Source organism: Solanum verrucosum, unplaced genomic scaffold (genome assembly GCF_900185275.1).
Source record: "Solanum verrucosum unplaced genomic scaffold, falcon-dt-bn FXZP01000094.1, whole genome shotgun sequence".
NCBI lineage: Eukaryota > Viridiplantae > Streptophyta > Magnoliopsida > Solanales > Solanaceae > Solanum > Solanum verrucosum.
The window spans coordinates 4185870-4257958 of record NW_026019970.1 but is presented as its reverse complement, the minus strand read 5'-3'; the positions used below and the strand labels follow the sequence as shown (position 1 = coordinate 4257958).

Here is a 72089-nt window from a genome sequence, read left to right as displayed (position 1 = left end):
CATTGGAAAGCTAACTCAAAGGGCTTTAATTTAATAGGTGGCGGCCCTTCCAGTTCCTTGTGTGCTAAGAGATATGCCCCTTTAAAGTTGACCCTGAAAATCGCATTTTTTGCGATTTTCGAATTTTGATACGGTTGCTCTAAAATTCGGGTTAGACCTATTTCCCACTCAATTTGACCCCCTAAATAAGAATATGAAGTCGAATTTCCGAAATCATGCACGGATTTTGAGATATATGGAAATTATAATTATAGGTGTTTTTGAAGCACATTTTCGGGCATTTTTGGGGTCGTTTCAATAAATGATTCTAAGTGTTTGGGGAAAGAATCACTGATGTTTAGAGGGTTTAAAGATGAAAAACAAGCAAGAAAAGTCAACAAATGCCTGGGAAAAAGGTAGGGTGTCGCGCCAGCCAGTGCGCCCCAAAAGGGTCTCTAAAGCTTACCCCTTGGGGAGGCGCGCCCCAGGGCAGTCTCTGATCTTTTCCCTCTAGAGCCCCGCGCCTCTCAGAGCGCCACGGACGTCATTCCTTCCCATTTCTTCCCCACCTTTTCGTACTAGTTCCTTAGCAATGTACCTATGTTTTCTAGTAGTTTACGACACTCTCAGGTACATCTAAACATCTTGAAATCATCCATAAACATGAGAACATGAACCTTGAATCCATAATCCAATTCAAGGAAAGTTAAGATCACAGTCAGGAGAAGTAATAGTCAAGTCAAGAGAAGTTCTTAGAGTTTTCCAAATGTTTTAACTTCGTTTTAAAACTTCAAGTTCAAGTTGAGTAAAGATTAAAGAGTAAAGTTTGAAGTTCATTTCTTCAAAAGAAGTATATCGGGACTATATATTCCCAAAGAGTAAAATGTTTTCACATTTAAACAAGAAAGGAAACCTTGATTTCTAAAGAGCCTTTGAGCTAGTTTTCATAAAAGAGTAATCACTTTCTAAATAAAGCAAGAGAGGAAACTACGATTTCCAAGATAGCCTTGGAGCTAAGTTTTTGAGCAAATATCTCAAATCATAGAAAGAAGTATGTTTTTAAGCATAGGAGCTAATATCATATTTTTGGGAGTAGTATTGAGCACCGATATGAGGGAGAGTTCAAACAACTCACATCCCCTATAAACCATGTAGCCATCATGGGTAGCAAAAGGGTCCTACTTTTTAGATGATTCATTTAGTGCTTTTAAGCATGAATAGTGCATCCACTTAGTAGTTCAGGTTCTATACCCTCGGCAAGGTATAGAAAGGCCCTGGCAGCGTAAGGCAAAACGTTGTATCATCACAATAGCTCTTACATGATGGTTGTCGATTAGAGAAACTCCCACAGAACTAATTGTATTCTAAAATACACAATATATTTGTATTTTTACATATATTTCAGAGTTATGTTGTATCTTTGCATACAAACAGAGTTGACATCATGTTTTAAACAACTTTTCTTTATATTGAACGTGTTTTAAACTGATTTATATTGAAATGAGTTCAGTTATGTTGAGTTGAGTTGAGCTAGGTAAGTGTTCCTTTCAAATTCCTTTCAAGCTTAAGTTGTGTTTAGCATTCCAACTTATATATTTGTACATTCAATGTATTGATGCCAGTTGGCTTACATCTTATTATGATGCAGCCAGAAGTAACTAGGATCGGCATCCAGCGCATCGTTGATCAAGTAAGCACTCCAGAGTCAGTTGGTGAGCCTCTTTCCATTCTGGAGGACTCCTTTTTATTGCTTTCAGTTATTTTATTAGTTCATTAGGATGTCGTGGGGTTTGCCCCGATATCTATCTCAGTTGTTTTAGAGGCTTCATAAAGAGTCAGATGTTAGTTCCTTAGTCTTTTCATTCTCATTATATTATGGTAAGACTTAAGTTTGCCTTAATGGCCAAGTTGGAATGTTCCTTTATAACATTCCAGTTTATTTCATAGATTTATCTTATTGATTTAAATCTTCCGCTAAGTAAGAAAGTCACGCCAAAGGTTGGCTTGGGGCTAGCAATGGTTCTCGAGTGCCAGTCACGTCTGGGGTGTAGGCTCAGGGCTTGACAAACTTGGTATCAAAGTAGAGAGTTCAAGAGTCCTAGGAAGTCTATGAAGTCATGTCTGTAGAGTCCTAGTTATCAGTGTGAAGCGCGCCACATCTATAATTAAGAGGCTGCAACACTTAAGAAATTTTCTCATTTCTTTCACACTCATTTCGTGCTTTAAATTTTGATCTCTGAAAAGTTTCCTTCTAATTCATACTTGCGCGTGTTTTTAGATAATCATGCCTCCACGAAGAGTTGTCAGAGGTCGTCCTGCTAGACGTAATATTGAGGAAAAAGAGTTACCAAATGCACTGGAAGTGCAACCTAAAGGAGAAGTTACAAATGTTGAGTTCTGTGAGGCTATGCGGATGTTGAGCCAAGTTGTGACCAACCAAGCTAGGCAATAAAGAAGAGCTAGACAAGAAGTGGTTGATACTTCTAGGATTCGAGAGTTCTTGAGGATAAATCCTCTAAGTGTCACGGGTTCGAACACTACTGAGGATACGGAGAATTTTATTGAGGAATTGAAGACGTTATTTAAGGTCATGCATGTTGCCTATACTGAGCAAGTTGAACTAGCTGCATATCAACTGAAGAATGTTGCTAGGACTTGGTTTGATCAATGAAAACAGGCTAGAGCTGAGGATGCACCACCTACGAGTTGGACTTGTTTTGAGGAAGCTTACTTGAGGAGTTTCTTTCCCCGAGAACTGAAAGAGGCTAAGGTACGAGAGTTCCTCACACTTAAGCAAGATTCTTTGAGTGTTCATAAATATGGGTTGAAGTTCACCCAACTATCCCGTTATGCTCCAGATATGGTTGCGGACATGAGGAGAAAAATGAGTTTGTTTGTTGCTGGGATGTCTCGTATGTCAAGTAAGGAAGGTAGGGTTGCCATGTTGATAGGCGACATGGATATCTCAAGGTTGATGGTCTATGAGCAACATGTTGAAGAAGATAAGCTGAGGGACAGAGAGGAGTTTAAGAACAAGACGGCTAAGGTAGAAAATGAGTTCGGGCAGCAAAAAAGTAATGCCAACCGGTCATCCTTCCAATAGAAGAAACATAAGGGACCTGCTCCATCATCTGCTAGTGCACCTGTACCTAAGAACAAAGGTGAGTACAATAGTCAGAATTTCAGAGCTAAACCTGCCTATTCTCAGGGTACCATGGTGCAAGGGGGTAGTAAGCCTCATGCCTGCGCTAAGTGTGGTAGGAACCCCTCACGTACATGTCGTGAGCGCTCCAGTGGTTGTTTCAAGTGTGGTTAGAATGGGCATTTCATGCGAGAATGTCCAAAGAACAAGCAGGGTAATGGTAATGTGGGCAATAAAGCCCAGTCTTCTTCAGTTGCTCCACCAAACAAAGCTGCACCTAGAGGGGCTACTTCAAGTACTGACGGATGATCAAACCACTTATATGCTATCACCAGTCGCCAAGATCAAGTTGATTCGCCAGATGTTGTCACTATTATGATCCAAGTCTTTGACTCTACTGTTTATGCTTTACTAGACCCAGGAGCGAGTTTATATTTTGCAACTCCATATGTTGTTATGAATTGGATGTTATTCCTTAGCAACTTAATGAACCATTCAGTGTTTCTACACCTGTTGGTGAGTCCATTCTAGCAGTGAAAGTCTATCGTGATTGTCCTATTTTCGTCAATCACAAGAGTACCATGGCTGATTTAATTGAGTTAGACATGGTAGATTTTGATGTCATTCTTGGTATGGACTGGCTTCATGCCTGTTATGCCTCATTTGATTGTAGAACTCGAGTTGTCAAGTTTCAGTTTCCAAATGAGTCAGTCTTAAAGTGGAAAATCAGTTCAGCAGTGCCTAAGGGTCGTTTTATTTCATACCTTAAGGCAAGGAAGTTAGTTTCTAAGGGGTGTGTCTATCACTTAGTCTGAGTTAATGACTCTAGTGTTGAGATACCTCTTATTCAGTTAGTTTTAGTAGTAAAAAAATTTCCAGATGTCTTTCTAGATGATCTACCCGGAGTCCCTCCTGAGAGAGAGATAGACTTCGGCATAGATATTCTTCCAGATACTCATCCTATATCTATTCAGCCATATAGAATGGCATTAGCAGAGTTGGAAGAGCTTAAAGAGCAGTTAAATTATCTCTTAGATAAGGGCTTTATTCGACCAAGTGTCTCACCTTAGGGGGCTCCAGTCTTATTTGTGAGAAAGAAAAATTGTTCCCTTAGGATGTGTATAGATTACCGTCAGTAGAGCAAGGTTACCATCAAGAACAAATATCATCTCCTAAGGATTGATGATCTTTTCGATCAACTTCAGGGTGCAACTTGTTTCTCTAAGATAGATCTCAGATCTGGCTACCATTAGTTAAGAGTAAGGGAATGTGATATTCCAAAGATAGCTTTCAGAACCCGTTATGGTCATTATGTGTTTTTGGTCATGCCCTTTGGTTTGACCAATGCGTATGCAACATTTATGGACCTTATGAATAGGGTATTCAAACCTTATTTAGATATGTCTGTTATCGTCTTAATTGATGACATACTAATCTATTCAAGGAATGAAGAGGATCATGCTAGTCATTTCAGAATAGTTCTCCTAACTCTAAAGGATAGAGAGTTGTATGCCAAGTTCTCTAAGTGCGAGTTTTGGCTTGAGTCGGTGTCATTCTTAGGCCACATTATGTCTGGAGAGGTAATTAAAGTTGATACTCAGAAGATTGAGGCAGTGCAGAATTGGCCTAGAACCACTTATCCAACTGATATTAGGAGTTTCTTGGGTTTGGGTGGCTATTATAGAAGGTTCATGAGGGGTTCTCATCCATTTCGTCTCCTTTGACCAAGTTGACTCAGAAAACAGTGAATTTCAATGGTCTGAAGCTTGTGAGAAAAGCTTTCAGGAATTGAAAAAGAGGTTGACTACTGCCCCAGTTTTGACATTACCAGAAGGTACTCAGGGTTTGGTGTATTATGATGCATCTAGAGTTGTTTGGGTTGTGTCTTAATGCAGAATGGCAAAGTTATAGCTTATATCTCCAAATAGTTGAAAATTCATGAGAAGAATTACCCAGCCCATGACTTAGAGTTGGCTGCTATAGTATTTGATTTGAAGATATGGCGTCACTATTTGTATGGAGCTCATGTTGATATATTCACTTATCACAAGAGTCTTCAATATGTGTTCACTCAGACAAAGCTTAATCTCAGACAAAGGAGGTGGTTAGAATTACTCAAATATTACGACATGAGTATTCTATATCACCCAGGTAAGGCTAATGTTGTTGTTGATGCCTTAAACAGGTTGTCTATAGGTAGTACCGCCCATGTTGAGGAAGAAAAGAGAGAGTTAGCGAAAGATATGCATAGACTTGCACGCTTAGGAGTCTGACTGATGGATTCCACAGAAGGAGGAGTAGTGGTGATAAATGGGGCTGAATCATCATTAGTGTCAGAAATTAAAGAGAAGCAAGACCCATATCCAATTTTTCTTGAATTGAAGGCAAATGCTCATAAGCAAAAAGAATTAGCTTTTGAACAAGGGGGTGATGATGTATTGAGATATCAAGGTAGATTGTGTGTACCAATGGTGGATGGACTCCAAGAGAGGATCATGGAGGAAGCTCATAGCTCCAGATATTCCATTCATCCGGGTTCCACAAAGATGTATCGTGACTTGAGAAAGGTGTATTGGTGGAATAGTATGAAGAAGGGCATTGCAGAATTTGTTTCTAAGTGTCCAAATTGCCAACAAGTTAAAGTAGAGCACCAAAGGCCCAGTGGTTTGGCTCAGTATATAGAACTTCCAGAATGGAAGTGGGAGATGATTAATATGTATTCATCATAGGTTTACCAAGGTCTCGCAGGCAGCATGATTCTATCTGGGTGATTGTGGATCGCATGACCAAATCATCCCCTTTTTTATCGATAAAGACTAACCATTCGGCAGAAGATTATGCTAAGTTGTATCTTCAAGAAGTATTTAGACTTCATGGAGTTTCGGTCTCCATTATTTCAGACAGAGGTGCACAATTTACTGTTCAATTTTGGAAGTCATTCCAAAAGGGCTTGGGTTCAAAGGTGAACTTAAGTACCGCATTTCATCCTCAGATAGATGGGCAAGCAGAGCACACTATTTAGACCTTGGAGGATATTTTGAGCGGGTGTGTGATTGATTTCAAAGGGAATTGGGATGATCACCTACCTCTCGTCGAGTTTTTTTACAACAATAGTTACCACTCGAGCATCCAAATGGCTCCTTATGAAGCTCTTTATGGTAGAAGATGCAGATCCCCTATTGGATGGTTTGAAGTTGGTGAATCAAGGTATATAGGACCATATTTAATTCATCAAGATATGGAGAAGGTGAAAGTGATTCAAGAGAGGTTGAAAATGGCACAGTGTCGTCAGAAATCCAACACTGTTGTTAGAAGAAGGGAGTTAGAGTTTGAAGTAGATTATTGGGTTTATCTAAAATTTTCACCCATAAAGGGTGTTATGAGGTTTGGTAAGAAGGGGAAGCTTAGTCCCCGGTATATTGGACCTTATTGAATATCCAAGAGGATTGGCAATGTAGCTTATGAGTTGGAGCTACCACAAGAGTTAGCCACGGTTCATCCAGTATATATCATTTATATGTTGAGGAAGTGTATGGGCGATCCTTCATTGATCATACCAGCTGAAGATATTGGGATCAAGGATAGTTTATCTTATGAAGAGATTCCGGTTCAAATTCTAGATCGCCAAGTTCGCAAGTTGAAAACAAAAGAAGTAGCATCAGTCAAAGTCCTTTGGAGGAACAAATTTGTTGAAGAAGCTACTTGGGAAGCTAAGGAGGATATGAAGAAGTGTTATCCACATCTCTTCGAATCCGGAGAAGTACTAAATTAAGGTACTAATCCTTTCTTAGTATTTATTTATAAGTTGGCATATTGCTTTGCATTTGCTTGTGGGTGCTTGAACTGAATGTTGCATGTTACACCCTTAGCCTAGTAAGAGTAATCTCATTCGAGGATGAATGTTCCCAAGGGGGAGATATTGTAATATATCACAATTTGAAATAACTAGGAAGAAGCTAAGAATTGGAAATAGTCATTTTTCGAAAGAATGAAAATTTGGAAATTTAGCTAAGTTAGAATAAGTTGAATTTTGGTCAACTTCAAACGGCCATAACTTCTAGCTCAAGATGAGTTAGGTGTACTTCTAGATATGGTAGGAAATCTTTTGGAATGATATTTCCAACGACGCCGAGTTTGCGCGATTCCAAGTTCATATGAGTGAGTTATGCCCTTTGGAAGTTGGATTGTTCGAATAAGGAAAGTCTAAAACCGAATTTTAGAAGGCTAGTTTGGTACTTTCCTTACCCTTTTATTTAATTTGTTTTTGGTAAGTACTTAGGGGTCTAAACTGAGTTTGGTCAGTTTACGCTTTGGAGAATTTGAGTTAAGGTTTTAAGAGAAGAGAAAAAAAGAGTAGAAAGAAGAAGAGAAGCAAGATTCATCAAGATCGTCTAGTTTGATCGTGGATTTCATCAAGGGGTGATCCCTACAAGGTATGTGAGATCACATAGCGTTGGGTTAGTTCACCCACGTGCCAATCATGATACAATTTCAGCGAAGTTATTAGATTAAAAAGTAAATCCTTGAGTTCTTGATGAAATTCGGTTAAATTCATATGGGTTGTGTTGTCGGAGTTTTCTTGAGATTGATTCATGTTTTTAGTTGTGTATTCGAGTAGAATCTGATATATATTGAGGGTATAAATGATTCTAAGTGTTTGGGGAAAGAACCATTGAAGTTTAGAGGATTTAGAGATAAAAAACGAGCAAGAAAAGTCGTCAAACGCCTAGGGAAAATGGTGCGGCGTCACGCCAGCCAGCGCACCCCAAAAGGGTCTCTGAAGTGTACCCCTTGTGGAGACACACCAGCTAGTGCGCGCCAGGGCAGTCTATGATCTTTGCTCTCTGGCACCCCGTGCCTTTCAGAACGCCACGGACGCCAGTCCTTCCCATTTCTTCCCCACCTTTCCGTGCTAGTTCCTTAGCAATGTACCTATGTTTTCTAGTTGCTTCCAACACTCTAAGGTACATCTAAACATAATGAAATCATCCAAAAGCATGAGATCATGAACCATGAATCCATAATCCAATTCAAGGAAAGTTAAGATCAAAGTCAAGAGAAGTAAGAGTCAAGTCAAGAGAAGTTCTTAGAGTTTTCCAAAAGTCTTTTCCAAATGTTTTAACTTTGTTTTAAGACTCAAAGTTCAAATTGAGTAAATTATTGGTAGAATGGGATGAAGAAGAATATTGTGGGGTTTATGGCTAAGCATCCGATTTGCTAACAACTAAAGGTTGAGCATCAGAAACCGGGAGGTTTATCTCAAGATATTAGCATTCCTACTTGGAAGTGGGAAGACTTGAATATGGACTTTATTGTTGGTTTGCCTCGAACCCAGCGACAACATGACTCTATTTGGGTTATAAAAGATCGGATGACGAAATCAGCTCATTTCCATCCCGTCAAGGTTTCTTATTTGGCGAAGGACTATGCCAATTTATACTTGAGAGAAATGGTAAGGGCTACATGGAGTGCATTTATCCATTATTTTCGTTCGTGGTACCCAATTCACTTCTCAGTTTTGGAAGTCATTCCAAAAGGGGGTTGGTACTAAGGCGAAGGTTATCACAACTTTTCATCCCCAAACCGATGGGCAAGCGGAGCGTACTATTCAGACTTTGGAAGATATGTTAAGGGCTTGTGTGATTGACTTTATGGGTAATTGGAATGACCATTTGCCATTGATAGAGTTTTCCTATAATAAAAGTTATCATTCATGTATCGATATGGCTCCTTTTGAGGCCTTCTATGGTAGGAGGTGTAGATCTCCTATAGGTTGGTTTGAGGTAGGTGAAGTTTCTCTAATAGGTCTCGAGCTAGTTCATGAAGCTATTGAGAAAGTTTGACTCATTAGAGAGAGGTTCAAAACGGCTCAAAGTCGGCAAAAGTCTTATGCCGATGTGAGAAGAAGGGATCTAGAGTTTGAAGTTAACGATTGGGTTTACTTGAAAATCTCACCCATGAAGGGTGTGATGAGGTTTGGAAAGAAAGGGAAGCTTAGTCCCCGATATGTAGGCCCATATCAAATTTTGAGGTGTGTGGGCAAAGTTGCTTATGAGATAGATTTGCCAAATGAGTTGGCAACCGTGCATCCCATTTTTCTTGTCTTTATGCTTAAGAAGTGTGTTGGAGATCCAACATCCATAGTTCCCCTCGAAGGGTTGGGAGATGATGAGAGTCTCTCATATGAGGAAGTTTCGGCAAGTTAGGAAATTGAGAAATAAGAAAATAGCTTCCGTGAAGGTTTTATGGAGGAACCAACTAGTTGAGGGTGCTACTTGGGAGGCCGAGGCCGTATGATGTCCTGATATCCTCATCTTTTTCCTTCTACTCCTATTCTAGGTTACAGTAACAAATTTCCTCTTGGTTTGTTCTATGATTAGAATTCATGTGTGTTTTATGTGTTTCCATGATTTTCTTATATGCATATTCATGAAAAAGCTTAAGTTTTGAAAGAAATGACTTATGTGAATTATTGTCCTCATGTTGTTGTACATTGAGTATGAGTTGACGATAGACTTCATGAGATGAGTTGTTGAACATGCCTTGACTCAGAGTGGAGATTTCCTCCTTGAGTGTGCTTTAAGTATTGATTGCATATAGGCTCCATGAGGTTGTGATGAGCATGCTTTTAAGCTTGGAGATGATAGTTCCTCCTAAAATGTAAGAAATTTGAAAATTTCATGCACATTAGGTTGTTAGATGAAGTTCCTACTTCTTTATGATGCATTGAGTATGTTTGGCTTAGAGTTGATGTTTCCTCCTTAGTTGTGTGCATTTTGATGTGTTGCATGCATGATGGGATGCTAGGCTAGAGTCATTTCCTTTAAGAGGTGTCTAAAACGTCATTCGAGGATGAATGATCCCAATGGGGAGATAATGTAACACCCCAGATTCAAAATAAAGGGCATATCATGTTAGCACTTCAAGGTGCCACCTCATAAGGACCAACCATGGGTCCGTGGATGGGCACCAAGAAGACTGCCTGAGGTAGTAACCACGCCAAGACCCACGCCCTATCGATGAATCCATGGCTCGTGCCTAGGGGAACAATAGGTGGCCAAAAATCCCTCACTAGACCACGTTTGACAAAGAAGGACCGTAGGTCCATCCACGGTCCGTCAGTGGGGTCTCATGGGTGGAGGATGGCAGCTTCGTTGAGGATTTAAGGGTGTTTTCCGATTTTAATTAAATTAATGTGGTGTCATTTTACCTAAGTATAGAACACCTATATAAGTATTTTTAACCCCCAAAATCCCCTATTCAATTCATTCTCTCAAATCCCAAAAGAAAACCCCAAACTCCTCTCAAATATTCTCTCTCTAGAAGTTGGAAGAAGAAGGAAGAAATTGAAGCTAGGGTCAAGTCAAGTCTCCAATATTCAAGCTTGTGAGGACTTTGTAATCAAGGTATGATGGCTTTTCATCCATGGATCTCTTCCATCAATGGAGTCCCCTAGAATTCCCCCAATTTGATGAAGAATTCCCCAAATCTAGTTAAGGTTTCTTCCAATGTTGTGGGTTATGATGAATGTGGATCCAATTGAGTGGATTATAATTTCTTGTGATAGAATTGATAGAATTACATGTTTCTAGGGTGAAATTACATGTACCCATGCCTATTCCATGATTCTAACCTAGAATTGATATAATTGGGTTGATGTTATGACGGGAAACTTTATGGGTTTAGGCTTATCCTTATAAGATTGATGAATTATAATTAGAATTACTTGAGAATAAAGCATTGATGAAAATCATGAGATGTAGTGTTTTGAGAGTAAAGCTTATGATATGAATCATTGGTAATTGATGTTATTGTGTGGAAATGATACTTCCCACATAAATTCCTTAGATTGAAATGTATGAATGTGAAAGGCTTTCACGCATTAATGATTCTAGGTTGAAAGGACTGCTCACCTAAAATGAATCTTTACTAAAAGATTATGCAATTGATGAGGCTATAGGCGATTGCCCTTGACCTCCATATGATAAGGATATGAGGTGATTCTCATACTCATTAGAATTGAATAAGAGGTGATTCCCCACGTTCTTGCTATGATGAATGGACATGGAGGCGAGTACCCATGCTCCTTATGAAATGATGTGGAGGCGAGTATATGTGTCATATGATGTGATTGTGGAGGCGATTACCCATGATCTTAAAGCAAGTAAGGCAAGAGGTGAATGCCCATTAGAATTTGTAAGTAAGGCAAGAGGAGAATACCCATTAGCCTTTGAAAGCTAGGCAAGGAGGCAAATCCCCATGTCTTTAAAAGTAAGTATGAATAATGTGAACCTACATTTCTGATCAAAATGTAGGGTCCTGCAATATTGATACTCACACTCTTGGCTAGGTTCATAGTTGATCAAGGAGTGAAGATTTGGTGAGTCCTCATTGTGTTCGAGGATGTGCTCACTGTTCCCCTTATGTTTCTTTCATTTTATGTCTTGGACTATTGTATGGGTTGTGTCCCAAGACTATTGTATGGGTTGTGTCCCAAGACTTTATTCATGTTGTTTAGATGGTTTGAGACAAGTGTATTAGACTTTTGCTCGTTTTATAAAGACTTTGATTTTTTTGAAAATGTTTTAAATTTCCGTATCATTTCTATTACTTTATGTTATGATATGCTAAATGGCTTGTATGAGTCCTCTCGGGGTCTTATACGCCTTGTTACATCTAGGGGGTACCCATGGGTCGTGACAATCAAGTAGTTGTAGTGATCATTATTATGAATGATACACTAATGTATATCATTCTTTGACATATTGTGAATCACTGTAACATTATGTATTTCAAATTTATCTCGTGAATGCATTAATATGATCAAAAAATGTACAACTATTTGTTAGTGTGCTTTTCAAATGATTGTGGCTGGATTATGAAAACTTCTGAATGTTCATAGGTTATGCATTTCGAATGATTGTGTGTCACACCCCGAGCCTACACCCTAGACGTAACTAGTACTCAAAAATCATTGTTGGTTCCCAAGCGAACCCTTGGCCAACTCATTACTCAACGAAAGACTTACTCAAGCAAAATGGGAACTAATGATGCAAAAATAACTTTAAAAACTTAGTTTAAACTCAACTCCAATAATTGTCTGAAAATAATTTAGCAAGTATTATTTAAATGCCTTATGAACTCAAAACATAACAACAACAAAGGAAATAATGATAGACTCCTCTACTTTTAAACTATCTATGAAGCCTCTACTATTACAGAAGGATTATCGGGACAAGACCCTCGACATTCTAACAAACTGGAAATAAAAGTGGAACCCTCTGAAAGCAAGGAGGCTCACCAAAGCTAACTGGAACTGCAACTGATCTCAACGGAGCGCCTGTTGATGACCCTGAATACCTTTATCTGCATCATAAAAGATCCAGGCCAAATGACGTCAGTACATTGAATGTATGAGCATGTAAGGGGAATTCTAATGCATAAACATAAGCCTGAACTGATAGAGAAAAGAAACATACTTACCTCTTCTCAAACTCACTTAACTCAACTCAAACTCCCCTCAAGGATAGGATACTCAACTCAAATGGTTGAATTATGGTTATTGAACTGAGAATATTGGGTATATGAGTCGTGTATTGTAGAATTGTTAGGTTAGGTTGATTTATGTGCATGTTGTAGTTTGAGGAGGTTCGGTTGGAGAGTTTGGGGTATTCGCTTTTTATCTAGCTGCTTTGTTTAGTAGGTTTCTTGTTGAGTACCATGTAGTTGGTACTCACCCCTTGCTTCTACACTTGTATAAGTTTCGAGCCCGGGTCCGCGTGATCTCTTTCTCTTTCTTCGATCTTGAGGCTTGTCAAGGAGTTAAAGATGTAGTTGTTTGTCATTCAGCGGACCCGTTTTTTTCCTTTACTTACACTTTGTTCTCTTTGAGAAACAAATACTGAGACTTGTATTTATTTGTTAATTTTGTACTTATGTATTTAGTGGCTTGTACATATGACAACCAGATTTTGGGAGGTTTTTAATAGAAGAATAAGTTTTTTGCTTTATCTTGTTCTTAGTTTTGTTGTATTCTGCTTTTTTGTCGTTGTCGTTGGGTTGATGTAACACCTCAGAATCTAGTAGGCTAAACTAAGGCTAAGTGTGAGGGCAAGAGCTAAGGGAAGAAGCTTAGGCAGCTTTCACCAATCACTGCCCACCTTCCACGATCACCATAACGGCTCGTGGTGGAGACCACGGGTCATGGTGAGGTTCTTCGTAGGCTAGGCAGTAGCTAGGAAAACTTCCCCAAAACAGAACCCTCCCCACGAGCCACAAGACAGATCGTGAAGGCCACTACAGGCCGAGGGAGAGGTCGTGAACATGAGTTGGGTTTGACGGGCTAAGTGGTGGCAAGTCAAGCCACTAGTCAAGGGACCACGTCTGCCACCATGGTTCATGATAGCCACCATGGTTCGTGAAGGCCAGGCGTGGTGGTGAGTCGACAGTTTTAGATCAAGGGTTTTTGGGTCTTTTCTGATTTTAATTAAATCCAATCTATGTCCTTTTTCCTAAGACTAGGACGCCCTATATAAGAATTTTGACCCCCAAATTCAACTCATTCAAGTCATTATTTCCAAAACCTAAAAGAAAATCAAAGTTCTTCCTCCCCAAAATATTTCTCTCTCTAGAAACTTGAAAAAGAAGAAAGGACTCAAGCTAGGATCAAGGTCAAGCCTCAATTCCTCCATTGAAGTTAATTATTGGGATTTGAGTTATGATAGTTTTCATCCATGGATTTCCTAAATTCCTCAATTTCAAAGTTAGAAATTCCCAATTGAGTTAGGGTTTTCTTCAATTGTCATTGGTTCTCTTCAATGTTGATTTAAATGATTGAATTATGATTTCTTATTCATGAATTGATGAAATATGATGATTTTTATGATGATTTCCCCATGAACCCATGTAACCCCCATGTTTTCAAGTTATGGATCATGTGATGTGGGATTTTGACTATAAAGGAAAAGTTTTATAAAATTGAGTATGTATTGCTAGGTTTACATGAATTTATGATGAAATCCATATCTAACCCATGTTTTCTAAGTATTGATGATTGAAAGTGGGTTTTGAACCTCAAGAGGTAAATTATGGACTTATGCATTCTCTTGTGAAATCTATGCAAATGTTTTAAGGGTGACTTGAGAGTAAAGTACCAATTATGATGTTGTTGTCGTGTTGTTGAAAGGACATTCTCATAAACACATACTAGCATGATGTGAAAAGTTTTCTCACATAGTAAGGATTCTTAGGTTGAAAGGCTTTCTCACATAATTGAATCAAAGAGTAAGAGTTATCATAATGGAAGTAGCTTGGATTGGTTCTCCTAGGATGTCTTTCCATGGATAATAAGGTCAAGTAAGAAATGACTATTATGTGGGGTTATGCTTAGCACCGAGAGGATATTGAGATGGAAGCCCTCACGTTAGTAGAGAATGGGTTTCTATAAGCAATCTCGTTATCCTTTACCTATGTGCCCTCATAGGATGGTTGTCTAGATAGACATTAGCTAGTGGATCCATTTAAGCTAGAAGTTTGTGGTTCTACCTTGGCCAGTAGGACAACCATATTCGGTGTGGGAGACACTGGGATCATGTTATAGCTCACATGGTCTCTATGTCGGTTAAGGTTAATTCCCCATATTAATAATGAACTAATTTTACTTCAAGAAGTATCGCATATGAGTTCAAAGGTTTTAAAGATGATGTTAGTTTGCATTGACCATGGTTTTATGCCTTATGTTTTCTAACTCTCTTATATCATGTTTAGCTTGGTCAATTGCATGTTATGAAATGAAAAGTCCCTTTAGCATGTTTTAAATGTTTTATGCATGACTATTATACTTGTTACACTATTTTGTACTAACGCATACTCTTGCCTACATTTCCCCAAATGTAGGGTCCAACAGTCAGGGTCATCATTTTCATGGCTAGAGGTTGACTTGAGACATTTCCAAGCTTTGGTGAGTCCTCATGCTTCGAGGATGAACTTTATTGTTTTAGTTCTTTTTTTGTATTTCACTTTTGGGCATGATGTATGGGCTAGGCCCAATTTCATTCTATTGTATTAGATGGCTATGATGAGAGTACAAGTGTTTTAGACTTCCGCTTTTCTTTTATAAAAACTATTGGACTTGGACTATTGTTGTACTCTTATTGTTCTATTTCTTATGTTATGAGAGCTAAGTGGCTTGTATGGAGTCCTTTGGGGTTCTCTACTCCATGTTACATGTAGAGGGTACCCTTGGGTCGTGACCGTTGAGGCTAACTTTTCTTGGTGAGAACAAACAAGTGCCATCACGTCCATTTTTGGGTCGTGACACTGCACAATCACGACCCAGGGGTACCCCTTACACGTAACACGACGTACTTGACCCCGAAGGGGTCTTATACAAGCCCTTAGCATATCATGACATAAGAACATATGGAAAAATGCGGAAAATTTAAAACTTTCTTTACAATTGAAGTCTTTTATAAAATGAAGGAGTCTATACACTATGTCTCAAACCATCTATAACATTTGAATTAAAAACTCTTGAATACAATCTTAGGGACACGACCCTTACAAAAAGTCTAAAACATAAAATAAAGACATAAAGGACATATGGTCAAGCCCTCAAATACTATGAGGACTCACCAATCTTCTTCTTGTTGATCTACTGAGGTCCTAGCCACGAAGGTAGAATCTGATATCTCCAAACCCTACACTTATAGAAAATGTAGAAATATGGGTTAGCACAAAATGTACTAAGTCTAGAAACCATGCATAAAAATCTTTAAAACATGCATAAAAGGGACATTTTATTTGAAACCATGCTATATGCCACTATTGAACATCTTTGAAATAGTTGAAGAATGTGGCTCATAATAACAAACCATGCACAATTCACCATAACATAAATGATATAATCATAATCACAAGCATAGTCTCCAACACAACATAATGCATACTCCAATCTTCACAAGAAATAGTTCACATACATAATCACATACCAAGATCATATCATCATAATAGAACTATAACATAAGTAACCCTAAGCGACACTTGTACAATGTATAGATAGGATCCCATAATCCTATCGACACTAAGAATCACTTTTAGGCCACCATAATCATGTATAACATACCTTGACCTTATCCATAGCCAACACACATAGACAAGGAGACATTCATGTTCATAACTTGTAATGAGTAAAGTCACTCGTAGCAACAATCCATATCATACATACATAAACTCATACATCTTCATAGCATAAGGAAACCACACCATGACCCCATTGTAAGTCTATTGTGCAATGTATAAGTGAAAGTCTCGTACCCCCACTCACACTAAGTAAATCTCATTAGGAATCCATAAGTATATTTCATGTTCATAATTCATATAAAGCATACTTTTAACTCATAATCATCATATCATAAGAGAACATACCACAATCACTCTCAAGCCCACTTGTCCAATGCATGAATGAAGTCTCATACCCCCGCTCATACTAAGTAGAACCTCTTGAGGAACCATAATACATAACTCATGTTCTTATCATAATTCATATTCTTATCATATAGGGAAATTTAGCCTTAACCGACATAGACCATGTGAGCTACATGAAATCCGGTGTTCTACCCCCACACCGAAAAGAGGTGTCCTACTTGCCTAAGGTAGAACGTACATATTAGCTTTTAGGTGGATCCACTAGCTAAAGACCAATGTGGGCACACAGTTATGGGATAAGGAGATTGCTACTAGAAACCCGAACTTTCAAACGTAAAAGCTTTCATCTCATTTTCATATCCACTCGGTGCTAAGCATAATTCCCTTTAAAAGTCATATTAAGTCTTTACTTAAGTTCATGTTCATGAAAGAATGCACTAGGCACTCAAACCAACATAACATCATAATAGCTCATAGATTCATTAGGTGAGAATGTCCTTTCAACCTTAGAATCATCAACATGTGAGTAAACCTTCCACATCATATTTATAGTATGTTCATGAGAATAGCCTTTCATTCAACACAACAAGATCATCATAGTCATAATAGTTCATGCATAATAAAGTGTAAGGGTATGGGGAGAATTACCTTTCAACAATACCACAATTACACAATAATCATAAGATCTTCACTTTCTAAGTAAATCATAAGCTTATACACAATTCTCATAAAGATGTACAAACCCTCAGAACTTTGCCCTTCAAGGACCATGAACCACAAGCAATACCTTAGTCACATCATAGTCATATACATGCAAGGGGTGTATGTGTGTGATTGTTCTTCCAATGACACAACAATAATATTATTATCATAGACACTTTACTCTAAAAATATTCATAAACATGCACATAATATCATAATCATACATACTCTTTATATCTTGCATTCAAGGGTCACATTGAGTCAACACATCTAGCATTAAACAAATGAAACCTAGATACAACCATGACTCAAGTAATCCATTTATTTTATGCATAAACTCATGTGATCATATTATAGGTCATTTGGGTGAAGTCTTTTCACAATAGGGCCATATACAATTCATCATACATAATGGCTTCCTTCTTAAAGACTTAACACCCTTAGCTTATTCATTTTCGCTTTTTACCTTTGAGCCCTAGGAGTCATCTCCATGTTACAAGCCTCACTCTCAAGTAATGCCTCACATGATCATAATGTATACCTAGTTCTCAAGGTAACCTACCCACATGCATCATTCTTGATCAATTATAGTCATATAGTATTATATAAACTCAATCGCAATACTACTCATCCATGATCCATCATATAAGCCCTTAATCAATTCAATTCATGTCTATAAACTTTACCATAAACCAATCCATGTCCAAGTCATCTAATCTAAGGCAATTCATATAGAAGTTCATCATTCTTAAAAGGTCACATCTAAACCCTCAATTCGCTTCTTTCATGACATAACCCTAGACTATATCAATTTCATCATAGGATCTTAGATTAGTCAAGTATGCATGTAGAATTGTATTAAAATCATGCAATCACATCATAATATATTCACATCCAATCAATTGGACCAACTTGCAACAACATTCATAATATAAGGAAGAATCATAGCTAGGATTAGGGAACTCATGGATTCTTGAAGAATTCAAGTTAAAATCATGTAAAATCATTAATTCATTCATAAACAAACATAATTCAACCTTTAAAAGCAACTTTGAAAGGAATCCATGGGGTTGAGTTGAAACCCTAGCTATTTGGGTTCTCTAGATTTGAGATAAAATCTTTTGAAGAGGCTCCTTAGGTGATGGCTACCCAAGGATGAAAACTCCCATACCTTAGGTGTAGAATCCAACCAAATTCGTATTGAAAAGATCCCTTCTTCAAGCTCTCCTTGATCTCTTTCTTTGTTCTTGAATGGAGGTTTCTAGAGAGAAGATTTTTGGAGAGGAAAGTATTTAGGTTTTGAAATAAATGACTTAATTGGGTGAGTTTTGGGGTTAAAATGACTTAAATAGGGGTCCTAAGCTTGGGCAAAACGACATAACTTTGAGTTAAAATGATTGGGAAAAGACCAAAGAAGTTACCTGACTTTTAATTGCCGAAATGGCATGATGGACGCCTTCACGGACCGCCATCATCACCACAGCCTGTCAAATGAGCCGTGAAGAATTTCTAGCCTGACAGTGCTTCACTATTTCGAACATAACGTTTTACCCCGAGATTCGAATTGGGAAAACTCAGTGGCGTTGGAAAGAGGACTCAGAGACCATTAATTGGATAGGTAATGGCCCACCTAATTCGTTTTGAGCTAAGAGATATCATCATTTGAATTTGACCCTACACTCTAAGTCAAATGAAAACCCTTCACGGACGACATCACGGTCAGTGTGGGGCTTCACGGACCATTGTGATTCGCTTGGCCCTTGACCAGTAGCCAAGCTTGCCACCTCTTCACCCCTAAAAATCTAACTCATAACCACTACCCTTCCCACGGCCCGTGATGGCCTTCACGAGCTGTCTAGTGGCTCGTGGGGAGGGTCCCTATTTTGAGCAGCTTTGTGAAGCTACTGCCTCACCTACCACGGGTGGCCACCACGGGTCGTGAAGACCCTCATGGTCATGGTGGGCAGTGGCTAGGCATGTTTTAGGAAGCCTTGGCCCCCTAGACATGGCCCCTGCCCTTAACCTTTGACGTTAACTCTCACATTTGGGCTCTAGTTCAACTTACCAATTTCTGAGGTGTTACAGTAGCATACGTGATGTAAATGCTTAGGTGGAATTCACCTTGGAGAAAGGGATTTGGGTTTAGTGGTTAGGAAGCTTGACATAATGTAATATGTGGCCAAGGCGGGGTGATATGAAGAGGAAGTAAAGTTATGACGTGAGCAATTAGTCGGAATGGTTGTAGTTGTAATTCTGTACTTTTTTATGTGTTAGAATGGTTAGGCTATGATCATGAACTTAGTAAGCAGGTTGATCGGGAGGTGGTTAGTAGTTAGAGTACTAGTGTAATTTGGAGGTATTTCAAGAGAGGGTAAAGGTGGAGAAGCGAGTGGTTTTATTCATGATCTTACTAGTTGATTTCTTATGTCATGTGGTGGGCGTCGGGTTGACCGATGATGTCTACCAGTACGTGTGGTTTTGTATTGATACTACTCTTGTTATGCCTTTTTGGCATAGTCTGGATGCATGTTGGTGATGTTACATTTAGTGAAGGTAACCAAAATTCTCCAGCGGTTTCTATCTTTCCTTCTGCATGGTGGGAGCTGTGTCTTTTATTTATTATGTTCAGTTTGTACTTTTAGTAGCTCTTGTATTTGTTTAGACTAGATTCCTTGGGGCGTTAGTTACTTTACAAGTCTTGACTTGAAATTGTTTTAAAAGTTCTTATTTATGAAACTTGGTTATTTCATTTATCTCTATTTATTTACTTTTCCTCATGTTTTAACTATTGAGATATGAAGGTTCTCCTACTTAGGTGGTAGTATGTAGGTGCCCGCACGATCCGGTGGGTTAGGTCGTGACAAATTGGTATCAAAGCCTAGATTACTGGTCTCCTAGTACAAGATCAAAATGCGGACTAGACTCCTGCGGATTGGTGTGTTGACGTCCACATCTAATCTTCAAAAAGCTAGGAAGCATTATAGGAAGTTGTTCCACTTATTCTCTCCTTTCGTGCGAGTGTCATTTGTGGTATGAGTTGAGTACAATTGGTATCTCTTGATTCCAATTGGTATCTCAACGAAGTGAACTAGACGTCGTTGTTATGACTCAAAGGACACCAATAAGTTAATTGGAACTAAGAAGCTTCCAATTGGTATCTGGCCTTAAGGGCTGTAAAAAGGCATGGATGATCAGTAATGGTCATCTATGGAACAAACTAACTAAAAAGGTGAAATTATTGTGTTGTGTAGTTGTAACTGTGAATGTGTACTTCTTGTTGTCTGAACTAACTGTGAATGTGAAGTGTAATTGCTTGAATGTGATATGTGATATTGTGCACTATAAATGTGTGTTTGAACCTTAATATGTGCAATGTGTTGGCCTAATTGATTGAAGTTATGCGAATTGTAAATGTTTGGGTATCGCGAAACTTGAGGTAAAAAGAAGATCTTGACTAGGTTTGATGCAAGGGTTAGATAAACCACGGGGCGATTGTAAGGAAGGTCTGAACGTGTCTTGCGCTTGGGTAATAACCGCGTGAATGTCTGGGTGTATCTTAGGGATGTGTGGGTTGTGGTGCTAAATTAATGAGAACGAATGGGTTCGTGTATCATGGGTTTTACTTGGGATAAATATGATTTCTCTTAGCTAAGAGAATTATACTAAATTCGTTTGCCAGAGCTGGGAACCTTTGGAAAAATTAGAAAAGAGAAAAACCCAAGAAAAATTAGTTGGCATGGGTTATGTTTCCATTATGGCCACTGGGACGGGATTCTTCCCGCCAAGGCGAGGCCGCCAGTGCGAAAGTTTTCCCGCCAAAGGAAGATGAGGCGAGGCAGAACCTCAACCTGCCTCCCATGTTTTTCCAAGCTACTCAATAAAGACGCCAAAATGGTATCCGAGCTAATCTCTGCAATTTTATCAGTGTTCAATAATCGAGAAAAGTTTATAAAACTTAGTAATTCACCATTTACTATGGAAAAAGCAGGAAAATCTAGCATCCATGTGGTTACAAAACATAAGGAAAAACAAAAGAAAAATTATGTTTTCCGACTACAAGACCAAGAGGGGTGAAAGAAAAACCAAATCAGGGACTCTGGGACTGGGAGGTGTCAACCTCTAAGCATAGATCCTCCGGAGGCACAAGGCCTGTCACGACCTCTTCCAGGAAAATAAAGTGCTGGAAATCTGCTTTCTCGACCCGGGGAAGCTCCTGACTAGGAGCAACGCAAGTGAATATGGTCCTCACAGTCTTCCATATCTGGACCATCAGACGATACCTCTCCAGACCCCTCATCCTCTCCTGGTGAAGGTCACGACAGAGCATATCAACCTCTAGGGAAGTGCTGGGTGGAACCGGAGTGAAGTTAGCAAAGGCACTCCCCAATCTCTTTCGGACGGCCTCCAGATCCTCCACGACCAGTTCACCTGAGAATGGGGCCTCGTCGTCCGAATCCACGACTGCCTTATTACTGGTAGCCCTACCCATTCTCCTCTTCTTGCTCTTGGAAGTAGAACCTTCTCTAACTAAAAGATGGTGAAGGGGGGATCCATAGGAAGCACCTCATCGGCATCAAAAAGTGGCACTCCCGCCCGCTTGCACAGCGCAGTAATAAGTCCTGGTAGGAAGAAAGCCTTATTGTTACCACGATAGAAAATATTCCACTCCGAAATGATTTGCGCCTCCACATTTAGCTCTGTGCCCTGTATGGCGCACACCACCACTAAAGCCCGAGGAAAGGTCACGTCGGTATGGTTGCCCGACGATCGGATCCTCCTAGTGACCAAGTGTAGCCACCTCTTAGCATCATGTGACCAATCCGTGCTAGTAATACCCTATGCAGTAGCCCAATAGACTTGATCCCGACGGGCAGGCTCCACCAGGGTGTCGTTTAGCCATTCCAGATCCATCTCCCACAGCTTGGCCTCATACTCAACGTTCGAGACCTCGGGCACCTCTAGAGCCTCATTAATGGCGGTGGCATTCAGGGGAATGTCAACTCCTCGGATACGGATGACGGGGTGAGGGTCGTCCCATCACACAATAGGCAGGATGGCGTAGAACTTCCTCACCCAAGTGGAACGTGCATTCGGGGGAGCCTCAGTCAGTGGAGTCCATCTGAACTCCATCAAGCGAGCATAAAAAGCAGTCGCCTTCTCCTCCAGCTTAAGCAAATCAAAACTTGTCTCGCAGCAGAACCCAGTGTCTCTATTGTCATGATGCCTTTCCCGAATCGCGGCATCGGGGAACCGAATGAAAGGTAAGTTTTCCTCGTTTAGACCTGTCATTTAGAGAACCTGTAATAAGTTAAATATAAGTTAGAACACGATAGGAATAGAAAGGTTAAGGCAAAACGGAGAAGAGAAAATTTTCTGAGTTAAAGGATGCAGGCCACTGGTCTGGCATATCCCGCCACAGCGGCCTTCATCTGGGACGAACAGCAGCCGCAGTCATGGCGTCTCTTCATCCCAAAATCCCCATTTTCGACAGAATTTCAACAGATCAGAGTATATTAACTACCCTAGAACCTAAATATGTAATTATTTTCCTAAAATAACCCCTAAATGATGTCCAAATTTGAGTTTGTGCCAAGAAAACCTTTCAACTCCCCTAACCCATTTTGGTATCAATTCGATGGTATTTTCGCAAAATCCGTACGCCCAGGACACCGTGGAGACACTGGGAACGTAAGGGAAGTGCACATGCTACGTTTTTTTTCAAATTAGCAACCTAAGTTCATTTTCAAATAACTACTCAGAAAACTGTTCCAAATCAATCAGTTATCGTCATACATTCGTAATTAAGAATGTAATGAAGTAAATAGAGTAAGGAGGTTGAGTATTACCTGGATTTTGACGTTCATAGCAAGGGAATTGAGAGGGTTTGGGAGAGTTTTTGTAAGGAGAAAAGGGGAGAAATGAGGAAACCATTTCTCCTTCCCCCTATAATGTTTCCTGATATCCTCACCACAGCGGCCCCGCCTCAGCGAGAGGGATGCCGCCCTGGCGGGCAAGACTTTGTAGTCAAAACACTTTTTTTCTTCGTGTGTTGCCTTAATTTTCTTCTAGTCTTTGGGTATAGTACCTTTCTTGTATCGACTAGTTGAAAAGTCACCATTATTCGTGGTTATGTGATGGCCCTATTCATTAGTTTGGAAGTACTCCGGAAATAAGGCGTGTGATTATCCGTGTATTAATCGTTCGGGGATGAATGAGGGGTAAATTGGTATCTATTTGTAACGACTCGAACCATCGTTATTTAGAGAAAATAAAAATTTGAGAAATTTTGGGCCACTGACCCGCCAGGGCGGGCCATATACCGCTAGGATGCGGCGCCGGGGGGTGCCATATACCGCTAGGATATGGCGCCAGGGCGGGGTAAGTTGGCGCCAGAACGGGATAGGCGAGACAGAATGTAAATAACGCAAAATTATATTTCCTCCTTCTTCCCTAAATACCTAAATTAGTCGTAAAACACCCTAGAAAACCCCAAAAAGCTGCTCCAAGCTTGGGAAAGAAGGAGGGAGAGATTTCTAGAGTGAAGATGTTGATGGATTGCGAATTTCCGATCAAGATCATTGTCACGAATCTCGAAAACAAGAATCAAAGACCAAAACTCCATGTAGTTGCTTGGCGCCCAGGTAAGCTAGGTTTTATGAATTGAGTAGTTATAAATTTGTGTTCACGGCATAATATATGTAAATCAATGGTAGGAATTTGTCACGCCCCGAGCCTACACCCTGGGCGGGACCGGCACTCGGAGACCATCACTGGCCCTAAGCGAACCCTTGGCCTAGCTTTCTTAACTCAGTGGAAACCTAACTCAACAAGAATAACTCGAAGTAATGCAATATTTCAACACAACTTAACTTATAAAATATGGCCCTAAGGCAAACCGAATCTCAAAATAGGACGTTTACATATATACATAGTTAAGAGACTCAAAACTAGCTGACTGACTGTCTGTCTGTCTATGAAGCCTCTAAATTACTGAGATGGATGTTGGGACAGACCCCGCAACATCCTAATAAGACAAAGCTAAGAACACAAAACAATTGAGTCCTCCGGAATGCAAGGAGGCTCACCACTGACTCTGGAGTGCTTAGTTGGATCAACGACGTGCAGGCTGCTTGTAACACCCCGACTTTTCAAAACGTCTAAATTAACTCGTACCTTCGTGGAAAGACAAGGAGGGTGAGTAATAAATTAAGAATCATGTGGTATGTCCTATTTTAAGTGTTCAAGTGTTGCATCTCAAGTTTTGAAGTTAGGTAAGTGGCAAAATAAAAGTTGGCGGAAGTTATCGTAAGTTCCTTCTTAAAGATTTCTCTGAAATTTGGGTCAAATGTCTTGGAGGTTTTCTCCCAATCTATAAAGATTTATGGGGCCCACAAACTATTGAATCGAAGGTCTACGAGTCTAGTTTCCAACGCATCAAACCGTTCATTCATACGACTTCAGAATAGAGAGATATTCGTATTTTCGTGGGACTGCGCAAGCAGGCACGTGAGGTGGGGCCCTAGGTCGGTGGAAAGTTGTATATATCTTCTTCTTCGAGTTTTTTCTTCATTTGAAGCTAAATATACAGAGAAAACATAGAAACCCATTTTTAGGATCAAGTGAAATATAGATTTTCTCGACGTAAGTCCTTGACGAAAGTTGTTCTACGCGTTGGGCTCAACATCGTGGTATAATTTGTTTTATCGATTGCGTAGCATATCACATTTTAGTGGTGGGACAACAGGGGTTTGAGTATATTTGAAGGTTTTGAGGTGAATTACGAACCTAAGATCGAGGTAAGACCCTTCTTTCATCGACTATAGCTTTTATAAGCAGCAAATAACAATTTGCGACGGAAATACATATCTTTTATTGTATTGTCATGGTAACTTTTATTTTGTGTGTTGATTATGGTCCTACCTTGTTGTAGTATCGAGGGAGTTATGAGTTAAAGTCTTTAGGCCACGTGAATTTAGCGAAAAAGGTATGTTAAGGCTATTCTCTTCATATGACATGTTTCCTTAAAGCTTAGGAGCAATGTAATTGAGTTGTTATCGTTGTTATACTTATAGCTATTATTGTTGAGTGTTGGCTGCTCGAGTGCGTATAATCCTCTCTTATCGAGATTCTTATTCAGTAGTAACATTCGTATGTTGGACACGACTTAGAGGCTATTTGTATAGGTTGCCTATAACTAAATTGCTCACTTTTAGCTGTTGGATTGTTATTGTTGCCTTTGGGCTATTGTTGTTAGCTGCAGGAATATGATCTATGCCTAGCAGGGTTATGTTCTGCCTACAGGGCTATATGGATGCCTAAAAGGGCTATGAGTTGCCTACGGGGCTATATTGATGCCTAGAAGGGCTATGAGTTGCCTACGGGGCTATATTGATGCCTAGAAGGGCTATGAGTTGCCTACAGGGATATATATTGACGCCTAAGAAGGTTATCTGCTTCCTACAGGGCCATGTTGTTGCCTAAGAGGGCTATGTGACTGCCTGCGGGGCTAGGGGACTACCGATAGGGGTATACAGGCTGATTGGCACCTTCCGGGCTTATGGGGGCCTGAGTAGGTGGTCTTGTGTGCTGTTTGTACCTACCGAGCATGGGGGCTTGGTTAGGTTGTTGTTTTATTATTTTTGATAAATTTAGATTTAGAAGCAGGTCAGTACAATTATCTTATCCTTAATTTATTTATCAGATTATTCCGGTATATCAGGATACCTCATCATAGTCTATTACATTTCATACTCTGTACATTATTTTGTACTGACGCCCCATTGCCTTGGGGGCGCTGCATTCATGCATGCAGGTCCTGACAGATGACCGAGTAGACCTCCATATCAGCAAGATTGACTTTTATCCGATTGGTCAGCCCCTTTCCTCTGGAGCTGCCAGAGTTGGGAGGTTTGTTACCTTTTGTTGTATATATTCTCATGGGTAGGCTGGGGCTCTGTCCAACCAATCTTTACTACTCTTAGAGGCTTGCAGACTAGTGTGTGGGGTTTATAGCTACGTTATGGCCATGCTGGCCTATGTTGTTGGTTTGCTGAAGCTTGTGAGCTGTTTGATGTATTGTACTGATATTTACCTGTTTTTAGTTTTGGTATAGATATCATGGTGGCCTCGACGGCCCAATCAGGACTTCTTTGCTGGTTGGATATTTTTTTATATGAACTCTTGGGAGTAGCTGGTTCTTTTGTAGATCTGTTGGCAGGGGCCTTGCCGGCCGAGGGCTTAGTTTTAAGCCGAGATATACTTGTTTGTTTTCTTAATTGCATATGACTGCCATGCGCTAGTAGCAAATGGTTCAGCAGGGTCGGCTCAGGCCTAAGTTTTGGCTTTAGGAGTCAGTTGCGCCCCTTGAGTTTGGGGCGTGACAAACTTGGTATCAGAGCAACGTCGTATCCTAGGGAGTCTGCAAGCCATGTCTAGTAGAGTCTTGTTTATAAATGTGTTGTGCACCACATTCGATAAGCAAGAAGCTGCCGGGCATGTTAGAATGACTATCTTTCTTTTGCTCACCTCGTGCTATAGAGCGGTGTCTTAAGGGTTGAGGTTTCTGGCTTATAATTGACACTTGTATGGAGATAGAGATGACTGACACTAGACAGACCACAACTAGCCAGGGGCTAGATACAACTGCAAGTGAGGGTACCGACAAAGTACCACAAGTGGAGGTGGCCCATTGTGAGACCCGGGGGGAGACATCTTCTCAGCCCCTTATAGCTTCTCCACAGCTTCAGGAGCCTCCGAGGGCTACAGGACTTTCGGCTCCACCAGCAGTACCACCTCTAGTTCCTCCTATTCCATCTGATCAGGATTTCAAGAGTGCAATATATATGTTAGCACAGTTAGTAGCTGCACAGTGCCAACCAGTTGCGCTAGATATTGCCGGACCTTCTGAAGGGCCCGGAAGTTCGAGAGTTCGTGAATTTCTTGCCCTGAATCCTCCACAGTTTACAGGAACAGATCGCAGAGAAGACCCTCTACACTTTATTGATCAGCTTCATAGGATCTTCAAAGTCATGCATGCCTCAGCGACTGAGTCTGTTGAGTTAGCAGCATTTCGATTGCGTGATGTTGCAGTATTGTGGTATGAAAGTTGGGAGAGATCTAGGGAAAAAGATACATCTCTACCCACTTGGGATAGCTTTACAGAAGCTTTCATAGATCACTATTTCCCTCGAGAGATTAGGGATGGCCGGGTGTACCAGTTTCTGAATCTCCGACAGGGTGGCATGAGTGTCCGAGAGTATGGGCTGAGATTTGATTCATTGGCTAGATATGCACCAGCATTTGTTGATACGATGCATGACAGGGTGCGTAGATTTGTGGGAGGGCTTGACTCAGACTATATCGAGGCTTGTTCTACCGCTGCGCTACATGATAATATGGATATCTCTCGGATTCAGGCCTTCGCATAGGGCATAGAGGATCGCCGACATCGACAGTATACGAGTGAGAGGGTCGAGAGAGAGAGACAAAAGAGGGCTAGGCCCGTTGGTTCGCAGGGAGATTTTCAGGGTGGTCCGAGACCCCAATATTTTATTAGGCCACCTAGACCTCCACCACAGCAGTTCCAGGGTAGTAGATTTTATAGTCAGGGACAGTCAGGCCTAGGTGAGGGCTCACGAGCATCAAACTCTCATCAGCAGAGAGGCTCAGGCAAGGCTAGGACAGCACCGCCGCGTTGCACAACTTGTGGTAGGCTGCATTTCGGGAGGTGTAAACAGGGTTCCACAGGTTGTTATTCTTGTGGACAGGAGGGGCATGTGTGGAGAAACTGCCCGACCATAGGTCAGGGTGGTATAGGTCAGTCGACCAGGTCAATAGTAGGTTCCTCTTCATCAGCACAGTCTACAGGGCGTGGACCCCAGACTTCAGCAGGTAGAGGCAGAGGCAGAGGCAGAAGCAGAGAGGGAGCATCTAGTTCTAGTAGTGGCCAGAATCGTACATATTCACTAGCCGGACGACAGGACTCAGAGTCATCACAAGATGTTATGACAGGTACATTGATTGTTTGCTCCCATCGTGTTTTTGCTTTGATAGATCCTGGATCTACTCTGTCTTATGTGACTCCATTTATTGCGGGGAAGTTATGTATAGTAGCAGAGTCATTAGATCGACCCTTTATTATATCTACCCTAGTTGGTGAGTCTATTGTTGCCAAGAGAGTCTATCGAGGTTGCACGGTAGAAATTATAGACCGTCAGACCTCTGTAGATCTCGTAGAGTTAGAGATGGTCGATTTCGACGTCATTATGGGTATGGACTGGTTAGCGTCTTGTTATGTTAATGTTGAGTGTCGAACAAAGATTGTTAGATTCCACTTTCCAGGAGAGGCAGTTCGGGAATGGAAAGGCGTTACAGCAACGCCAAAAGGTAGGTTTATTTCCTATCTTAAGGCGAGGAGGATGATTACTAAGGGTTGTATTTATCATCTTGTTCGTGTTCATAATATAGATGCAGAACCACCGACGCTTCCGTCTATTCTGGTAGTTAATGAGTTTCTAGATGTATTTCCAGACGAACTTCCTGGTATCCCTCCAGAACGAGAAATTGATTTTGCTATTGATATGCTACCAGATACACAACCCATATCTATCCCTCCTTATAGAATGACTCCTGTTGAACTAAAAGAGTTGAAGGGTCAGCTGAAAGACTTGCGGGATAAAGGCTTTATCAGACCTAGTGCTTCACCATGGGGTGCACCAGTGTTATTCGTGAGGAAGAAAGATGGCTCACTAAGAATGTGTATCGATTATCGGCAGCTGAATAAGGCGACTATAAAGAATAAGTATCCTCTTCCAAGGATCGATGACTTGTTTGATCAGTTACAAGGTGCTGAGTGCTTCTCGAAGATTGATTTAAGATCAGGTTACCACCAGATACGAGTTCGGGAGAAAGACATTCCAAAGACAGCTTTTAGAACTAGATATGGACACTTTGAGTTCTTGGTGATGTCTTTTGGATTAACTAATGCCCCAGCAGTGTTCATGGACCTGATAAATAGTATATTCAGGCCGTATTTAGACTTGTTTGTGATTGTATTTATTGATGATATTTTGGTGTATTCATGTTCAAAAGCTGAGCACGCAAATCATCTGCGAGCAGTCCTTCAGGTTCTTCGAGATCAAGAACTTTATGCAAAGTTTTCTAAGTGTGAGTTCTGGTTGAACTCTGTCGCTTTCTTAGGCCATATTGTATCAGATGCAGGTATTGCGGTTGATACACAAAAGATTGAGGCCGTAATAACTTGGCCCAGACCTATGACTCCAACTGAGGTTCGTAGTTTCTTGGGGTTAGCTGGGTACTACAGAAGGTTCGTAGAGGGGTTTTCTTCACTTTCAGCACCATTAACGAAGCTGACTCAAAAAGCAGCTAAGTTCCAGTGGACTGAGGCTTGCGAGCATAGTTTCCAGGAGCTAAAGGACAGGTTGACATCAGCACCAGTTCTAGCATTGTCAGAGGGTTCAGAAGGCTATGCGGTGTACTGTGATGCTTCTGGGGTTGGGTTGGGATGTGTTCTAATGCAATATGGTAAGGTTATCGCATATGCTTCAAGACAGTTGAGGAAACATGAGAAGAACTATCCGACCCATGATTTAGAGTTAGCTGCAGTTGTGCATGCATTGAAAATCTGGAGACACTATTTGTATGGTGTTCATGTTGACATCTTCACAGTTCATAAAAGCCTTCAATATATATTTAAACAGAAGGAGTTAAATCTGCGACAACGTCGATGGCTTAAGTTACTGAAAGACTACGACGTGGATATTTTATATCATCCAGGAAAGGCAAATGTAGTAGCCGATGCCCTCAGTCGAAGATCTATGGGTAGTTTATCCCATTTAGGTGTTGAGAAGCGAGAGCTAGTGCGAGAGCTTCATCAGTTGGCTAGTTTGGGAGTCAGATTATTAGAGGCAGACGATAGTGGGGTCACAATTCAGGATACAGCCGTATTATCTCTAGTTGTAGAAGTAAAATCACGACAACAAGAGGATCCTAGCTTAGAGCAGCTTAGAGCTAAGGCTCAGGATCAACAGTCCTTAGCATTTGATATAGCAGAAGATGGAGTCCTCAGATATAGCGGTCGATTGTGTGTTCTGAATGTTGCAGGGCTTCGACATCAAATTATGGAAGAGGCACATCATTCCCGTTATTCTATTCACCCTAGTTCGACGAAGATGTACCATGTTATTAAGGAGATCTATTGGTGGCAGGGGATGAAGAAGGACGTTGCTGAGTTTGTGGCGCAGTGTCCTAACTGCCAACAGGTGAAAGTTGAGCACCAAAAGCCCGCTGGGCTAGTTCAGGAGATAGCCATTCCTTTGTGGAAGTGGGAAGCAATTAATATGGATTTTATTACAGGATTACCTCGATCTCATCGCAAGTTTGACTCTATTTGGGTAGTTGTTGATAGACTAACAAAATCAGCCCATTTCTTACCAGTCAAGGCTACTTTTTCGGCTGAAAACTATGCAGGGCTCTATATTAGAGAGATTGTTAGGCTATACGGTGTCCCAGTATCTATTATCTCTGATAGAGGAGCACAATTTACCGCCAATTTCTGGAAGTCCTTCCAGAAAGGATTAGGGACACAAGTTAATCTTAGTACCGCCTTTCACCCTCAGACAGATGGCCAGGCTGAGCGAACAATTTTGACACTCGAAGATATGTTACGGGCGTGCGCGCTAGACTTCAAGGGAAGTTGGGATGACCACTTGCCTCTTATTGAGTTTGCATACAATAATAGTTATCATTCTAGCATCGGGATGACACCTTATGAGGCTTTGTATGGGAGAAAATGTAGATCCCCCATTGGATGGTTTGAGGTAGGTGAGTCAGAGTTGATTGGACCCGATTCCAGCAGACAGTGGAGAAAGTTAAGCTCATTCGGGAGAGGTTGCTAACAGCTCAAAGCCGACAAAAGTCATACTCAGATGTACGACGAAGGGACTTAGAGTTTTGTGTCGATAATTGGGTATTCTTAAAAGTCTCGCCTATGAAGGGTGTTATGCGATTTGGCAAAAAGGGAAAGCTTAGTCCAAGATTCATTGGGCCATACCAGATCCTTCGGAGGGTAGGACGTGTGGCTTATGAGTTAGAATTGCCTTCAGGGCTAAAATCTGTTCATCCAGTTTTCCATGTATCAATGTTACGGAAATGTGTAGGAGACCCTTCTCGGGTTGTCCCAATTGAGGATGTTCAGATCACAGATGAGTTGTCCTACGAGGAGACTCCAGTTGCTATATTAGATCGGCAGGTCCGTAAATTGAGGACCAAAGAGGTGGCTTCGGTTAAAGTATTGTGGAGGAATAAAAATAGAGAAGAGGTGACCTGGGAGGCTGAGGATGGCATGAGGTCCAAATATCCTCACTTGTTTCATACCCCAGGGTGATGCCATATCAGTTTATATTAGGGCAATAAGGTAAGATACCTATATATATATACTATTAGTTATTATTATTGTGGTTGTCGTTGTATGTCTGCTCGCTCTGTTGTGGTGGAGCTATAACGCTTAGCTATTTATGTTGTCATGTGAGACGCCTAGGTTAGAAATTTTGCATTCAGGTTTCTGGATAGTGAAATTTACAAAGGATAAACTGCCTAAATTCTGGCAAGTCATAAGGACTGAACAGTGTGCCTCATATTTTTCATTCGAGGACGAATGTTTCTAAGGGGGGAGGAATGTAACACCCCGACTTTTCAAAACGTCTAAATTAACTCGTACCTTCGTGGAAAGACAAGGAGGGTGAGTAATAAATTAAGAATCATGTGGTATGTCCTATTTTAAGTGTTCAAGTGTTGCATCTCAAGTTTTGAAGTTAGGTAAGTGGCAAAATAAAAGTTGGCGGAAGTTATCGTAAGTTCCTTCTTAAAGATTTCTCTGAAATTTGGGTCAAATGTCTTGGAGGTTTTCTCCCAATCTATAAAGATTTATGGGGCCCACAAACTATTGAATCGAAGGTCTACGAGTCTAGTTTCCAACGCATCAAACCGTTCATTCATACGACTTCAGAATAGAGAGATATTCGTATTTTCGTGGGACTGCGCAAGCAGGCACGTGAGGTGGGGCCCTAGGTCGGTGGAAAGTTGTATATATCTTCTTCTTCGAGTTTTTTCTTCATTTGAAGCTAAATATACAGAGAAAACATAGAAACCCATTTTTAGGATCAAGTGAAATATAGATTTTCTCGACGTAAGTCCTTGACGAAAGTTGTTCTACGCGTTGGGCTCAACATCGTGGTATAATTTGTTTTATCGATTGCGTAGCATATCACATTTTAGTGGTGGGACAACAGGGGTTTGAGTATATTTGAAGGTTTTGAGGTGAATTACGAACCTAAGATCGAGGTAAGACCCTTCTTTCATCGACTATAGCTTTTATAAGCAGCAAATAACAATTTGCGACGGAAATACATATCTTTTATTGTATTGTCATGGTAACTTTTATTTTGTGTGTTGATTATGGTCCTACCTTGTTGTAGTATCGAGGGAGTTATGAGTTAAAGTCTTTAGGCCACGTGAATTTAGCGAAAAAGGTATGTTAAGGCTATTCTCTTCATATGACATGTTTCCTTAAAGCTTAGGAGCAATGTAATTGAGTTGTTATCGTTGTTATACTTATAGCTATTATTGTTGAGTGTTGGCTGCTCGAGTGCGTATAATCCTCTCTTATCGAGATTCTTATTCAGTAGTAACATTCGTATGTTGGACACGACTTAGAGGCTATTTGTATAGGTTGCCTATAACTAAATTGCTCACTTTTAGCTGTTGGATTGTTATTGTTGCCTTTGGGCTATTGTTGTTAGCTGCAGGAATATGATCTATGCCTAGCAGGGTTATGTTCTGCCTACAGGGCTATATGGATGCCTAAAAGGGCTATGAGTTGCCTACGGGGCTATATTGATGCCTAGAAGGGCTATGAGTTGCCTACGGGGCTATATTGATGCCTAGAAGGGCTATGAGTTGCCTACAGGGATATATATTGACGCCTAAGAAGGTTATCTGCTTCCTACAGGGCCATGTTGTTGCCTAAGAGGGCTATGAGTTGTCTATAAGATATGTTGATGCCTAAGAGGGCTATGTGACTGCCTGCGGGGCTAGGGGACTACCGATAGGGGTATACAGGCTGATTGGCACCTTCCGGGCTTATGGGGGCCTGAGTAGGTGGTCTTGTGTGCTGTTTGTACCTACCGAGCATGGGGGCTTGGTTAGGTTGTTGTTTTATTATTTTTGATAAATTTAGATTTAGAAGCAGGTCAGTACAATTATCTTATCCTTAATTTATTTATCAGATTATTCCGGTATATCAGGATACCTCATCATAGTCTATTACATTTCATACTCTGTACATTATTTTGTACTGACGCCCCATTGCCTTGGGGGCGCTGCATTCATGCATGCAGGTCCTGACAGATGACCGAGTAGACCTCCATATCAGCAAGATTGACTTTTATCCGATTGGTCAGCCCCTTTCCTCTGGAGCTGCCAGAGTTGGGAGGTTTGTTACCTTTTGTTGTATATATTCTCATGGGTAGGCTGGGGCTCTGTCCAACCAATCTTTACTACTCTTAGAGGCTTGCAGACTAGTGTGTGGGGTTTATAGCTACGTTATGGCCATGCTGGCCTATGTTGTTGGTTTGCTGAAGCTTGTGAGCTGTTTGATGTATTGTACTGATATTTACCTGTTTTTAGTTTTGGTATAGATATCATGGTGGCCTCGACGGCCCAATCAGGACTTCTTTGCTGGTTGGATATTTTTTTATATGAACTCTTGGGAGTAGCTGGTTCTTTTGTAGATCTGTTGGCAGGGGCCTTGCCGGCCGAGGGCTTAGTTTTAAGCCGAGATATACTTGTTTGTTTTCTTAATTGCATATGACTGCCATGCGCTAGTAGCAAATGGTTCAGCAGGGTCGGCTCAGGCCTAAGTTTTGGCTTTAGGAGTCAGTTGCGCCCCTTGAGTTTGGGGCGTGACACTGCTGATCTGGGATACCTGAATCTGCATCATGAAACGATGCAGGCCAACTGGCATCAGTACATGGAATGTACGAGTATGCAAGCTGGAAAACTAAGCAACAACGGCTAGAAGGAAAATCTGGAAGAAACTGAATAGCTTACCTGGCTCAACTCAACTCAACCTGACTGACTTCTTTCAATATAAGGCAATTTAAAACAAGTGCGATATAAAGAAAGACTGTTTAAAACATGTTATAAACTCAGTGTGTATACAAAGATGCAATAAGCCTGAAATGTATATAGAAATACAATGAACTGATGTATATAAAAATACAATAATCTCTGAGTATGAAAAATACAATAACTGTTGTGGGAGTTTCTCTAACCGACAACCATCACATAAGAGCTATAGTGATGATACAGCGATCGACCTCACGCTGCCAGAGCATCTTATACCCGGCCAAAGGTATAAGACCTGAACTGCCTAATGGATCGACTAGTCTAATCTGAAAAGGGTTCATCTAAAAAGCATGATCCTTTTCTACCCATGGTGGCTAACATGGTTCTATAGGGGCTGTGGGTTCTTTGAACGCTCCCCCAATTCGGTGCTCGATACTACTCCCAAAAATGTACTGGTTCTTATGTTTTTAAAACATACTTATTCCTGCTGATATGAGATAATTACTCAAAACTAGCCCGAAGGCTCTTTGGAAATCTCAGTTTCCAACCTTGTTTAGATGTAAAGACCTTTCTTTAAAACTTCTTTGGGAATACATAGTTCCCTAATAACTTTGAGAAAAGAACTCACTTTACTCTTGACTTAACTTGACTGCTAACTTCACTTGACTTGGAACTATCTTTCCTTGAATCGGAATCATGAATTCAAGGTGTTCGATCACATGTTATGGAGGGATTCTTGAACTCTTAGACGTACTATGGAGTGTCGGAAACAACCATAAAACATAGGTATAATACTTTGGAACTTGCTTGAGAAAGTGAGAAAAGGAATGGGGAAACTTGGCTGAGACTTTAGATTTCTGGTGACACAGGTGGGACTTACGGACGCCATCGACGGACCGTAGATGGACGTACGGTCCGTACTGCAGGTCCGTAGATCGCGTCAGAGATTTTTTTTCCCAAAAAATGATTTTTTTGAAAAAAATCTAAGTGTTGACCTACGGTCCTGACTTACGGTCCGTGGATCGAACTACGGACCGTAGGTCGGGCCCGTAGATCAATGCCCCAAAACCCAACTTCTGTCTTGATCGACGATTGACCAGTACGGATCGTCAATCGATCTACGGTCCGTAGGTCAGGCCCGTAGATGGGGATCGACAGCCCAGAGATTTGCTGCGAAAAGATGTGAATCAACCTCCAATGGTCACAACTCTTAGAATCATAATTCCCTCAACATACAATAGGTTTCAACTACACAATCCACAACATCAACAACAACTAACAACTTCACCAACTTTAACAACTTCAACAACAATTCCAATCTTTTCTCAATTTATAAAAAAAAAGAGCTTGGTGTGTGGGGGAAAGGATTCAACCCACACAAAGAACTCACATACCTTGATAGGGATCACCCCCGACGAAAGATCCACAATGATCTAGTTGATCTCCTTTCTCCTCTTCTTCTCTTCTTCTTCTCTTCTTCTTCTCTTCTCAAGAACCCTAACTCTTTCTCTTTAAAATGGGATAAAAGAAATTATCCAAAAAAAAAAATCAGCCTAACACACCATGTAACCTCAAGAGAAAGAATTTGGGAAAAGACCAAAATGCCCTTAAATTCCCGGACGGATTTCCCTTCCAACTGCCCAACTTCTACAGGTCATAACTCCCTCATACGAACTCGGAATCGAGCAAACTTGGTGGCGTTGGAAAGATCGTTCCAAGGGCTTCGCAACCATAACTGGAACTACTCCTAACTCATCCTGATCTAGGAGTTACGACTGCTCAAAGTTGGCCAAAAACTCATGTTCTTCCACACTTAGCCAAATTTCCAGATTTTTTTAAATTTCAAGCTTCTTTGAAGCCACTTCAAATTACCGGATGTTACAGAATTATTCGTAGGCCTTCGTACACCAAACAAAATATGATTAAACCCTAGGAAGAAGCCTTAGGTAATGAGCTAGGGCTAAGTTGGACGAATTATGGTTAAGTGATATATGTCATTGAATACATCCTTGTGATGGGTGTGATTTCAAGATTGTGTGGTATATGTTGTTCCTACTTCATTATGATACATGTACGTATGTGAATGTTGCATTGTTGATCACATTAATTGTAAAAGAGGATATACGGATGATGGATGCCATGAATCATGACTTGATTGTATGACTATGAGAATGTGATTTGTGATTATGATTGTGTCTTGTTGAATGGATCGAATGTTGCATTCCGACACACTAACTGGGATCGGTTGCCACGTTCCGGCATGAACATTGGATTGGGTACCACGTTCCAGTATGTTAACAGTTTGGGTTTGGGTTCCATGAGAGGACGAATGATTTGGTATAACTGTGATATTTGTGAATCGTGAGATTGAACCTTGTTCGTAATGATAAATGATATTGTGATTTCTCGGAGTGGTTATATGTTTATGGGGACTTATATCTGGTTGATCTTTGTGTTGAGTGAACTTGTGGTGTATATTGGAAGGGTCAAGGGTCCAAGGGGCGAATAATTGATAGCAAGGGTTGTTCGTGTGTTGTAATGGCGAGAAGTGGGGGTAGCGTATGTGATGTAAATGCTTAGGTGGAATTCACCTTGGACAAAGGGATTCGGGTTTAGTGGTTAGGAAGCTTGACGTAATGTACTAGGTGGCCAAGGCGGGGTGATATGAAGAGGAAGTAAGGTTATGACGTGAGTGGTTAGTCAGAATGCTTGTAGTTGTAATTGTGGATTCTTGTATGTGTTAGGCTATGATCAAGAACTTAGTAAGCAGGTTGACCGAGGAGGTGGTTAGTAGTTAGAGTACTAGTGTAATTCGGAGGAATTTCGAGAAAGGGTAAAGGTGGAGAAGCGAGTGGTTTTATTCATGATCTTACTAGTCAATTTCTTATGTTATGTGGTGGGCATTGGGTTGACTGATGATGCCTATCAGTACGTGTGGTTTTGTACTGATACTACTCTTGCTATGCCTTTTTGGCATAGTCTGGATGCAGGTTGGTGATGTTACATTTAGTGAAGGCGACGAAATTCTCCAGCAGCTTCTATCTTTCCTTCCGCATGGTGGGAGTTGTGTCTTTTATTTATTATGTTTAGTTTGTACTCTTAGTAGCTCTTGTACATGGTTAGACTAGATTCCTTGGGGGTGTTAGTTACTTTACAAGTCTTGACTTGAAATTGTTTTAAAAGTTCTTATTTACGAAACACTGTTATTTCATTTATATCAGTTTATTTTCTTTTCCGCATGTTTTAACTATTGAGATATGAGGGTTCTCCTACTTAGGTGGTAGTATGTAGGTGCCCGCATAGCCCGGTGGGTTAGGTCGTGACAATATTTCACCACATGGTGTTGTTGATTTAGAAAACGATAAATCATGGCTTTGATTCTTCGAGTGTTTCAGAAGTACTGCATTTGGTGATAGATTGTTTCAGATAAAAATAAAGGTGTATGAAATGATATTGCCGTAGTTTATCCTTATTTCATATTATGCATGTATTTGTCATGTATGAACCAATTTACTTAAAAACACGCTCAAAAATATTGATGAACTAAGAAAAATATTCTTCAATTTGACAAAAACATACACTATGCAAGAGTTTGAGAAATTAATAAAAAAATATAGATAAAATAAGTTCAAAATTGCATGCATATTTAATTTGATTTTAAAAAATGATCCCTATCACATCACATGCAACAACAAAGAGAACATGAACAACGTTAATCAATAATGTTGCATAATTTATAAATAATGTTATTTAGAATGTAAGAAAATTGTCCGCGATGCCTTTTCTGAAATATATACGTTAAATAATTGAAACGAAAAGTGAAAAACACAATGAAGAGAGGATAAATACTTCGACAACTAACGAAGAAGTACAATGAATGTTGAAGGACAATAAAGTTTTGTCGAATCATATAATTGTTATAATATGATTTTTCTTTTAAATCTTATCCACTTGATTATGTTTTACTCCATAAGACTAACAATGTATTTTAATGAAGATACGCATGTTAACATAAATCATAATACCTTCGTATAATTTTGAATGGTGCTAGAAGGTTCACACTCTAGACGTCTATATGCACTTGAATGTGTAGTTGAAAAAGATTTTAACATGATAAAATAATTCCTTGTAGCCATGATATTATTATTATTGTATACAGAAACAAATATGGCGGATAATTACTGCTCAACTTATTACAATAATATTATATTTTCTCAAAATACTTAAGCAATACCGATTACACCTTTGTCACGAATGAAAAGATGATTTATTTTATTTTATTTTTTATCTCTCATCATAATCTATTTATTGTTCTTCCTTTCATCTTTTGTTATATATTGTACATGCGCCATCATATTTCTCTTAGTGCATGGGAAATTATGATCTTAAATTGTTCAAGAAAAAACGCATTAATTATGTCATCATGTTAACACTCTTCTGACCTTGTTGATTAATATTAATCCATAAAATGCAGAATTTACAAAAAGGACTTTTCCTTTTTGCTTATTTGCCTTTTTTTCATTTTTTTTTTTTAATTTTGATTTCTTTTTTTGTTGAAAGAACAGATGGAGAAGATAACATAAGTAAAGGTTATTAAATTAAACTTGTTGATTGCGTTGTTTCCAATTCCTTATAGCTTCCAAGACTGCTTGTTTTACCATTTGGGCATCTACGCATTCAATCTCTCCTTCCTTCTGCAATAGTAACAACTTTTTTAGCCATCATATAAGGTGAAAATATATTTTTTTTATTATTACTCATGTAGTTTAACTTCTAGTATCAAAAAGTCATATGTAATCATATTTTGTATTATTTTCTATGTGTCAATTTATGTTTCGTTTTTATTCAATCCTAAAAAACGAAATACTTCTATCTTTAGTAATAATTTAACTTTTACGTACTCATATTATCCTAAATGAGATGATTTACAATTACACAAATATCTTAACTTATTTCACATCACAAATTTCAATCATTTTTAAAATTATATAATTCTTAAACTTCATGTCCAATCAAACACCTTCACATAAAGGAATAATATGGTTACCATAAGTTCGCTCGTGGGTAATGTAGGTAATCCTAAGCTAGCTAGTGACTTATGAAAATTACCTGTACGTAACTACCTTAATTAGTGATATGATTGTTAAATGTATTTGATTGTATAATTAGGTAAATTTTACACAATTAAACTTTTTATCAATAGACGAGTCTAATTTGTGTTTAATGACTGAACAAATGAAAATAATGAAATATTAATTAGAGTAAGAAGTATTAAATTTTGTAAAGTATTTTTTAGATTCAAGATGGATAGGGCTCATTTGGAGGGTAGCACCCTTTATAATTTTACTCAGGGCTCAAAATTGAATTGATATGCATATATAATGCAATCTTGTAATTTTTTGTTTTCTAAATTTTGTTGTAAAAGACTATTATAATGATGATTCACGATAACAATATCATTTATTTTTCTCTTCTTGATTATATTTATTAAAGAATATTTTAGATCATCAAATGTGTATAAGAACAAAATTGATTAAACTATTCCGTTAATACAAATGCACTTCTTATAATATGATTTTTCTTAAAGTTGATTTCATTCAAATTATTTTTTTGGGTAGAAAACCAATTTCCTCCGTTAATTCTATTTTTGTTCAATAAAAAGTGACTTTCTTACATTATGCTAACTATTTTGAGAAATCAAGTCGTTTCTTTGATATTGAAAATTAAATTAAGGTTTTTGGTCGATAAACGTGAAAACCTCTTAAAAGAAATAATTAAAATTGGGCACTCCTCAATTGGTATTTGGTGAAACTCAATCAAAAATCCAAAGTGTGTGGTTCAAATAACGAGGTGATTTTGTATAAGTCACACGTGAAGTTTTAAACAACAGCATGGACAAAAAGTATTTGAAGGCGAGTACTCTTTTCATCCTAATTTAACAATTTTTAGTCAAAAAGAAAAGAAAAGAAAAGTTCCAAAATAATTGTTATTTTAGAAAATTAAAAAAGAATTCATTATATTTTCTAGTTTTATCCTTGCAATTAAAGGAGTAAAAGATTATTACTAGTACTTCCTCTTTTTTATATTATTTAATGTAGGTTGACTTAACACATTTTTTAAAAATATATTGTATTAAGGATTTATTATTTAAATTTGTTAGTATATATGCTTTGAAAATTAATATTCGGTTGTCACTATTTTTTTTGTAATTATTTAATAACATAATATTAAAAAACTATGATAAAACTCCTTCAATTTATTAAAATGAACAAATAAAAATAACAATTTTATTTTTAGTATAAAGTCAAGTAGTATGAAATGGATGTATAATACTTTTTTTTCAACAGTAACACTTCCCAACAAGAAATAAATAAGAACACCTTCATAAATCACGCCTTATACACCATATCACTCTCTTTGTTCTTTTTTATTTGTTTATATTGAACTTGGTACCTTCTTTAAGAATTAATGATTGTTTTAAATATTTGATCACAATATTCATATACATATAATGTTAAATCTTGAGAAATGATTTGAATGATAAATAATTAATTATTAATTGTATTATCTCTTTTTGATATATTAAAAGTGACAAATAAAAGTAATAATATATCTATTATTACTGGTAAGTAAAAGTGATTAGAGGGAGTATTTTTTTAATAAAAAAGAAATTTAAAATGAGACGCAGTTAAAAACTAAAGAAAATATTCTATTTTCCACAAACAAGAAAAAAAAAAGATATTTAAATTTAAAAATAAAAATAAAATGTAGAAGAGGAAGTAAATTAAATAGAGAAATAGAAATTCTTACATCACTAACAGCTTCAAGTCGAAAACAATCTGAACAAGAAACCCTAGCATCCAATAATTCAAGGCCAAGCTCTTCAAAGACTTCCAATATTGAGACTAGCAAACCAGGGCAATTCTTTTCTGAAAACACATTTATTATGAATCCCTTCTCTAGGGTTTCTACGGTAACCTACACGATAAAGTTATTATCAAGTAATCAAATTATCTTTATCAAACATATTTACATGTAATTGATCAGATGGTGTAACTCGGGGCAGCTCAACAGTATTAAAAAAAAAGGACATGTGTTAGGCCCCCAAATTTGAAGGCCTAGGGCCCCATTTTTAATAATAGGTTATGAGTTACTATTATTTTTTAACAAATATTGAATACTATATATAGAAAAGCTAAGCTTTCCATATACAATAAAAGAATTATTAGAAGAAATTTGACATATTTGGAGTGCTATATCTCATTAAAGATAATTTAGAATAAGAATGGTTATATTATAAAAAAAAAAATATTAGAACAAATCAATTATATAAAAGCTAATAACAATTTAAGTTTAAGGCCTCCGTTTGATTTTGACTTTAGGCCACTAATCTACTTGAGCCACCGTGGATGTAACTATCCTTTACTCCAACAATACATCAAACCTAAACTCTTTGAGAAACCAGTTTAAGATTTATACACCGTTATTATGAAAAAATTTACACCAATGTACAAGTCACTTTTTTACCTATTTTAACAAATAATCTTTCTTATTTTTTAAAATTTTAAATTTCTTATTCTAAGCAAATTATCTAAAGATATCATTTAGATGACTTGATGGGTAGCTGATAGAATAAAGCCAATTCCATAGAATTATAGTTGGAATCTCTTAATTTCTTAGCAAAAATATCGATCAAGCCTATACTTTACAAAATTAATACACTAACAATTTCTTAAGGAGACATATGTTGGAGCACGTAAAAGTAAGTTAACTTATTGTAACATCAAACAATTGAAATGTAGTTATTTCTGAAAAAAAATAAATAGTATTTTTTTGAAAAAAATATGTTTCATGAAAAAACATTTTAGTCTCTACTCTCTAGTAATTACTTGTGTGTGGTAAATGGAGGAAATAAAAAATACAAATAAAATGTAGTACGAAAGGATAATAATATAAAGTTGTCCTTTTGGTAGTTTATGTGAGCTAAGGAATAAAGGGTCTCGTGAGTTATTGAAAATAAGTTTATTTGTGGGTCATTCAAATTAATTCTACATCGAAAAATGATGTAAAAATTTCCGAACTATAAACAAAAAGATCTTAAATAAGATGTGTAAATGCGAACACAATCGTCAACATGACAAATCTGTAAGGTTCATTAGGCCAAAATAAGCACATTTCTTACCGTTCTTTGCAACATATTAAGGGAGGGGAGGAAAGAAAATTTATTTGATTTATAACTTTTACTTGAAAATGTATTGGAGTTTGGACACAATGTTTGAATTTATTAGTTATTACTATAGTTTCGAGAGCCAAATATTTAATCATTGACGACAACTTAAATGTCAGACATCTCGTGTATGTTCTTATGGATTCAACAAATTCGGGAAATAAGTATATCCTTCGTTTTTTTTTTAATACTGTCTTTTTAGTGTATCTAAAATAAAATGTCATTTTATTATAATTAAAAATAATATTACTTTAAAATTCTCTTTTACTCTTTAAAATGATTTACAGTCACACAAATATCTAAAGATTATTTTAGACCATAAACTATAAAACCCTTTACTTTATTTCTTAAATAATACACTAAGTCAAATAATGCCACATAAAATGAGACAAAAGAAGTAATTGATAAATGATAAATGTCTTCTATCATCCTTTGAATATAATAGATTCAATATTTTGAGAAATGATTATTATTAATAATAAGAATAAATTAATAACTAAATGATAAATTATATATCCGTCTTTAAAATTGTATAAATAAAAATGACTATCTATTTTTAGTATAGTTTAAATTAAGTGGACTGCTTCACTTAGATAGATATGTAATTTTAACAAAAAAAATGGTTGATAAAGAGGGGATGTATTTTGTGAAGAATGTTGTTACTATTACCTGCCACTATTTTCATTTTCCTCCCAGTCATAATTTATGTTAAATCTATTGAATTTCGAGATTGATTAAACGATTTTTTTTTCTTATAATAATAATATTTAAATGTTTTGAACTGTAAATTATTATTTATTTTGAAAATAAATCTTACCCATAGCTGGGCTGTTGTATTAATTATCAAAGAAGAGGGTTAGACCATACCTCCTAAATGAACACAAGGTGATGGAATCACCTCAAAAAACTTAGTACTTGCTGCCTAATTTCAAATATGTAATTTAATTGCTAAATTATAAAAATTTCATTTTCGAATTCATGGTTGATCGATTTGAAAGCTCCTATTTGTAACCATTTGTACCTATTACTGCTACATATTTTTTAGCAAAAAGAGAAGTTCAAATTCATGATTTATATGCGCAAATAAAAAAAAAGTCCCAAAAAGAAGGAAATAAAAATTACTCCCTCTGTTCCATTTTATGTGGCACTTCTCGAATTTTGAGATTCAAACAAGTCTATTTTTTACCGTAAATTTTTCATAGATCTTATAAACATTTTTGAATTATTAACTATTGTGATTTATAATACATTTTATGTAGTTTACAAATATATAAATTTCATTTAAAAAAATTGAAAATTTCATACGCAAATTTTTGGTCAAATTTAAACTGTTTGACTCTCGGAAAACGAAAAGTATCACATAAATTGGAACAGAGGGAGTATATGGCTAAGCTATTTAGACCAAAAAAAGTTAAAATGTCTAATTAAGCTATACATACCTCTGGCAAGGCATCTTCATGGTCATGATGAGAAGGTTGTGAAGTTGAAACATCTTCATTTAACTTGTCAATCCTTTCCTTTAATTCTTCTATATACTTTGATGCATGGGCAATGATTGATGTCTTATTCACCTGAAAAATTAACCAATATTTTGGTAAATAAAGCTACCAATTCAAATAACAAAACAAAAAAAAGAACAAAAAGATTTACTTTTTAACCCTCAGTCTACACACTTTAATTGGTGAAAGGTTCGAGCTTAGTAAACAACAACAATAACATAGTTATGAAATTCTACTAGTGATCTCCGAGGAGGGTAGAAGGTATGCAAAATTTACTATTATCTCAGAAAGGTAAAAATGCATAAAGGTTTAGCATAGCAAACAACAATAAATATCCAATGAAATTTCATAAGGGAAGTCTGAGAAAGATAAAATGAATGCAAACTTTACCACTACCTCGTGGAGGTGGAGAGGCATAATGGTTGATCTTAGTAAATAACAACAACATATCTCGTAAAATCTCATAAGTGAGTTATGAGAAGGATAATATATATGCAAATATTACCACTACCTACCTAGTGGAGGTAGAGAGGCATAATGGTTGATCTTAGTAAACAACAACAACATATCCAGTAAAATCTCATAAATGGGATATGAGAAGGATAATATATATATATATGCAAATCTTACCACTACCCCGTGGAGGTAGAAATGCAGGTTGATCTTAGTCCATCTTAAAATTATTTTTCTGCTATCTTGTCTAGAGATCCGATTTCAAAATATTAAATAGCAAGAAATTGGTTTCATTTAGAAGATGAATAAAAACTAACTATTCCAATCAACTAATCAAAAAAGGATTTAATATTTCTTCTTTCATAAAAAAATAATTAGAAAGACAGAGATTTAATTAATCCCTTTGAATTAATAGAATCAACATAAATAAATAAATAAAAATAAAGATAAGAGTAGTTTTACAGAAGGGGAATTAGTAATTGAACCAAGTTGCTCCAACTGTTGATTGAGCAATGCTTTTTGTTGCTCTTTGGATCCCATGATGTTAATTTCTTCTTCTTTCTTTCCTTTTATATGTTTTTGGATTCAATTTTTTTTTTTCTTTCACACTAATATTGGTGGGTTTTTTTTAATGGCTTTTTAAAGAGAAGATGAGATTTCAAAGACAAATATGATGTGTTTGTTTGTATCCTGCATGAGTACCACAAGGTTCACAGGAGAGTATGACGTACTGATAATTAATTTAATTCGTCATAGAAAAAATAATAATTGGAAATGACTCACTTGGCCTTTCCTTATCAACCCTTTACCAATAGCTTTCTTAATTAGAAAAATAAACTTTAAATTCTGAGTAAATTGCGATTTGTACCCTTAATGTATACGTTCTTTTGTGGCTTATTAAAGTATGAAATAAAATGTTATGATTATTTTACTAAAAGGTGTCAATTCTGAAAAGTTGTTTTAGCATTGAGAAGGTAGTTCACCATAGTGAAGTTCTTTATATAGAGAAACAAGGTCGCTTAAAGGGAGATTTTTCCAATGCTAGGGTGAAATTCTTTGTTGAGGTTAGTCTTTTCATAAACTTCTTCGTCTATTAATTCGCTAATACCTTAAGGGGTCGTTTGGTTACTGTATAAGATACATCTTATTCATGTATAAAAAATTGCATTAGTTTTACTATGTTTGGTAGAAGTTTTGTATTAGGTATAGAAGTCAACATAACTTATACTCCCTCCGTTTAAAAAAGAATGACCTCCTTTCCTTTTTAGTCTGTTTAAAAAAGAATGACATTTTTCTTTTTTTGGTAACATTTAATTTCAGCTTTCCACATGGTATGTTTAAGGCCACAAGATTAAAGGACAATTTTATACATTTGACATAACCTTAATTTAGGACCACAAGATTCAAAAGTCTTCTTTATTTTCTTAAACTCCGTGTCAATTCAAACTAGACCATTCTTTGTGAAACGGAGGGAGTACCATGTTTGGTTGGTAAGATTTTAAATGTTGTATACTAGTTATTCATGTATTAAATTATATGGTGTTTGGTTGCATTTTTTGTAGTCCTACATGATTAATACAAACATAACTTATGAGGGAATCTATGTATAAGTTATGTGGGGTAGAAGATGAAATAAGTTATGTGGGTATTAGTTATACATGTATTAAAATGATAAATTACATATTTACCCTATGAATTTATTTTAATTTTTTTTTTTTTTATTGAAAACTTTACTGTTTTCCTAACTATGTTTATTTTTTTATTTCTTTTTATATATAGATCGCTTTCATTTCTTTTTATATACTTACAGTTTTTATTTATTTATGCAAATGTAATATTTTTTTAATATTAGAAATTTGATTGTGTATTTTTTGACGGCACATATGCTAATCAAATATTAGCATTATATATTGTTCAATATATTCCACATATTTAATTAGCATGTTTTATTATTTTGTAAATAATATATATTAAATATTTACAACAAATTTAATATTCAATAGTTAATAATTCATGTATTTTGTAATCTCTACATAACTAAATAAATACCTACATAACTAATATCCGCAGAGCTAATATCTGCATAACTAAACCACACATATTTAAACCCTGCATAACTAATACATGCATAACTAATACATACATAACTAAACCCTGCATAACTAAACCTTGCATAATTAATACCTGCATAACTCTAACCAGTAACCAAACGGCCCCTAAGTTCATGAAATTGTGGGGGAACACCTATGTGTAGGTGTAATATCACCTAGAATTGCTTCTAGTTTTTAAGGTATCGCTTCCTAGCATGAAATTATCGTTCTAAAACATGAATTGTGGAGGTTAGAAAGGTTGAGTTCAACAAAAATGGGACCTTATAATATAAAGCATAAAAATTGCTTTAGAAAGGGATGAATGGGGTAGAATTTTCATTAATTGAGAGAATGCAAATTTTGTAGAAATTAATTAGTGATTTAATGACCCTTGGGTAATGATATAGACCATGAATAAGGATAGAAATAGTGGTTTGAATTCTCAGAACATTTATTTAAAGAGTAAATGATTAGTTACTTTTGAAATTACTTTTTTTTATTAAATGTATTGAATGTTTTGGTCAATGTAGGCTTTGGTTTAGTTTATATATAGACTTGATTAGTGACAAGTAGATACATCATAGTATTTTTATGGAAACAACATGATTAAGCATGCGTAAGAAATTTTAGTACAATGTAATCAAAATAACATGAATATGTGTGTCTTGCATGTGCTGACAATTCTATGAATCAACCTCAAAATGAGTAATATGAATGAAATGGCTTGGATTGCATGTGGTTAGTTCTAAAGGGTAATATGAAAATATATACTAAAGGTGAAAGGAACTTGGGAGTTTGATAGAGCCAATTGGTCATATATGTTATATATTGTAATGAAATAATGTTGTACTAGATAATTGTTATGGAGACTTAGGGATCGAGGTGTAGAAACAATAGTGTGTGATTGGGTGAACCCAGAAAAATTTCACGGTTAGTGAATCATATTGTGAATTGTGATAGGTGGAAATGAATAGTGAACCCATGTTCATAAATTTAAAATATGATATGAATAAGTGGTCCTGAAATCAAGAGTGGAGGTAATGTTTTGTAGAATATTACTAAGTATCAAGCATGAGTGAGTAATTTCTTTAAATTGGTTAATGTTGTTGACATCTAATTTCGACCCTTGACAACGTAAATTAATTATTGAGTTTCTTTAATTTCAGACAATTTAAAATAATTGTCTTCGAAAAAAAATATTTTAAATCATTTTCTAAAGTAATTTTCTCATTTTCAGAAATAATTATATACTTCTATATTTATATACAAATTTCATTTTTATAAATATTTAGAAAATCGTCTCAAAAAAATAGTTGTCACCTCCCGAGCCTACACCTTGGACGCACTCGAGAACCATTTCTGGTCCCCAAGCGAACTCATGTCCTAGTTGACTACTAAGCAGAAGGTTAACTCAAGCATACACAAGCATCAAAAGAATTGTTTAAAAATAGTTAATTAAATCTCAAAGTTATATAAAATACTGAGTATTAAACATAAAGTCTTAAATAAAACATTTAAAATTGAATTAATACTGCAATACTCGCCAAGACTGTCTATCTATGACACCTCTACTATATAAAGATAGGTGTCGGGAAAAGACCAACGATACCTCAAAACGTTACTATTAACAAATCCTAAAAATTCGAGTCCCCCAAAAGCAAGGAGGTCTCACCAAAAGCTGACGAGCGGATGATATGATCTCAACGGAATGCCTGTTGATGATCCTAAGTACCTAAATATGCATCATGAAATGATGTATATCGAATGACATCAGTACATTGAATGTACGAGTATGTAATATGGTTGAATAATGAAATAACTGAAATGAGGACTAAAAGCAACTCAACAGAATCAATACATGAATATGAAGTGAAAACCATTTAAGCTTTACAATAAGATATGCAATAAAAGCAATATGAAAATGATATACTTTACTTTGTGGGGAGTTTCTCTAACCGATAATCATTACTACGAGCATAGCAATAATACAACGTTTCGTCCACGTTGCAAGGGCCATCCTATACTTGTTGGGGTATAGGATGCTACTGTAATTATGGCCGGTACCACAATTACTCAAGCTTATTATAGTTTTCCACTTGGAATATCCTAAGTAGTCCACAAAAATTTGATGTCCTTAAAATATTATGCATAATTAGATTGATTGGTAACGTCTTCTTACAAATAATGTCGATTTAATTTAAAATATTTGGATAGAATTAAAGTGATAATTGATAAACCAATGTTATTACTAGTATAACTCCTTCATCTAAGACATCCTTAATTATATATAGCAATAGGGATAGAGTAATTGACTTACTTGAATCACCTATCTTTGGTCTGCGTCAATTAAAAGTTGGACCATACATTGTATGTCTGTATTAGTTAGTTTCAATAATATCAATATCATGGAGACGCTAGCGTGTGTGTATATATATATATGTGCAACCTTACGTCAGCTCATAAAGTCATATTATCTTCCTTATAAAGGTAAATAGGTTATTTTCTATAGATTCCCGACTCATGTTGTTTTGCTTTCACCCCTTCAACCATTGACTATTCCATTATATTCTGAACCTTCACTTACGTCCATAATAGGCGGCTTGATGAAGTTAGAAAAAAGACGAGTGAATTAGGCCTCCAAATCTGAAGGGCCTCATTTTTTTTCTTAGCAATAATAGGTTGTAGATTTTTTTTAGAAAACAATATAGAGTAAGTACTAATTATAACAAAGACTATTTTTTTCGTATAAATTGAGAGAATTATTAAAAGAAGTTAAGCACATCGGGCGTTAAGATTAAATTGATTTATTATATGATCAATTGAAAAATAATTATTAAAAGAAAATCAATTATAAAAAAAACTAACAACTCTGCACCTCTAAGAGTTAGAAGAACAAAATTAGTAAGAAAATATATTATTTTATTTTTTAAAGTTTAAGGATCCATTCAATTTTCGACTTAGGACACTAATGTGCTTGAGTCATCCTGATCATTTGTTTTAACGAGTCAATCTCACAAAGTTACTAAACAATAGATTTCTTTTTCTATTCCCTTTCATGTATTTTCAAATGGAGTTAATATCTTAAAAGGTCATTGAACTATGAGAATTTATCTAGCAAAGTTCGTAAACTTTGTTTTATATCAATAAAATCACTTAACGTAAGATATTTATCTACAGAAATCATTCAACTACATTTATCATTAAAATCAATTTAATACAAAAAAAATAAATTATTTTTAGGTCATATAAACATGAATGCCATAAATAATTTATTTTAAAAAAAAAAAAACCGTTTTATTGTTTATCAATGATTCAGTTCTTTGTTTCCAATCACAAATGAAAATAATTAAAATTTGGGTGTAAAATCCATATTCATAAGAGACTCGTTGTCACATTACAACCTGCTAGCAACATTGCTAAATTAAAATCCGCTGTCAAGGAATTGAAAAGAAAAACTATATGTTATTACTCATTAATTGTTTTGGGTTATGCACTATATTACTCATTTATTTATATTATAATTAATATATTTGTATCTGGAGACTGGGGTATCTAATCAAAGTAATCAATACATAATTACTTCAGTCAAAAAAATTATTTTACGAACAGTGACACAAAATGTAGAAAACGAATATTGAAGCAACGTGGGTATAATGCGGGTTTATATGGAGCGGGTTGAAAATAGAAAATTTTAATTTGTGAAATTCATATTTACATGACATATAAAATAATTTTATTTGTTATGTTAAATTTATTTTAATGATAAATTATTTAAAAAAGCAGAATGTGTTTTTTTGAAATTTTATTTATTTGTGGGGATTTTACCTGACATATAAAATAATTTATTATGTCTTATTGAATTTATTTAATGAAATATATTGTTGAGTGATTTTTGAAGATAAAAGCTTTAAGTTGAGTGATTCTATTGATATAAAATAAAGTTTAATGACTTTACAAGATAAATTCTCTTAGTTCAATGACTTTTTAAGATATTAACTCTTTCAAATAGGCAATATATACTTCCAATGCATTTACGGCTGACGGGAATATCTAGTTTAAAGAGAGAAGGATTGTCTAAGCCTTATAAGGAGTACACCCATCTTATTAACCACAATGTGAGCCTTTTTTTCATTCTTTAACTGTTATTCCAAATGTGCAACGTTAGACAAGAATTGTACAAGTGAGGGTGGCAGATAGCTAAAACGTAATTGTAACAAGATTGCATTACATATTTAACGAAGCATATCAACTAAATTATTTATAAATTATCATGTTTATATTAGGTTTTTATACTAATAAAATCACCCACAATACTAGAAGAAAAAAAGGGAATCACTTTATCAAGATAAATTTAAAATTATGAGAAGAATCAACTACTATTTTTTGGTTTATATGTGACAAATTGGATTTACTAAATCTTAAGTATCTTACCATGCGTAAGCAGAAAATAAATAGCCATACAAATAATAACAAATGCATGACATGAATTTATCCCTAAAGTTGTTGGGGGTGGAGGAGGGTTGGTAAAAACCTATGTTTATCACAAGTATATCTTTGATTAAGGATCTTGTAACTGTTTATTTGTATCTCCTATATATAAAACTTTCTATAATTTTTTATATATATGATATAATTTTTCGACAAAGGGTGTTCAATTGATCACCCACCAATGTATGTGGCTATGTCCCTTCTCGTACAATAATCAGTTGAAGTTTAGAATATGCATAATACATAAATGTGTCATTTATGCACAAGTAAACCCTTAAGTTTGTATAAAATTGAACAAATAGACACATGCGTCTTACAGACATCCTACATGGCAATTTATGTCCTATGTTGAGTCATACATGTATTATTTTACATAGGACGCATACATGTGTCTACTTGTTCAATTTTATACAAGTTTAAGTATTTACTTGCGCAAACTCAAAGTTCAAAGACATATATATCAGTAACCAATGTAAAGAACATATATATTTATGTATTATGCCTTTGGAATAAGCATTAAGAATACCAATATCCTTGGTTAACTATATATTTTATTTTTTTTAAAAAGAAAGTTTGAAGGGACAAAAAGGAAATTTCACTTAAAAATATTATAATTTTTGCATGAAAGTTGAAATGATTAAAATGAGAGAAATGGACAAGAAATGACGGCAAAGGAGGGAAAGAGGGTTGTGTCCAAAGATAGAAATCCCCCGTGAGAAGTGTTTGGAGTCATTTGACAGCTAATATAAAAGATACTTACATATATAAATACAAGTTATACACTTGCATATTACAACTCATGAATATTTTTGACACCTTCTATCTCCACTCCTCTAATTTCGATGAAGGTGTCACGAGACAGATTCCTCTCTCTTTGAAATGCTTTCGATAATAAATTCATCTGAATTTAATATTTTTAACGAGATAAATCGTTAAAGTTACGCACAATAAGTTCAAATATGCTAAGCATCAATATTATGAATGTCCGTGTCTAGACATGTAAATTTTCAAAGTCACGTGTCTCCAATATTTTACTTAAGAGTACATTTCATTCAATTCAAGTGTTAAGTCAAACTTTTATCCTTGTCAAAAGCATCATCATTTGTACCTTTTCTACTACTCTTCCAATAATGTGGGTGAATCCATTTCTTAAAGGATTTTTTATGTTTCCTTTATTAATTAGGTATATATCTGCGTTATATATAACTTAACTATCCAATTTTAGCATCTAATAAAAATATTACACTTACAGCTAGTAACATGTATGCAGGTTTGACCAAATTCAGTATATTTGGTTCAAAGTCTTAAGTAGTTTATTTATGTTAAAAATTCATTAAATATGTTCATAACTAGTACATACTTATCGCCACTAGGGACGAAATCCCAATTTGAGATCAAGAAATGTATTTTACTTGCAAGTCTCTTTCTTCTTAATTTTCTTCCATTTAATTCTAATCTTATGTTATTTAATTTTTAGGTATCAGTGTACTATATGTATATATATATATATAACTTTCCCTATCTAATTATAGCATCTAACAAAGTATAACGTTCACATCTAAGAGGTAAGGCGGAGAGAGTAGTCTGCATGATGATACAGGTTTGGTCGAATTTAGTATATTTGGCTCAAAGTCTCATATAGTGCATTTGTGTTAACAAATTCATGAAATATGTTCCTAGTCAGTCCATAGTTATCGCGACTAGGGACGAAATCCCGTATTGAGATTAAGAAATGTATTTTACTTGCAGGCCTCTTTCTTCTTAATTTTATTCCCTTTTAATTCTAATCTTATTTTATTTAATTTTTTAGATGAGTTATATATCTCAATCCTGGCTGTACCTACAGCTATATGTGTGGGGTATATAGCAAGAATTAATGGGAAATAGAGGGAAGATGAAAAGAGGAATTTGAAAAGATTCTCTTATGTAAAAAGACATTTCTCCCTCATTGGTGGTGGAAATAAAAATGGAAGTGTTTAAATAGAGAAACACTTCTATTAGTTGTTAAAAGGGTTGGAAAGAGGGACCCCCCTCACACCGTCGTCGTCGTCGCTCGGCTCCTGCTTTGGAAAATGATCAAGAGATTAAATTTTTGGACAAAGTTTGTTTTAATTATTTAGTTAATTATTAATTAAATTAAATGGCCAATGTTTTATTTATTTAAATAATTAGCCGAAACGACTCGATCCGACTCGGATCCGCGCAACACGTTTTATTTAAAACACTTTCCCGTTTTATTTGAATTTTCCACCATTGGAGATGGCCGTTCTGAAAGGTTGCAACTTTTAGGAACACCCATGACCGTTTGAAAGGTTGCAAACTTTCATGAATGGTTGAGTGGTTTCTGAAAGGTTGCAACCTTTCGGAATCAGTGCTTCTTGGCTATAAATACATGTGAATCCTCAGACTTTTCACTTACGAAATTTCTGACTTCTTCTTCTTCTTCTGCACAAATTTATTCGTGTACTTTGCTGTCGTTGAGTGGCTCGCTGATACCTGAGTTTTGTGTATCAATACACTGGTGATTAAGATTGTTCTATCTTGAGAGGATATATTCCAATTCAAACCTCGGACACTAGAGTGGGATAATTTCCTTAAGGGGACACTTTGCATTCAGTGGGCTTGATTTTCTTTCCATTCTGTTTCATACGGATTCTGGTACGTTTACAGATTTTAGTTTTTGTTAATTAATTTATATTTTTCACTGGGTGATTTAAACTTTGGAAATTTACTGTTTCTGCAAAGTTTTTGTTATCACTAGTATTTTTGGAATACAAATTGCATAACACTATGTGACACAAATAACTGACATGACCTTTATATTAGCTTTGATATGTACACATATATAGACTTGGTTGTCGTTGTGCGACTTTACATAACTTTAATCAATCATCTTTAATTTGAAGAAGAGTAGAACAATTTAGTAAGATAATAAGCTACACCAAATACATAATCGCACATGATATCATATATATGAAGATGGGACATGTAATTTGAAATTCACTGGCCCAATGGGGTGACTCCTTATCAATAATTTCTCTATTCGCAGTTTATCATGTTGGACTTGTAAATTTGAGCAAAACTTGCATAATTTTTGTCACAATTTTAATTTTTGCGATTCAATAATTATTTGTGATTTAGAACAATGGGTCGAGCTTAAGCTCTCCTTAGCTTTGTAATTTTATGTCAATGTAAAGGTCACACCATTATACTATGATAAAAAAAAAAATTAAAAAAAGTTCTCCATTCGCAGGTATATATTGATTGGAGAAAGGCAAATGGACGATCAATTATCCAATGAATTTCCAACTTATGAACCACTTGTCTTCGTTAATTTTCTATTAAACAAGATGAGAGACAAAAGAACTTATTTTTCGACGTATATGTGAATCAAATCAAACATCACAAATAAAATAACTACATCAGAGAAAACGAGTAGAAATTAAACAGTCAAAAATAAATGTGTACATAGAGGAGAACAAAAAACTAGAATTTAATAGGTATGTAAATATACTGTTTAATTCATTGAGAAATAAATTTTATCATTATTTCCTCACTTATCTGTACAACATGTACCAACTTATAATAAAAATAATAAAAGTAATATTACTACTAATAATAATTATAATATTTGGGTGATAACACAATTACTTCAGATCCTTTATCCTTCAGTCGATCTGAGATGCTATATTAGATTATATGAACATTTTATTTAAATAATTCAGTTAACAAAAAAATACGCAAAAAAAAATAAAAATTAGAGTACACTTTTTATTACTTAATTATTTTACGAAGGGAGTCATTGACTTTCCAATTTTGCTACACTCCATTGTAATGTTATATTAATTGGCTAGGATAATATACAAACATAAGGAGAATCCAGCTGAAAAATACTCAAATTAAACGTAGAAGCAAAGCAAGTAGCAATCCATTACTAAGATTTAACTTGCTTATGTCCCATCAATGATCAACTTAACAAACCCTAATTTAAGGTCCACACGCTAATATTTCATAATTCACCTCTATAAACATGCACTATTAATTAATCTATGGTTGATTAGTTATTGTTTTTCAATGTGTGTGTTTGTACCACTTCTTTTTTTTTTCTTTTTCAACATATGATAACAAACAAATTGTTTTTTATCTTTACATATAATGCTAAAAAGTGAATAAACTAAAAAGGATGAGAATTAATTACCTCAACCCAAATGGAAAAGTTAAAAGGGAATTTACATAAATCTAATTAGTTTAGAAGTTAATTACTCAGATACACTCTACTTTGCAACATTACGTATTTTATCAGATTTTGGTGCCTCTAGTTATGTCCAGATACATGTATCTCAGATACATGGGATAAAATTTAAGTTTAATTTGTTCGAGATGCATTGTATCCAAGTGAAGGCACATGTATCTGGATACATAGCAAAATCTCGTTCGCCTTCATAGCCTCTCTCTCATCTGGCTCGCCACTCTCTCATATATCTGAGATAACATGTGAATCACTCCAGATACACGTAGATGCATGTATCTAATGTGTATCTAGTGTGATTTGCATGTATCTAAGATACATACGAATCTCACTCGTCTCTCTTCCTATTTTTGTGTATTTGGTAGCAAAAATACATATATCTAACTGTAAAATATGTAGAAAACTCTTAATTAGCGCTAAGATATATAATATTTTGAAAATACAGATGATAATAATAATAAGTATGGTAGTGAAGGGTAGTTTCTCTAAAAAGTAATTAAGACCCATCCTGAGAGATATATAGATACTAGTAGATCATGAATAATATAATTGGGGATTTAAATTTTAATTATTTTGAAATTGTCACCTTTCCACAAAGACAAAACCATAACGTACCCACCTATTCACATGCGTGCATTAATCATTACAACAAAACAATCCACTCCACAAACACATATCCTGCTCCAAAATTGTCTCTTCCCTTAATTCCAATTTCAACATTTCATAGATCATAGGCTCTCTCTGGAAAGTGTTTTTTTTGTAATTCTTGATTTGGTCATTTTCCCTCTAATAAACCACCTATTATGTACTTTCCTAGCTACCTTTCTTACTATCATAGCTAGTCTCAGTAACTTTTACAATTGGGGGTGACACTTCATCAAGGGCATGACATTTATTACTTCTTCCTATTTGATAATTTTTTAATTCTAGCTTTCCATAAGCATGTGTAAGACGATAAGATTAAAGAAAATTTTAATACATTTTGTTTATTTTTAATTTAAGATCACACGATTCAAAAAAATTTAAACTTTCTTAAATTTCATGTCAAGTTTTTGGTATTCTATTTATCTTTAATTGATGTTTTTTGTCTCCTTCCTCTTTTTCTACGAACTATTATGTAAATAGTATAAAAGAGATGATTTTTTCTAGAACAGTCACATTGGAGAAAATTAACAAGTGTCGTAATTTCAATATTATGAACTTGTTCTTTACCATATAATGTAAAAACTTGAATGATTTAACAAAATGATTGTCATCCACAAACTTATAATACTAATCCCTACATCTCAATCCAAAAGCTAAATGTTAAAGATGGTCCCAAACTAAACAAATCGAATCATGCTACTTAACTCATCACGCGTTTTAGGTATCCTTTCGATGGCATTATGTAGTAGTCCAATCAAAGAGTTCATTTATGTTTTTAAAAGTGAATTTGATTTAATTTATTTAGTTGGTCCTTTCCTAGTAAACGTCATTCGTTTAAGCTTGCTTATATTATCGATTTCAAACACGAAAAAGGAAAACAATTGTTGTAACCTTACCACCAGCATAAATCTAACCAACTTATTATTAGTGAAGGTTCATATAATTTACTCAAATTTATTTGGGACTAAAACTAATCATAGTCATTGTTGGGTTTTTTTCTCGGAGAGAGTTTGTGTCCCTTACTATAAATTACGAGATAATATCTCAGATGGTCACCCAACTTTGAATAGTTCACTTAGAAAGTCACTCAACTTTGAATAGTTTACTTAGAAAGTCACTCAAATTTGTTTTATAACTCAAAAGTCACTCAACTATTGTCATTTCACTTAGAAAGTAACTCAACTATTGATATTTTACTTAGAAAGTCACCCAAGCAATTTAAATAATTTTTTCATTAAATTTTGTTAAATACAATTTTTTCTTTAAACTGTTTTTAACAGAAAGATGCTCTTTTTTAATTATTTTATTAAATTTTGTTGAATACAATTTTTTTAAAACTATTTTCTTAAATAATAATAAAAGATTACTATATGCTACTGTGCGTTTTTTTTAATTACTCCTTGATTACTCCCGTTCAATTCCAATCTTCTTCTTTTTTGGATCATTTTTCAGCATACTTAATTCGTCTATGGTGATGTACGTTTTTTTTCAAAAATAATTGTAAGTTAAATAATTGGAGTGAGTCAATAAGATAATTAAATAAACATTTTATTATTTGTTAAAAAAAATAGTTTAAAATAAAAATTAGATTTCAATAAAAGTTTATTGAATAAATTATTTAAATTTGTTGGATGACTTTCTAAGTGAAATACCAATAGTTGAGTGACTTTCTAAGTGAAATACCGATATTTGAGTGACTTTCTAAGTGAAATATCAATAGTTGAGTGACTTTTGAGTTATAAAACAAAGTTGAGTGACTTTCCAAGTGAATAACTCAAAGTTGAGTGACTTTCTAAGTGAACTATTCAAAGTTGAGTGACCATTATCGCTATAAATTACAAGTGGAAAAATTAGCCAATGAATCCATAATTTACTCAATTCATTCATGTTTGAGCTGATTATTGACCCGCCAATTTTCTGCCTAATCCATTTCAGTTTATAAAAGATTGGGTAGATATCTCGCCAAAGTAATAATCTATAAAAAAATCTTGTCAAGAAAATTATAAAACATTATTATTTTTAATTTGATATATTATTATATAGTAATAACAAAAAAATCGGTTAAAAAATATAAACGAATAAATAGAGTAATTAAAACTTGACAAAAATTTGGCCCAATTCCTTTTATTTGTTAGTCAAATTCATTTTAACCTATTCAAATCTAACTTAACATATCTACTTATCACCTCTACTATATTATATATAGGAATAAAGACATAAATGGTGGTTCGGTGAAAAATATTGCTAAACGAATGTCCCAAGAAATTGATATCCCAAATTTGTAGACTTTTTAGATTTTTTGTTGGTCTTCTTCTTTCTTTTATGTTCGCTGCTTTTCTTTTTGGGCTTCTTACGTAAATGTATCATTGGTAAAAAAAATATTCAAAATTATATAAATAGTGTATAACTATATATTAGAGATATATCAACATTCATATACACTGATATACAATATTGATACATTGCACAATTCCATCTTTCTCAACAAACTAAATTTTTCAATTTCAACCAGATCAAATCTCCTTTAAATAATCCTGGATTTTATATGACCTTCTCTTGTCTTTTGACATATTATTCGCTCTAAACGATTTAACTTTACGACATGTTGAATTTTAAAATTCGATCTTTGAAAGATTTCAAATTTTAAGATTTTTTGTTCAGAAATGACTCATTAGTCAATGATAATATAAGAGTATATGTATATTTTTGTGATATCATTAATGTTTCTTGTTCAGAAATGACTCATTAGTCAATGATATTATAATAATATATGTATATTGTTGTGGTATCATTACAGTTTCTAATTCAGAAATTACTCATTAGACAATGATACTATATATATGATATCATTAAGGTTTTTTGTTTGTCGCACCATATTTCGAACTAGCCGAAACAGTTCACAACATAATACGGCTGTCACTCTGTTTTTTGGAAAAAAAAAATTGTTTTGTATTAGAGTCGTCACCTAAATTTTAAGGAAAATATTAGGAAAACCATTTTTAAAATATGTAAATGTAAACTCTGTTTTGATTTGCGAAACCAGTGAGATTCTGAGTAAGGGTTTTGGTTACTCGAGGGGAAGGTGTTAAGCACCCCTCAGAACCTATCCAAAGATAGTCCTTAAACTCAATTTATGAAAATATGATTAGGAAAACTTATTTATTTATTTGCTTTAAAAACAATGATAAGTTAATTGGTTAGTTTAAGAAAAGAGTAAAATACAAGATACGACATATATATGCCTTATAAAATAGATTTAATAGTAGTATTTTATCATGTAAAAATAAATAGATGTACTTAAAAGTATGTTAATTTTTATATGTTAAAAAATATAGATGTATCATAGTAAAGTTATCCTAAGAAATATATAGATGTTGAATTTATGAAAATATTTTATTTCATTAAGACGTGAAAAATAAAATAAGATAGTAGTGGAGTGTAAATATGTAGTAATATGTAATATATAATTTGGATAAAAATAGAGTTTCCTAAAAAAATTAAAATAAATAAATAATAATGATACTAAATGTTAAAATATTAGATAGAGTTTGTGATCTTAAATTAGTTTATTATAAAGTATAGTATATACATGTAAGTTGTTTAGAACATATGAACACTTATTATTTATTTACATGTATAGACAAATTGACAATAGATTATATGTAGTAAAGTAATATGTAAATTTAAGTGTAGGCATTTATAAATTATAAAAATAAATAAATAACATTAGTAAAAAAGATAGTAGATAATACTAGGTTATGTGGAGAAAATATAGAATATATACCTTTATATGTATGACATATATATGTATGTACCTTGTATTTGAACCTGTTGGCATATCTAAAATTTTGAAATGGCATGTTAAAAAATTAAAATGTTTTTAGCAATGTTTGATCCAAAAAAAAGTAAGAATAGTCAATACATTTTTATGAAGGAGATAGTAAAAAAAAAAAGGGCCTAACTATTAGAACTTATTCTATAGTCACATTTGTCTTGTTAAATATATAAGCATACTTCCCTACTTATTTTCTTAAAAAAATGTATATCTAAAGATAAATAACTTAGCCTTAAGTAAATTTCTAAATGTAATTATTGTTTTATTTAAATGTATTTATAAAAGAAAAAATGACTTAGTTTTCGAAAAATCGATTAAACTTATGATTTAAGAGAAATCAAATTTTCCAAAGAACAGAGTCGCCACTTAATTTTTAGTAAAAAATCAAGAAAAATGCAAGTTTTTTTTTTTTCAAAAGACTTAAATAGATAAAATCAATTGAAAAAGGGTTCGAAATTCAATGTATATTCCGAGAAGGTGTTAGGCCCTCGGAATGCCCGCTAACTTGCGGTTGACCGGCGATTTGACAAAAAGTGATTTTTGACTAACTTTGAAATTTCAACTAAGTAAAAGAACTCCTAATGACTTTGACTAATTTTAAAATTTTAACTAAATAAAAGAACTCATTTTATTTAACTAATTTTATTGAGATTCTAACCAAGTAAAAAAAAACTCATTTATTTAAACTAACTTTTTGAAATTTTAACTAGGTAAAAGAACTCATTTATTTTAACTAATTTTTTTTTCGAAATTTTAAATAAGTAAAAGAACTCATTTATTTTAACTATTTTTTTGAGATTTTAAATAAGTAAAAGAACTCATTTATGACTATTTTTTATTTTATATATTTATTATTATTTTTATTATTATTATCTTAAGGGGGGATGAACTAAAGGGAAATTTTTCTAAGGGAAATGACTTAGGGAGATAACAAGACCAAAATTAAATAAAAGCTAAGTAAATAAATTATATGAATGAATATTTATTTTAAAAATATAAAAGAGAAATGACTACCTTTGGGGTTTAATTAAATTTAACCATAAAAAATGAAAGCGTTAGTCGAACGAATAAAACAAAGCGTAGGCAAGAAAATTGAATTTGGGCCTTTGCTGCGTTTTTGGGCCTCTTCAGCCCATTTTCGCTCCCAAACACCTGTGTATACAACAAAGGTATATCGTTGTATATGGGTCGTGTTCAGGCACATTTTTGTGTATATTAGACTGTATACCGAGTGTATTCAGTCTATTTTGACCCCCGCAACCTGCATTTTATTTTTCTGCCCTGTATATCATGTGTACAGTTGCTGTATAGCAGCATATACTGCTCTTTTTGAGCTTTTGGAGGCTTGCATTAGCTTCCCTTTCGCCCTCGAACACCAAAGGCTGACTTCGATACCCGAAAATGTAGGGAGATGATGAAAAAGAGTCCGAATAGACTCGGCGAAGCATCACATGTAAAGAGAGTAGGAAAAAAAAGAAAAAAGACATTAATATACACTCCCTCAAATGCCTTCTATAGAAATAATAAAGTAAAGCCACAAGAAATATAACCCAATGCATATGCTGGACAGAATATGATAACTTATATATATAAAAAAAAAAACATCTTCCAGTTGGCTCCCAAACAACAAAAGACCAAAAGTATGTTCATTTAAAAAATGTGGAAATCGCGATGATATTAACAAACCACATACAGAAACATATACAAATATAAAATTTTGATGCCTACTTCCTAGCATGCTTAGACTTTAATAATATTTGAACTCATATGCATCCTAAGGAACAAACTTTGATAAGGAAACTGAGTTTACAACTCGAAATCTAAAATCGTGACGCTATACATGGTCGAATAAATTTCAAGAATGCAATTAAATTAGCTCACATAACCAACTAATCTACCAAGATTAAACTGAAGGTAATCACCAACTAAAACAAACATATTTAGTCAGTGAGATCCAATTAACGGGGACAAATTGAGACCCACAACAGTACAACTACTCATGTAAGCTATGGCAGAATGGATGAGCCGACAGACCGAGCAAAATCAATCTTAAACTATCACATATAGGGGCATATCGAGGAGGACGATAAGTATTTCGAACAAACATGAACTAAGACGTGACAAGAATGGAAGAGAAAGAAACAAAGTGGCAACCAAATAATTAGCAGATATAAACTCTTAAGGAAAAAACAGCTCACACCATATTTCGAACTTAGCAAAATCTTAGGAAGCACCGTTAAAATGCAGCTCCAATTAAGACATGAACCTCAAGCTATTCACAACAACAAAAGTAAGCCTAATTCTTTCAAAACTTAACAACAACTGATCAACTTTATATGGTTCAAATCGACAAGAAAACAACCAAGAAATATACACTTGATTGACACCACTTTCCAACAGAATGCTTGAACAAGTATACACGTAACAACAAACAGAGAAATTCAAGGACTGAAATGCCCAAAACCAAACAAATATACAAGAAAGGAAGGGCAGCCACGACTTAATCTCAAACAAGAATACAATCTTAATTTCAAACAGTATACAATACAATATCCAATTTCCATATTAGACAGTTTGAGAAATTATCTTTCATTTGAAGAAGAAATAGCTCATAACATCAACACTAACGAAATGAGTGCCCATTTTGACGTCTTAAGACATCGACAACAAGGAAATATGGATTCGAACATCCAAAACGAGTACGAGAAAAGGACGACAAAATAAACTTGAAACAGAGGAATCCAACTATACTGAATTCGCTTAAAGAAATAGGCACTATCAAACCATCCAGAACTCAATAACAAATAATAGCGAACAAAATAAAAGCACAACTATAGCCATCATGCTGGAACAGAGAAGATGAGGAAAGTATTACAAAGGAGAAAGCATTACCTTTTTCCGGGCAGCAAACGGAGACGAACAAGACTTGAAGCTGACTTCCACCGCCACAGGCTCGACTCGAGAGGCAGAGAATCAACACGAAAGATTCCAACGAAAACTCGGATTCCGAGCAAATGACCCAGAGATTTCAGAAATATGAACACTATTGACCTAAATGTAAATTTCAGCTCTCTCTTATGCTTTTCTTACTGTCTCAAGCTTCAATTTCCCCAACTTTTTCCTAACTTAATATATATTCTCTCCCAAATTTCAACTAATTTCTTTAATATTTTCTCCCACTCAAAAAAAAATTCCTCCCTTAACAGTAATAGACCAAATATATATAGCAGGAAATAGGGTTTCAATAAAAGGGCCGAGAAAAGGATCAAAAATCAAATTAAAAAAGGCCAAAATATCAAAATTCAAAAACTCCAAAACTTTCACCTTTCTGGCTAAACACCCTTTTCTGAAGCTTTAACTCTATTCCGGAAGAGGGAAGGCAGACCAACGCCTCAGATCGATCCCCATGTCCTTATACTCGACGTGGAGCGATCTCACGTTGCAAGGACGATTCCGCGTGCCTGGTTGCTGGAAATGCACTGCTGGAACAGTACTGGGCAGCTGCTCGTTCTGGATTTGGTAGTGTGAGGAAGAAACAAACGCAGGGGTCAGTTTTGGGACTTGTTCACGTGTTATTGCTGTGAAGGGGACGTTGGAGCGTTCTGGGTTCTCTTAGAGGAATTGAAAATGGGTCGGGTTTGGGCTGGTGTATGCTGTTATTGTTAGTATTTTGTTGGGTTTGAGGAATTTGGAAAATGGGCTAGATGAATGTGCTAAAATTTGAAGCAACAAAGGGCTGCTGATTTGTATCTTTGGGCTGAATAAATGGCCCAAAAATCTGGTCTCTCCATATGGGTTGAAGGAAATGTTAGGAAGTGGCTACGATTGCAACCGAGTGAAGTTAAAAACTTAGCCGATTTGAATTTAATCGGTGAATTCGGCCAAAGTTAAATAAAATGAATTAATATTTAATTAGTGAGCTTCTTAATCTTAGCGAAATAAAATAATCAACTTAACCATAGAATAGTTAATTTAAATACCAACTAATTAAATTTGAAATTGCAATTATGATTTAAACTAAACAAAATTAATAAAACAAAATCCACATATATAACTATATGAAATATATTTACTATTTAAAAATTATAAAAATCAACTAAAATTATTTAAAACAAACTCTGAATTTTATAAAGCTAACTATTCTAAATCGTTTGAAAAATAAGAAGCTTGGAAACTAATTATTATCGGGGAGGGTCAAAATCAGGTGCCAACAACTGTCCCTCATTTTACTTGGATTGATGCAAGAAATTCGAGGAAAATGAAATTGACTAATCCGATTTTGACCAACCACATCTTCATCTTTTGGAAAAATGATTTGGTACGGACTCTAGGAATTATGGCCGAACCCTGGAAATGGGTTTCCTACATATCTCAGGCTATATGAGAATTCAGGCCACCTGTAGTTCAGTACGCTTGATTTGACGCATGATTTTGAAAGAATTCAAAAGTCATTCCTATACCGAGTTATGAAGATACCAGAATGCTCGAGAATGAGATTTAAGAGCGAATGTCAAAGTACAGCCGAGTTTCAACACCGATCCTGCCTACATACCCCTCAATTTAGGGAATCAGACCGCGTGTAGTTCGACTCAATCGGTTGAAAAGAAAATCTATTATGCAAGATAGCCTTTGGTTCTGGATAAGTGACAAAGCAGTCGAGTATGAAAAAGAGGCTTGAAACCTCTTAGTCATGAATGTGGTGCCCTTCACACCCATAATTAAGAACTTACACGGACATAATTTCCAAAGCTCTTGGTGCATTGTCACTCAGATCAGAAAGCTGCTTCCGGTAGAGACCAAAATTTTCGGATGCGAAACTGAAACCATGAAACTTAAAGAAAAACCCACATGCCTTCTAATAGGGGTGTGGTTTGGTTGTGGTGGAAGTCGCTCCTCTGCTCGCGTCGTAAGAGTTTGACACTCCTCTTTGGACTATGTCCCAGTTCGCTGCTAAGAAAAGTTCCACGTTGTGCTGCATTCTAATTGATGTCGTCCGCACCTGTGGTTTGTTTTAAGAATTCACCCTCTTGGATGCTCTCGACAAAGATTGAGATAAAACTCATTAGCATAAAAATGCAATTCAAATAGAGGGATAATGTCTTTTACAATGTTGACACTTAATTGCTCTCCTTGAACATTTAGCATCAACTCCATCGGGTTCGATGCAAAGCAAATAGAGCAAGTGTTTCATATTTGCAATATAATCTTCAATGTACTCTTCCTTTGATTAATAAAATAGGTTGATGTAATATGTTAACAGTTCTCTTGATCTCGTTATTTTTTGCAGAGAAAATGATGCAGTTGATGTTGATTTTTCTTGTGATGGGTAAATCTTTCTCTTGTGATTCAAAAATTCAATTCCCGCGATGCATGAATCTTTTCCGCGATGCATGAATCCTCTCTTGCAATGAATGAATCCCTTTTCTCGCGATGCATGAATCTTCTCTTGCAATGCATGGATTCCTTTCTCGCGATGCGTGAACCTTTTTCTTGCGATGTATGAATCTTCTTTTGCGATACATGAGTCCCTTTTCTCGCGATGCATGAATCTTTTTCCCGCGATGCATGAATCTTCTCTTGCAATGCATGAATCTTCTCTTGCAATGCATGAATCTTCTCTTGTAATGCATGAATCTTTTTCACGCGATGCATGAATCTTCTCTTGCAATGCATGAATCTCTTTTCTCGCGATGCATGAATCTTCTCTTGCAATGCATGAATCTTTTTCCCGCGATGAATGAACCTCTTTTCTAATGATGCCATCCCTGGCACCGAATGAAGATAATGCTTCACCAGACAACATAGGTGATCTTTCGGGTATCTTTCGGGTGGCGATATCGTCTGAATCGACAATACAATAAAAATGACCCTCAGAGTAGTGGTATCATCTCATTTGACAATATGATATAAATGACTCTCTGGGTAGTGGTATCGTCTCATTCGACAATATAAATAAAAATGACCCTCGAAGTAGTGGTATCATCTCATTTGACAATACGATATAAATGACTCTCCGAGTAGTGATATCTTCTCATTCGACAATACGATATAAATAACCTTCAGGGTAGGAATATTATCATATCTGATAATATAATGCAGATAAACGTCTTCCATGTATCTCTAGTTCCTGGGAAATAATAATATTGCTCTCTTCGTGGTTTTCATCTGTCCCATCTCTGAACATAGTTGCACGCTCATTATGGACTTCGCCTTGTTGGGAATTGAATGAAATAATGTTACTCATATTCCAAAATCTTTGATATAAGCAGCATAAAATATTTCCTGCATCCACAGAAAAATTGTCAATTTTGGGGAGCTCTTTGCCCTTTTGACTTCTCCATATTCATTGAATGGTGGAATATGTTGATCTTGAGGCAAACTTATAGACATGCGTCCACAGAAAAATTGTTAGTTTTTTTTCTTTTAAATGAACTGATCTGTGTCGATCTCTTCGGTTGTCTGCTCCTTGTCTTGCTATCTTCGGTTGATTTCTCCGATCTCTCGCTTCTTGATAGATAAGACAAAACATTTTTTTATGCAAATATAATTGAAACATGAAGGAAAAGTTTCTGAGGAAAATATATTTTCAAAAGTAATGTTTGGAAAAAGTCACTGCCAAGTGTCATGTCGCGTTAAGTTTAATGAACGTCATTCAGAGTTGGTGTTTTGAGATCTGTCTGATCACTTGTTGGGAAGTATTCAAAGTTTCTCTAAACTCTCGCTGAACCTTATTAAAATTTTTGAGGTCATCCTAAAAAAATTCTGTCCTAGTTAACTGTCTTGACTTATCTCGAACTGTTGGTGAGCAAATCACACAATTTTTGAGATCTTCTCGAAAATTTTGTCCCAGATGCAAATCTCAAAGTAACTTCAGTCTCAACTTTGTTGGAGAGATCTTCTTCTTGAGAATTTTTGAGTCCCTCTGAAAAATTATGTCCCAGTTTCTATTGTAAAGAGAAATAAAAACCTTATGGGAGATGTGACCGAACCCTTATGGCGCCTACGTATCCCGTTGAGGCAGGAATCAGGTCAGATGTAGTTCCCCCTCTCGAGGATTAAAAAAAATAAGAAAATTACAGAGAAACCGATCAAGGCCGACATAGACCGCCTACGTATCTCATTCTTGAGAATTCAGGTCGAACGTAGTTCAAACACAAGGAAAAATATTAAAAGGGAATAAAAGGGTGACCGAGGCCGACATAGGCCGCCTACGTATCTCATTTTTGAGAATTCAGGTCAGACGTAGTTCATTACATAAGGATAGATTTTAAACAAAGCAATTACAAGCAAATAGAGCGATTACAAGGAAATAACCGAAGTACAAACTGAAGCTTCACACATAATATCTCTTGACAGCATCTGAGTTGATCGGTTTTGGCCATTCGGTGCCATCTTTCTCCGACAGGATCAAGGCACCTCCAGATAACACTTTGCGAACCATGTAGGGTCCTTGCCAATTTGGTGCAAATTTCCCTTTGTACTCATCCTGATGAGGGAAAATGCGTTTAAGGACCAATTGACCAACCTCAAACATTCTGGCTCTTACCTTCTTGTGGAAAGCACGAATCATTCTCTGTCGATATAGTTGTCCATGACAAACAGCAACCATTCTCTTCTCATCAATCAATGTTAACTGATCAATCCGTTTGCGAACCCATTCAGCATCACTCAATTCAGCTTCTCGGATAATTCTTAATGAAGGTATTTCAACTTCTGTAGGTATAACTGCTTCTGTTCCATATACTAGCAAATACGGAGTAGCTCCAACTGATGTTCTGATAGTCGTTTGGTAGCCCAACAAAGCATATGGCAACATCTCGTGCCAACCTCTGCGATTATCAATCATTTTCTTTAAAATCTTCTTGATGTTCTTATTGACGGCTTCTACAGCTCCATTAATTTGGGGACGATAGGCGGTTGCGTTTCGGTGAGTAATCTTGAATTGTTCACATATCTCTCTCATCAGATGACTGTTGAGGTTTGCTCCATTATCAGTAATGATGGATTTCGGTACTCCAAACCTACATATCAAATTGTTGCGAACAAAATCAGCTACAACTTTCTTGGTCACCGACTTATACGAAGCTGCTTCTACCCACTTGGTGAAGTAGTCAATGGCAACCAAAATGAATCTCTGTCCGTTAGAGGCGGCTGGCTCTATCGGACCTATGACATCCATGCCCCAAGCTATAAAAGGCCAAGGTGAACTTATAGCATTAAGTTCGTGAGGCGGCACTCGAATTAAATCACCATGCACTTGACATTTGTGACATTTCTGCACAAACTTGCAACAATCATGTTCCATAGTCATCCAAAAATAGCCGGCTCGAAGGATCTTCCTCGCCAAAGTGAGCCTGTTCATGTGAGTACCACAAACTCCAGCATGTATTTGTTCCAGAAGCTTTGCAGCTTCACTAGCATCAACACATCTGAGAAGACCTAAATCTGGAGTCCTTCTATAAAGGATTTCCCCGCTTGCAAAGAAATTGAGGGCCATACGACGTATCGACTTCTTTTGGTTGAACGTTGCATTCTCAGGATAAGTCCCTTCCTCTAAATACTTCTTGATGTCAAAATACCAAGGCAAACCATCTGGTTCCGCTTCGACGTGTGAACAATGAACAAGTTGTTCTTTTACCTCTATATCCATTGGATCAATATAACTTGTATCTGGATGCTTAATCATTGACGCAATGGTGGCAAGAGCATCGGCCAACTCATTGTGTCCTGGGAGTGTGTCTGAACTCAATCTTGCGAAATCTCTTGCACAACTTCTATATATACCGCACATATGGTGTGATCTTTGGTTTTTCACGGCCCATTCCCCTTGAACCTGATGAATCAGAAAATCTGAATCTCCAATAACCAGGAACTCGTGAACATTCATATCAATTGCCATCTTCAGACTGAGGATGCAAGCTTCATTCAAATCGGAGTTTAGCCGCCATAGGATAGTGCTGACCGGTTTCTGACACTAAGACCGCTCCGATTCCTTTCCCTTGATAATTCGCCGCTCCATCAAAGAACACTCTCCAACCAAGGTACGCTTCAGAAATATCCTCACCAATAAACGAAACTTCCTCATCGGGAAAATAAGTCTTAAGCGGTTCATACTCTTCATCAACTGGATTCTCTGTAAGATGATCAGCCAAGCTTGCGCCTTTATCCCCTTCTGAGTCACATACACAATGTCAAACTCACTCAAAATCATTTGCCATTTAGCCAACTTCCCGGTCGGCATTGCTTTCTAGAAAATATACTTCAACGGATCCATCCTGGAAATAAGATATGTGGTATAAGAAGACAAATAATGTCTCAACTTTTGAGCGATCCAAGTCAAAGCACAACACATTCTCTCCAAAAGAGTGTAACGAGCCTCATATGGAGTGAACTTTTTGCTCAAGTAATAAATGACTCGCTCTTTCTTTCCAATTTTGTCATGTTGACCAAGTACGCATCCCAATGCGTTATCTGAGACAGACAAATATAGCAATAACTAACTCCTTTCTCGCGGAGGGACCAATACCGGCGGATTGGACAAATAGTTCTTGATGGCATCAAAAGCAGTTTGACATTCTCCGGTCCACTTAGTCGAGACATTTTTTTTCAATAACTTAAAGATGGGCTCACACACCCTGCTGACTATAAATCCCAGCAACTTGCCAGCTGGTACTCCAAAAGCACACTTGGCGGGATTTAACTTCAAATTGTATCAGCGTAAACGATCAAAGAATTTTCTCAAGTGAGTCAAGTGGTCCGAACTCTCGCGGGACTTGATTATGACATCATCTACATACACCTCGATCTCCTTGTGAATCATATCGTGAAAAATGGTCGTCATAGCCCTCATGTAAGTAGCACCGGCATTTTTGAGACCAAACAACATCACCCGATAATGATATACACCCCAAGGCGTGATGAAAGCTGTATTTTCTGCATCTTTTTCGTCCATCAGGATCTGGTGGTAACCCGCATAACAATCCACAAATGACTGCATCTCATGCTTAGCACAGTTATCAATGAGGATGTGAATGTTTGGCAATGGAAAATTATCTTTTGGGCTAGCTTTGTTGAAATCTCTGTAGTCAACACAAATTCTGATTTTTTCATCTTTCTTGGCAACTGGAACAACATTAGCTAACCAAGTCGGATATTGCGTCACTTGCACTACTTGGGACTCGATCTGCTTTGTAATCTCCTCTTTGATCTTCAAACTCAACTCAGGCTTGAACTTCCGAGTCTTTTGTTTTACTGGACTGAAATCTGGATTGATCGACAACTTGTGGGACACCCTATTCGTGCTCACCCCTGACATGTATTTATAAGACCAGGAAAATACATCAATGTACTCCCTGAGCAAATGAATCAGGTCTCTCCTTTGAGCTTCAGTTAGATGGACACTGAATCTTACTTCTTTAACACATTCTTCATCTCCGAGATTCACAGTTTCGATTTCTTCCAAATTCGGCTTGTGTTGATTCTCAAATTATCGAAACTCTTCAGCAACATGTTTAGGTACCTCATTTTCCTCTTCGTCTTCCTCGCACTCATCATTACCTGCCTCATTTTTTTCACTTGGTTCATGACATGACATGACATTGGCATGTTTTAAATTATTATTACTGAAATCATAAACAGACAAAGTTAGAAAAGTAAAATATAAACCGATAAATAAACATTTTTTGATAAAAGAGGCTTTCATTTAAATTGAAAAAACAAGCACAAACTTTAGCCATGGTCGAGGGCCATTTTGCTTTTTTAAACATCACAAGGGAATTTAAAAACTTCAAACAAATAAAACTGCATAAAGGGTGGGTCTCGAGCCTCTTCCAAACTATCACCGATTTTTAAAATAAACTAAGACACATGTCTTTTCTACCCAGATGAGCGGGAAATCAGGAGTGGTGTGGAGGTCCAGTTCTGCAATCGCTCCTCAGGTTCTACATCACGGATGCCTGATGTCCCAGCCTCTTCCTCGATGACAGCATCAACCTCCTCAAAAAGGCCCCAGATTCCTTCCCTGAGACCACCATTGTTGACATTTTCTCGTACCGGAAATGACTGATACAGATGAGGAATTGGCCTGGCCAATGTTTGATCAACACTCTTGTTCTTCATCTCTGCTTCATCAGCCTCTGTGGGGACATACCCCAAATCGAATTTTGCTTCTTTGGCGGGAATTTGGATAGGCTCGATGATTCCTTGAAAGTGCTTCCCCAATTCGAAACCTGGTTCGAAACCATTTCAGAGCATGACAGTAGCAATCATCTTGTACACGACAGACATAGGAGGCTGTGGAGCCAAGTCATCACCGGTGGCATTTACCAGCTCCACCGTGTAGAAATCACAACCTTGAGAGACTTCTTCAACGATCGGTGCATACCTATTGGAATGACTCCCTTCACCATACATGACCAATTCCTTGTCCTTCCAAACAAACTTTATTAGTTGGTTAAGGGTAGAAGACACAGTCCCAGCCATATGAATAAACGGTCTTCCCAGAAGCAAGTTGTAACTGGTGTTGATATCCAACACCTGGAACTCCACATTAAAATCCGCGGGACCTACCTGAATACCCAAGTTTACTGCACCCAATGTGTCTCTTTGCACTCCATCAAAGGCCCTCACATTGACTTGGTTTTGGTGAAGCTTTCCCAAGTCGAATTTCAGTTGCCTCAGAGTCGAAAGTGGGCAAATATTAAGACCGGATCCATCATCGACCAAGACGCGATTAATTATCTTGTCTCGACACATAGTGGTGACGTGCAGAGCTTTGTTGTGCATCCTGCCTTCAAAGGGCAGCTCTTCATCACAAAAACTGATTCGATGTCGTCGAATAACCTAGTTTATCATGGCTGCTAGATTGTCGCTGTTGGTTCCCACGGGCACATAAGTGTCATTCAAAGCCCTTATCAAAGCCTGCCTATGCAACTGTGAACTCATCAATAAGGCCCACACAGAGATCTGAGCCGGCGTCTTCTCCAAATGCTTCACAATGGAATAATCTTTCAGCTGCACTTTTCTCCAGAACTTTTCGGCCTCGGCTTCACTGATCGGCCTTTTAGTCTGATCCTTTTTCTGCCCCCCTTGGGCCAATTCTTCCGGTGTATAGCACCTGCCAGATCTGGTCATGCCTTGAGTATCAGCCGTTTCAATCATAAAATTTGGTCGGGTAAGAGTTTCTCTCGGCACCAAGGCAACAACCTTCTC

The 72089-nt window shown here is 36.2% G+C and overlaps 2 protein-coding genes across 2 annotated transcripts; both read right to left on the bottom strand.

Moving 5' to 3' along the window:
- Window positions 1-38828: 38828 nt before the first annotated feature.
- On the bottom strand, window positions 38829-45144 carry LOC125817140 (transcription factor bHLH61-like). Its single transcript, XM_049496703.1, has 4 exons — window positions 45035-45144; window positions 44060-44191; window positions 41204-41371; window positions 38829-39087 (listed from the first exon to the last, which is right to left on the bottom strand). Exons 1-4 carry the CDS (start codon window positions 45110-45112, stop codon window positions 38992-38994), a joined length of 474 nt encoding a protein of 157 aa, XP_049352660.1. The 5' UTR covers window positions 45113-45144; the 3' UTR covers window positions 38829-38991.
- Window positions 45145-67212: 22068 nt separating this feature from the next.
- Window positions 67213-67695, bottom strand: LOC125817182 (uncharacterized). Its single transcript, XM_049496731.1, has one exon. It carries the CDS (start codon window positions 67693-67695, stop codon window positions 67213-67215), a length of 483 nt encoding a protein of 160 aa, XP_049352688.1.
- Window positions 67696-72089: the final 4394 nt, after the last annotated feature.

Bases quoted from the DNA above. Each gene is read 5' to 3' on its own strand.
- LOC125817182 (XM_049496731.1), bottom strand. From the start codon at position 67,695: ATGTTGCCATATGCTTTGTTGGGCTACCAAACGACTATCAGAACATCA.
- LOC125817140 (XM_049496703.1), bottom strand. From the start codon at position 45,112: ATGGGATCCAAAGAGCAACAAAAAGCATTGCTCAATCAACAGTTGGAG. The intron at 44,192-45,034 runs GTAAAACTACTC...TTAATTTTTCAG, and splicing joins CAATTACTAATTCCCCTTCT to GTGAATAAGACATCAATCAT. The intron at 41,372-44,059 runs GTATGTATAGCT...TTTATCGTGTAG, and splicing joins ATGAAGATGCCTTGCCAGAG to GTTACCGTAGAAACCCTAGA.